The sequence below is a fragment of the Corvus kubaryi genome, unplaced genomic scaffold (assembly GCF_017639235.1).
Source record: "Corvus kubaryi isolate FWS band 111438036 unplaced genomic scaffold, C.kubaryi_AGA036_p1.0 37398, whole genome shotgun sequence".
Taxonomy (NCBI): domain Eukaryota; kingdom Metazoa; phylum Chordata; class Aves; order Passeriformes; family Corvidae; genus Corvus; species Corvus kubaryi.
The window spans coordinates 27,123,457-27,186,858 of record NW_024581137.1 but is presented as its reverse complement, the minus strand read 5'-3'; the positions used below and the strand labels follow the sequence as shown (position 1 = coordinate 27,186,858).

Sequence of the window (63,402 nt, the reverse complement as noted above, 5' to 3'; positions counted from 1 at the left end):
TTCTTCCAAAAGCTCTCCCAGCTTTGTGTGTGTCTCATTTTGTGCAGTTTCTTCATTCATTCAGAAGTGCCCCCAGAGACAGGCAGAGAGGAAGCGACATTTTGAACTGCTCTTAAAGCTTCTGGTTTCGCCTCCCATTCACCTCTTTTCCCACAGCTCAGTACAAAGTGTGCTTTGTATGACACATTCCTCCTTTCAAGCATGAAACAGAACTATCCCTCAGCACTTGTGCTGTACACTGCCTACTCTTATTGGAGTAGGAAGGAATAATTACAGGGATTGTGAACGTGGTACTGAATGTCAAGGCTTATTAAAACTGTTCAATATCTCAAGAGCAAATCAAGATTCTTCCAAGGGGCTGCTTTTCTGCCTGAAATTGAATTACGGCATCGAGTACCTTATAAGTAGATCTACCTAGTAACTAATTTTGTTGGTGTATTTAAGAAGTTGCTCATCTCACCATTACCAGAATGCATCAAAACTCTTTGTGCTCCGAACCATCACCCTTTTTTACCCAGTACTGCTCCTAAGGTACAGTAACACCCTGACATTCATCGAGAATGGGGCACACATATCGTGCTGCAGTACGTATCACACATGCCAGGTTTTATGAAAAAGGTGGGTCATACAGTGTGGATCTTGGAGAAATCCATTGCTCAGTAATTTCCTATTCATCCATAAGCACGTTTTATTTTGTGTAGTAATGCCAAAGCAGGGAACTAGCAGAAATTGTTCAATGTTTTTGTAGCATGGCTTCCTATGCTGGCAGCACAAAAAAGCAAGTTCTCATGGATAACCAAGACAGCTTAAAGTTATGAATTTGATACAGCATGCAAGGGAGTCAAGGAGTTCTTTCCCAACCCAAATACTTAAGAATCAAGATTTGTCAGAAGACTCAGCTAGAGCTGAATATGTATCATCCAGTTGTAAGGAAGCTTTAACAGCCTTGATGTTATTCTACCTTAAAATTCAAAAGCTAGTAAAGGTATTACATACTTTTAAGTGGGATCATAAAACAAGAATAGCAGAAATGAGAATGATATAGAGAGATTTGTGCTCTATTTCTTTCCTCCTTCCCTACTTTAGACATTTGAAAATGGTTGAAAATGCAACTACTTTGTGATTAGTCACATAATCTGAACAGATGCAGTTTGAATCTTAAATCCCAGCACCTGTCCACATAATTTCAAGCTGATTTTTACAGCCTGGCCAGAGAACCACTAAACCAGATCTATTCTTCCTAGACATCTGCCTGCTTGTAAGGCCTTTAGCAAAGGGGACAGCTGCTGACATTCAGAGCTCTTCTGAAACCACTGATGCTGTGCTAAAGCTTCTTTTGGCTTAATTCAGCAAGAAAGGGAACATAGGGATTCAATTCAGTCAGAATCAGTAGGAAGGCAGCAATGCTAAGCCAGTTGTTCAGGGTGAGAAGGGAGGAAGAGATGGGATAAACACCTCAGGGGTGTCAGAAAGGATTTTCCTAGCTCAGGATGTTCTGAATCGGTTTGACAGTGCCTGTATCTTTCTCCAGTCAATACAGGGAGGGATGGAATCAGTAGTTTCACTAAAGAGCAGCTGGATTGGTATTTTCTAACAGCTGAAATGAGGAATATAAATCCCAGTGAACTAACAAGGAAACAATTTCCTAGGAAACATCAATGCTGTTACTTTGTGAATGTATTTCTACTGATTCATTATAGTAGATTTCTTAAACACCAAAATTTTAGGGGCAAGACAGTCTGCTGAAAGATGACATTTGGTATGACAGTTGGTTCACAAAATGTTACCATATATAATACTACCCTGATTCCCTCCCAATTATTAGTGAAGTCTGAACTGCAGGTTATTAACAATAATGAAAGCACAATGCATTTTCACAACTAAAAAAGCAAAAGGAAAAAATAGAGGAGTATTGTGATTTTTTTAAAAAATGAAACATCTTCAAGGAATTCTTTCAAGAGCCTTTACAATTTAAACTCGCATCAATTTACTCTTGGCAGATAAAACTATGAGGAAAATATACCAGTGACAATACAACCTTTCAGTGCACAGCTACACCTACTTTAGATAGTATCCTAGGTCATCAACACCAGTGCTGGTCCAAGCCTTTGCCACCTCCAGCAGTCTCCATGACAGTTCTACAATCTCCATACCTTGATAGCTGAACACATTATGTGTAAAATGTGATGTGTAAAATGTGTATATACATACATATGTTTTGTATGTAATTTTAAATGAGTGATATTCAGTGATTCAGTGAAATCTAAGATGACTGACAAGAGCACGTAATGAGATAAGGGTTAATGGATTCAAACTGAGAGTAAGTTTACATTAGATATTAGGAAAAACTTCCTTACTGAGAGGGTGGTGAGGGACTGGAACAGGTTGCCCAGAGAAGTTGTGGATGCCTCATCCCTGGAAGTCTCCAAAGCCAGGTTGGATGGGGCTCTGAGCAACCTGGTTTACTGGGTGGCATTCCTGCCCATGGCAAGGGAACTGAAACCAGATGATCTTTCAAGTCCTTTCCAACCCAAACCATTCTGTGATTCTAAGATTTCATGCACAAAGAAAGTATCTTTCCAGAGAAAGCACTGAATATTCATTATTCTGGTTGACTATTTGTACTGCAGAAATGGTATCCACATCAAGGACTTCTTATGCCAACATGTGACCCACCTTCATTTATTTGTTGTGTGTTGTGGAGGCAGAAGCTGACATTTCTTCTCACCTCTGAGAAGTGCCCTCTCACAGTACCAAAACCTACCATCATACTCCAGACCAAGCAAGTCTATGTGGAGGACAGCCAGTATTAGTCAGCACTACTGATGAGAACAACAAGCAGGCAGCTTGTCAGAAGTGCTGTGTGACTCAGACTGACTTCCACAAGTCCTTCTGCGCCATTAAATGTCTGTATTGTCCCTGCACATGTAGAGTAACAGATGATTAAACACAACCTTATTTTAGGAATCAAGTTAACGAAGCGAGCGCCGTGCAACGTGAAGGCTTGTTTCACAAAGGCTTCTGCAGTCTCACAGTGACATTCTTCCCACTGCCCTGACTTAGCAGGTGTATTTATTACCTGGCAGCTGTGGGCTGGGAGAAAACCCCCATACTGAAGTAATCTTTAATACAGAGCCAAATTAACATGAAAAACAACTATTACAAGCTCAGTGCAAGCAACCAGCTGTGAAGTCTGTAGGAACAAATGTAATTTCTGTAACTGGTTACTAATTGCCTGTAATATTTCCACACATCCCTTTCCCTGTGAATTGTCCAGCAGGCTCTTGGCTACTCTCATCCTTCAAATACAGGCAGTATTTTCGAGTACCACGTTTTGGGAAGAGAAAAGGTGTTGAAATTCATGTTGTCTTTCATTAATCAACAGCTATTCCAGCCTGAAACGATGTTAAGAACCCATTTTAAGCCCTGCCTTTCATTCACTGTTAACTGAAATTGCAAATCCTAAACACTTACAGGACAATCACAGCATCAAGTCTTAATTTGTACCTTTTGCAAAGGAAAACTTTTTACCTATTCTGATGTTTGGAATCAGATTTCCTTTCTCACCTATTTAAATGAAGGGAAATTGAGTTTTGCCCATTCAAAAGACACAGTCAAAGACTGACATCTGAATAAAAGGAAACTACACAGTGAGATCTCCTGCTGCTGCCCTCTACTACAGCTCTTTCAGTCATCCAGGTTTCTCTACAGCATTGCACCAGACACTACATTTGTAAGGGGAAAGGAAAAAAAACCCTGAACTGAATGCAGGATCCCAACCCTGGACCTACAGAACAGAGCTTGCCTTGCACAGGCATCTCCCTGCGGTTGCCTATGGGAGACCATAGAAAGGCCCAGGAGAGCTGGAGGATGTTCAAGAACCATCTCTTCCAGGTTTAAGAATGGTCTATGGCTACACACAGAAAAGCAAGCAGAGGTGACAGAAGGCATGGAAGCATGAACAAGGAGCTCCTGACTGGACATGAAAAAGCAGCATACAACAGGTGAAGCAAGAGCAGGCCACCTGGGGAGATGCAACATCCAAGCACACACAGGTGGGGTTAGGAAAGGCAAAGCCCAAATGAAGTGGAATGTGGCAAGGAAGGTGAAGGGAAACAAAGAGATCATCAGCAACAGGAAGACTAGGGAAAAATATGCACCACAGCTGAGTGGGGCAGAGGACCTGCTGAGAGAAGATACAGAGAAGGCCAAGGTACTCACTGCCACTTTTGCTTCTGTTGTCAGCAGCATGAGCAGCCCCCAGGGGCCCTGGACATGCTGCAGATAATGGCTGTGTATCAAACCACTGTTAATACTCACACCTACCAAGCTGCCCAAGTAGTGCTGCACTACTGACAGGACCCCCATGTGCTTCTGCCAACTCACCTGCTTCAATTTCACCCATCAGTGCTTCTCAGCCATGGTGTCCTTCCTGACAGAGCTGCATCTGCATTTGCATCCATTGTATAAAATGGGTATTCAGCACATTTTAAGTAATGCAGTCAACCTTAATGTGACTTCTGGATGTGTAGAAGGAAAACTGAACAAATACGTTGCTATGTCGTGTATTTCAACAAAGTCTGTAAAGATGCAAAATTTTCTGCTGTACAAAGTATTTACAAAAGTACACAACTTCAAAAAAACCCAATTTATTTTACTGCCAAAATTATTAAACACTAAAAAGACAAATCTTGTAGCCTATACATTAGGAATGTAAGTTTTCATGTACAATTAAGAGAACACTTCACTGCAAAAAAGGTGAAAAACTGTGCTACTAAAACAGTGTCACATAATGAGCTGAAGAATGAAAGTGTGGCAGTTGCTTAAATCCAGGTTCTCATGTGAAGATCGACATCTATAGACTGATGCAGATATTCCACAGACTTCAGGGAATATCAAGAAATGTGCACATCTAGTCTTAGAAGTAGAATTATACAAATACAAAAGGCAATATATTACACATCTATTTACAGCACTGTAAGCCTCAAACACTGGCAAAAGGTATTTGGACAATTACATTAGAAATTTCTAGAATTTCTCATAGAAAACCTCCTTAGAGAAAAGTGTGGCTAAAATAGCTCTGTATTTCTGTACCTTTCAAATTTGTTAGGTAATCAAGGCAATTCAAGACATTTAAATCCATTCAGAAAAGTCATTGCAGTTCTACAGCAAGTGGTTAGAGGCCATACACTTTTTGCACAAATGTTACATATTCTCACAACAAAAATAATTCTTAGCTTCAATGAGTTTTGCAAGTGTTGCTGTTCAAAGCCATCCTTGGAAACAGTGCCCTCTGATTTGGAACAGTAAGGTCAGTTCTAAACGCCAGCATTGAAACAACTTCTCTTGTTACAATGTGAGATGATTCACTCCTACATAACATTTTCCCTGCAGAATGGTGCAGCTGTGTACGTTTGGAAGGTATTCATCAGAACTACCCACTCCCAGGCAGGCTGTAATATGTGGTGTCTTAATAGGTTTCCTTTACACTGTTAGAAGACATCTACTTCTTTAACAAAGATTTTCCATTTGACAGTCTGAAGTGATTGTATAATGCTCAAACCCCCAGAGTCTGACAATTTTAGAAATATCTGCTTCCTGCCCTACTTCCCTCTCCCCATCCCTCTCCTAATCCTGCACCATGGATATTTGGACAACAAATAATTCTGCCCTCACTCTCCCTTACTGTGCCTTTTTTATTGTTTTCATTGTGAACTTTTCAATTTTTGAGAAAAGAAAGAAGCACAACTCAAAAGTTTTCGTACTCAGGAAAGAAATTCCTTAGACTGGATCAGTAGGAAGGTGTGATGTCAGCTCACAAAAAACACACTCACTGGGTAATGTGCTCCAGAGACCAATACATATGTGTTTATATGAAGCCACATATGTATGGACAGAATAGTCTTTAGTACCAAGAACCTTTCATCATTTTCTCAAAAAAGCATGAAGATTTATGTTATTTCAGTTGTAGCAATACAAGCCTATGTCTTGGGTTCAAGCCAGACCAGCTGGATAAAATAAAAGGATAAACTAACTTCATTTCAACACCATTTGGCTTGTAGCCAAGAGTACTGGAAACATTATGTTGCATATCTACACTTTATGGCATTTTAGATCCTAATTTGAAATCCTAATTATTTAGAGCTAAATCTTCCTAGTATAATAAATATCTTTTATACCAATACCCAGCCTGAAAGAGTGTCTACCATGGAGGTAACAAACAATTATGAATTAAATGAAACAAACCAAAACCAGCAGAATTCTCAAAAATTCTAGCCCCTCAACACTACCTCACAACTAATACCATAACAAATATTTCTCTACTGCAATTTTATTTATTTATTCTAGTTTACATCAAATTACTGCCATTTTTTTCCAGTGTACTCTTAGACCCTGCAAAGGATTAGGAAACTGCTGTAAGTTCTGCAGGTTGTTTCTTTCCAACATCTAGATCCAATTTCAAGAGAAGGAAGAGCTCTACATTCAGTGTGTGTAGAGACAGCCAGTGCCTACTATCAGCTGCCTAACACCCTGCTGCTGCTCGTGGTTAAGCATGTCCAGCAGCCAGATGCATGAGTCAATGTGAAACAAATGCTCTGTCTAATGTGTATCGCAGAAAAACCTATTAAAAAAGGCTAAATTTTCTACTGTAGAAAGTATTTACAAAAACAACCTTGAAGAACCAGTTTTTCTCACTGGCCAAAGTATTAAAAACTAAACAGGGCAATTTGTAGTTTATCCATTAGGAATACAAGTTTTCATGTAAAATTAGGGAAAGACTTCACTGTAAAAAGGTGAAGTACTGCATTACTGGAATAGAACAGTGTCACACAACGAAATGAAGAACGAGAAATTGTGGCACATTCCTTTGAACTCAGGCTCTCAGGTAAATACCAACACCTACAGGCTGATGGGGTTGTTCTGCATACTTTGGTGAATTCTCACGAGTGTACACCTCCTGTCTCTGGTCTTATTAGAACAATTATACAGCTTACTTACTCTTTCATTAATTAACCAACTTATTAATTGCTATAAACCTGAATAACATTAGCTGTTTAAGTTACTTGTGCTTCAGTTTAAGTCAAAAAGAAACATCTAAACTTATCTCCAGGCAAATGGGAAAGTCTACCAGGATTTTAGTGTGTTTTTCTTACAATGTTCTTGACAATAATGGATTAACAGCTGCAGAAATCTGGACAGTTGGGAGCAACTATGCCTTAGCTCTTCATCCTGTTTCTCCATTCATAATAATATATTGTCTGTTCATCAGCTAATAACTGCTACCGGAGTGGTTTTGTCAGCTACTGCTGCTTCAGATTTTTGCATAAGAAGTTTTTAATGTCCATTTTTAATTAAAATCTCAACATTATAAAAGTTATTGTCAAATTCACTGAAGGTTAAAGGTTAGGTAAAACCTTGAACAGGTTGCTGGTTTAGAATTTTAAACTAGAAAAATAATAGATATAAAAAACCCTACGAATTACAGTGCTAGTTATATTTACATTGTCATTTCCCTTTGTGCTTGCAAGTTACTGAAAGTAAACATCCTTTGGTAGTATTCTCTTAGTCTCAAGCACGAAACTCATGTTAAGCACATTCACACTCCTGATTTGCTTGAGTCAGTGCAAAGGGCTCATATTTCTACCTAACATTGGTACATAAGCACATCTCTTCCCCACAGACAATAAAAATACTGATGACCAACTTTTCAGGGGGTAGTTTTGGAACTGATATTTAAGAATCCTAAAGCAAGAGTCTGTTGCATAATTTTTAATCTAAAGAGTGACTACTATAGCAATTGATAATAACTCCCAGCCACAAGCACTGCTGCTGTATTATTTTAGGCCCAGTTTTGAAGACACACAGGTAAACCAAAACGCATCTAAAATTGGACTTATACAGGAATAAAGACGTATGCACATTGCAACATGTACTAACTACCAATACAAAAGCCACCAGAACATCAAACACTGAAGTGATGCCTCTAGTTTAACCTTACATGTAAGCACAGCTTGCTCATGGCTAAAGTATGACAATGTTTGTTCTTACAATGCTCTTCCAAAATTGCATGACAATCCTGCAAGACTCCTCCTAAAAAGAACCCTAAGTACTTGCAGTTTTGCCTATGCCAAGTGTTAGACAAAAAGCAGAATCTGGGAGAGAGGCTCTATTTGTTCCCTCATTGTACATCTGTAAGAAGCCACACACCTTGGTCAGTGACAACCAACCAATTAATGGTTGTTCAGTTGGTGAAGGTATAAACTTTTCATGAAGCTGTAAAGCTATCAGAAATTGACTCAAAATAATTATAACTGTTGTCTATTCACTATTACTGTCAAACATGAGCCAAGTGAGAATTTATGGGTTTGAGATTTAAGGAAGTAATGTATGGCATATTAAAAAGCTTAATGTACCAATATCAGGATAAAGTCTCAGTAATTTATTTTTCATACTGGCCAATTTATTATCAATCTGTTGACAAAGTTATGCTAATACTAGGAGGTCGCTGCTGATTAGGTTGTTTGCTTAAAATAGGAAGATCTGTTCTTTCTGTTCCATATATCAAATTTTCCTCCTGAAGACTGCAAGCTGAAAACCTGTTTGCCTCTGTACCAGAGACACCACCACGATTATTTGGAACTGTGACACCACTGACCTGTTCAAAGGATTTACTAAACACAGTAGTGGTCGTTCTGGCCAGGCTATGGCTGCCAGGCTTAGGCAGGGACTGGCTGGTTGTCAGTGTCAGTCTCTTCAGAGAGACAAGCTCTAGATTCTCACTCATGGCTCTCTGAGTTTGTTTTCGTGATAAGTGCTCTCTGCAGGTTTCCCCTTCTTTTTCTTTTCCTCCAGGTTTGCTTCCTCCAGACCTTCTCTGACTCTTCCCTAAGAGGTTCTTGCTGCTCATGGTGCTGCTGTTAGATAGGGCAGACTGACTCGTACTGGAAGTAGCCCTGGAGTAAAACCCTTCATCGGTTTCAGATACTTCTATCAGTTCTTCTTCAATTGCTAACTCAGAGTTATCTGTATGATAGAAACAGAAATAAAAAATTAGCAATTGACTGTCTCACAAGCATCGATTTTACATATTGCTCAATTTTGGTATTTATAAGCATGAAGCCATAAAGCAATAGAACAGAGAACAGAAGACAACACTTACCTATTCCATGACATATTGGAATTAAGGTTCATTAGGATACAGAGTTACAGCACGTAATGCTGCATTAACTACAACAAAAAGCATGCCCCCAATCTCATTTTGTTGTGATTTTGAAAGGGAAAAAAAAAAGAAATGCAGTCTTGTTAATTCATGCAGGAAATTAGAAACTTAGAGATTAGAAAGTACCATACACAACAAAAAAAAAGTGTAAATCTCATTTTGAGCAAGTGATCCACTACACAATTTGGCAAAGCTTGTTAATTACAGAGGTATGTGATCAATGCCCCAGGACACCCAATATGGCACCTGCATGTTTAGCAACCCCAAGAATGCTTTAGGACTGAAAGGTCACTCTCTGCATCACAGGTCTGGTGGTACCAGCTGGAAACTCAAGCACCACACGAGATCTCCAGTACACCGTGAAAGGTAGAATTTGGGAAATCTGAGTTACATAGCAAGATACCTTTTACATCCATTTTGATGGATTTTTCATACCATTGATCACTGGATTTTGTAAACTCAAATAAATATGCTTAATAAACTCAAAGGTATGTTGAGTCTTGGTGTATTCTCTCCAGATTAAATAGATCTACTTGTAAGTATGTCGTTATCGTCTGTGGCACAGACAAAGCTGTGTGCAATACATGCAGCTGTGTTATTACGCATGCAAATATATTAACTGCATACTTTAATTCTTGAAACATGCAGCAGTGACCCTTTCAATCAACAGCAGTACCTTAGAGTGCAGCTACAAGTGCTCTGCTAAAACTGCACTCTGCCAGATGAGTTTATTCCATCCTCCATCATTTTTCTTACAGATTTTTGCCTCCTGATTTCTGGCATGCTTTTGCTGTCAGTTCTAGGATCTGTAGCTGTTTCCTGTACTCCCTGTAAATGCTGAACATCATTCTCTGCTAGAGCTCTGCTCTTTTCCCCATTCCCGGTCCTTTCTCCAGCCACACTTGTGACACTAATCTCAGGTATGATAAAGTTGCCCAATTCAGTAGCATCATTACCATTCTCTGGTTGTTCTAGAATTAAAGATGGATAAGAAAAAAAAACAAACAAAAGATGTCTGAAACAAAACATGAAACAAAAGCCAATAGATACAGATGACTTAAGCATTATAAATTAAAGCAGATGTACACATATTAACCTCTTGTTAATTAGCAACATTAGCAAGTATGGAATTTTGCTTTATTTCTAAAGTTGCAGTCTTCAATCTTCCAGTTACTAGCCTGCACCACATACTGGAAAGGCCCACACTTGGTCTTTCAAAACTGAAATTTCTGAGGGTCATGAATCGGATTAACAGAAACCAAAGAACAGTTCATAATTCCCTTTTATGACTATATTCTCTGTATCACCATGCTAGAGTGAAACTTGCTTTTACAATGAAATGGCATATCAACTTCATGTATTACCATTCAAGACTAGAAATTCTACACGTACAATGTCACGATGCTGCACCACGGTCAGCCTCAAAACTAACAGTAAAACAACTAAGCCAACTCAAGCACACTTTGACTTCCATTTTCTTCCTACATTTCAAAAAACTATATTCAACCAGAAAGATATTTCTGGATACCCCAGAAAAACTAGTGGAGAAGAACGCTGTGGCACAGAACTTGACAAGACTAAAAATGCACAGCTCAGAATAAAGCTCAGCTGAATCTCTGTTTTATTTGTAATGCAGCTCTTTCAGACTAGAGGATTAAGTAAGGACCACCCAGACTACACTTCCAGTCTGCTACTGCACATGACAGAAGCTGGCAGCACATTGAACTGACAGTATGAAGTCCAAAACCAGAGGAATTTACAATGAGATGATTTTTCACAGTGGCAGCTCTAATGCTTTTAAGTCGAGGGGATCCCCTCTTCCTCCTGTCCCCTCACTGAAGACTCTTGTGTAGGCACAGTGTACTTCTAGGTCAGATGGGCTCCAGCACTGGGCTTTTCACTACCTTTGTGCTGTCTGCACTGACCACAGCTGAGCCAGAACGTTATTCTGGCAGGGATGGACATCAGTGTCCCCTGGTGTAAGAGCTATCCCTTTATTTTACCTGAAAATTCTAATAATCGTAAGTCTTTCTAACTAATCAATGACCAATGAAAGCATCTATTTAACAAGCTGCACTATCCAAAGGAAATTACATTAATAACTGATGCTATTTGCCACTAAATTCCTGGTATTTGGGAGGAAACTCAAAATAAATCCATTTACTCCTAACAGCACTTTCTGCAAAAGTCTTCTATTGTTAGTAGCAAAGGTAACAAGGAGCACCATGAACTGCAATAGTAATGATGTGAATAAACAATTGTGATAACGATACCGCCATCAAATATAGCCTTTTTTTCCTAAAAACACAGGAGCAGAAAGGTTAGTGAGGAGAGAAGACCAATGCTCTGACTGGCCTCAGTGCTCTAAATTCACCAGGGTGAAGAACATGTGCCTTGCCTATGGCAATTTTCAGAACTCCTTCCTGCTGCCCCAGAGAGAGAGAAGGACGGAACAGAGTTTAACTGTCAGTCCCTTCCCCACCAAGGGCAGAGAAGCACCAGTTATCCAACTCCAAAGAAAGAAGACTCAGAGCACACAGCAGAAATCAGAAAAACAAGATTGGTTTTGTTTTGTAAAAGATTCTGTATAAAAGCAAACACAGTTATTGTTATTTGGTGGTGTGCATTTCTAAATGAAACATCTTGCTGTGGTGGTATCAGCACTTTACCCACCATTGCTGCATTCCCACAGCTGTGTAACCATTGCTACAATGAACTGAGGAAAAAAACCCCAAAAAATTAAGTTTTACTCATTATCATTACATCTAAAGGAAATACACCTTTCTCCAAGTTTAACTGACTACAGGAGGAAACTAATGGAAAAAATGGGATGCTGGGTATCTCAGCTCCCATTAACACTGTCTACCATAGCAGCTACAGTCTCTGGGCAGGGATAAGACTACACAATCCATGCCCTTTAGAGCAGCAAACTCTCTTTATTTTACAGCTCTTAAAAACATCCAAACCAAACTCTCAGCTTCATAGTGCTTGGTTGCGAAGATAACACTGCTTTCAAGCTGGACAGCTCTGGGGGTCTAGCCTTGGAGAAAGAGATATTAATACCCAGTGCACAAGGTAATGTAGCAAAAGAGAAAACCAAGGACATTGCTGGATAGTGTAGAGACAAAACTGAGTAATTATGTCAGTTTGAATGTTAACATAAATACACCCATAGCAGTTGAAGGAAAATGAATTTGGTGCCACATTTCAGAACGCTTTGAGTAGTACAATCAACCCTGATAAATGCATTTCATGTTTGCTAACTGCTAAAACTTAATTCAAAATTACAGTCTACCTTTTTACTACACTTGCCTAGATTATTTACCTCAGTCTGCAAAGGCAAACTGCCCATTCAGATTGTAATTCAATTTTAACTCCCACAAGGTCAAGCTGCATGTCCTGCACAACTGTGTTAGCATATTTAATTAGCATAAAAGCATCAGGCTTATACCCCAAGATTAGCATTAATTTCAGATTCTTGCAAGTTACAATTATTTCAGGAATTAATACTGTTTAAAAAAAAAAAAAGTAAGAAAATTCCACAGAGAGAATTCAAAGACTAGTATTTCTAAACCCTGTGTGCTACATGGAAGTCAATTTCTGCAATGAAGAAAAAAGTAACTTCTTGTCCTTCTTTGCTAGTTGACGTCTTTGTTCTTGTGTTACTATCTTACCAACATCTGGTTAGCTCTTCTCAGCCTGTTACATCAGAGTGTTTCTGTTACACACACCTCTACATGCAAGAGCTAATGCTCCCCTTCCGCTGTGATAATTTACAGGCAATCCAACAGCACTAAATAATTTGTTGCTAAGTAGTGGCTAGTATCAGCTCACTCTATAAATGCTACCCATTTGTGATTAGATGGATCCATTTTGCAAATCACCCTCACCTTTAGTACCTCCAAGGTACCTACCTACCTATCTGTAAAGTCTGAATTCACAATACTAATTGAATTTAAAAAGTCCTTTTAAGTAACTTGCTCTTAATGAACAAATTACAGGGTTAAGTATCACAAGAGGAGTCAAGCTTTATTCAAAACTTACTTCAATCTAGAGTTCTAGCAAAGGCTAGCAAGATCTAATGTCTGAAAACTTTTATAGTAAAATCAATTATTTAAAAGATAAAAAAAAGCCCATGCTTCTCAGCTGGAAATGTGATTCACTGGGATTCTTCTATTTTATTTTACACAAAATTAGTGACTGAAAATTGCTGCCCTTGCTTCCCCAAGAGATAATTTGCTTCATCAGATCTCCAAGTCCACATAATGTATAACAACAAATACCTCTCAGCTGTCTCCTCTGACTTCCTAATCCATTTAGACTCATTTTTATTATTTTAAAAATAAGAATAACCCCCCAAATACATTTTTCCCCTTACACTGTGAGAGAGAGAGAGAGAGAGAGAATAATGGTCAGGAGGTGCAAGGTGTGTCATCTAATTTCTACCAATTCCAGTATTCATTTTAATTCAAGCAAGGATCTCTAAGCACAAGCCTTGTTATTCTTTCTGCACGCCAACCCTGAAGATGTATTTCGTATCCTTCTTTCCTCAGGAATTGTGTGGCACTGAATTCGGAATTTTGAAAATGGGTTACCATCCACTCGGACTTTAAAAAGGCCTTCTAAGTCACAAACCAAAGTTTTGTTAAGATTTTATAATGAAAATTTTGAGAAGATTAGCCAGAGTGATTTACGCATGGAACATTTACCATTTGAAACAACACAATTGGCAGTCACTTAGCTAGATACCACAGATTCAGCTTTGGACTCTAAATTAGCCTAATATTTGCATAGGCTTCAAATTTACCACTACTCCCACAACCTGCCACACATTCCACTCCAACCCACCCTAACACCAAGTGATTTTCTTCCTCTTCATTAAATCCTCCACTGTTGAGACAAATCTAGCATTTTCCCAGAAACCCAAACAAAATGTTCACACGAGCTGTTTTGAAAAAGTCCTTCAATCTTCATCCCTGAACATTGACTACTCCTTGCTTGGATCACCCTAACTAGATTATTGCTGTTTCTCTCAACTTGTCCTACTTCATAAGACTCTTATAAAACACAGCATTCCACCCCACTTCTGAGTTCAACTGGCATTCTCATTTCCCTTTCACCTTACTGTTATTTCCTGCAGGGCACACTTGTCCCACACTTTTTTCCTTGAACTTCACCAAGCCACACTCCCTGCAAGGAGGCAGTAACTGTAAAAACTTCTCTATTTCTGTATTTGCTGAAAATTTTGCATTCTTATAAGGATGTCTCCAATACTCATTTTGTAACATTTTGTTCTCCTGTAAACACAAAGGGAACGTTTATTTTAATACACTTTCAATTTCTCTGGATGAGCTAGCACTCAGTATGTCTGCTCTGTGTTACCCTCCACCATCTCATTTGAACAAGCATCAAAACCACTCAAAAATAATACCTAACAAAATTGCCAAGCTTCAGATGACGTTTGTCCATTTAAAAGCTAAGATAGCATACAGTTCTCTCGCATCTGGTCAATAGTCCGTGCTTAATAAATTTAAGGCTGAAGAAAGAAAAATAAAATGGTCCTTAGCAGCCTTGAGATGTCAGTAATGACCTGCTACTCCAACTCACTAAAGACACTAGTGTTTTGCTCCTCTGGTCTGTCTGATAGTTTTAAGCAGTTTTTGATTAATTGAAATAAAATTTGGTTATTTTACCTTTCTTCTTTGTCCTTCCCCCCCTCTGGCAGCTTACTATTGGTACTACCACCACAAATGTGTTCTACCACCAAGCATTTCTCAACCCTTACCTGAATTACCTCTTGGCCAATTTATGACAAGTAACTTGGCAACATTTTTCTAACTAGACTGTCCATATGCTACAAAAGCTCACAGACTACACATCCTACAGAAATTTTAATGGTACTAAAAAATCTTCAGTGAACCTATTAGAAAAGCAGTCTTATCTACACTCACACACTTAGCCTATTACTAGGATTACAATCCCAAGAGAACAGGCCATTGCCAATTCTGATCGCTGGTCCAGCAGCTCTTCCTTCACCTGAAGGTGGCAAGGGTAGTGAAATACAACATTTAGACTCACAGCATCTCTTGCTGGTACTGCTGCTTCTGCAGTACATTCGGCACCACTTTTTCCTGCTTTTCAGCCCAGACTTGTGCTCTGCTTTGTGGAAGCCCTTACACTAGTTTGCCCAAATACATAGGTTTTGGCTGGAACGGAGTGAATTTTCTTCACAGTAGCTGGTATGAGGCTGTGTTTTGGATCTGGGATGGAAATTGTGTTGATATTTTGTTGATGCAGGGATATTTTTGTTATTGCTGAGCTGCACTTGCACAGATCCAAGGCCTTTTCTGCTCCTCATCCCACCCCACCAATGAGCAGGCTGGGGGTGCATAAAAAGGTGGGAAGGGACACAGCTGAGACAGCTGCCCCCAACTGACCCAAGGGGTATTCCAGACCATGTGACATCATACTCAGTGTAGAAAGCAAGGGGAGGAAGAAGGAAGAGGGGGGATATTTGGTGTTTGTCCTCCCAAGTAACTGTTAGGCATGATGGAGCTCTGCTTCCCTGGGCATGGCTGAACTCCTGCCTGCCCATGGGAAGTGGTGAATTAATTCCCCATTTTGTTTTGCTTGCAGGCACAGCTTTTACTTTATCTCATTAACTGGCTTTGTTTCAACAAGATTTCTCACTTTTACTCTTCCAGTTCTCTCCCCCATCCCACTGTAGGAGTGAGTAAGTGGCTGTATGCAGCTTAGTTGTTGTGTGGGGTTAAACCACAACACCAAAACATTGTAATTTATCCCTCTACCCTTAATTCCAATTTTTATTTAAGTACTTTAAGACAGATGATGTTCTGTGATAAAGCTGTTAAATATTTATTTTGCTTCAAGTACTAGAAACTACTTTCCAGAAGAAAGCAGGAACATCATTTTCAAAGAGAGCAGTAATTGTGTACACCTCCCTTTAACAAAAAGGGTTTGTGTGTGCTGCATTTTTTTTTAACCATGGTTAAGTAAATAAACAATATACTTCATCTGAACTGTATTGAGATTCCCATTCACCAGTCAAGAAAATAAAATTCTCCAAGTTGCTGCTTGCCTATAAGCAATAAATATGTGAAATAATAAAATTCTCAATATTCTTTTAAAACCATGGGAAAAGAATTCATTGCAAAATGTGTTTCTTACCATGCCTTTTCCATCTATGCCCTCTTATAGACATGCTAGTCACTGCATTTCTTGATATTCTGGATGAAGTAGGTGTAATTTCAACCTGAATACATCTTGTACCTTCTTTACTAGATTTCATGGCACCCTGAGGCAGTGAAGCTTTTATTGCATTAGCAACCTAGAACAGAAGAGATGCACTTAAGTTCTTATCACAAAGGTCCAAGAATTCTGTTGGAGATTCTTACTATTTCAAGAAGAATACTCTGTACAATTCCAATTTATGGTCAAAAAGCACGCCCCCCTTTCGCATGGCCTATAAAGAATGCTGACTGCAATTAGCTCTCAGAAATAATACTTCCCACTTTCTTAAAACAAAGTTTCTAGTTTCCAGATGTGGCTACTCCTTCAGAGTTCTGCTGCACTATTATCTTAGTTCTGAAGGCTCAGAAGTGTTCTACTGAAAACAGCTTGGTCACTAGGAAACATGACACCGTAATTAAGTGGAGTGAAAAGCCCTGTGTAGTGTGTGCACTTACAGATCGAGCTGTGTGCACAAGCACAGATTTAGGTTCCTGGTATCATCTTGTATCATGCATGTTCACAGGAAGCATTTCCCAAGCTAAAAATTTTACTCAACAAACTGCTGAAATAAAATACCTACCAGCAGAGGTTCTGGATACAGTTCAAGCTGTGCTCTATACAAAACGTCATCCATAGCTTTACGAGCCAGATCCCATTCTCCATTATAACTGCAAAGGTAAAATTATACATAATAATAAGCATCAACAGATCAACCTTCTTGGTCACAAAGCCCTCACATATCTGCTGTTCCTTGAGAGTTCAGTTTAGAGGATTGGAACTACTTGTGTTTGTTAGCAGTAAGCTTGCTATTTAGAGAACTTTGAAGTAGCATCTTCAAAACTTCAAACTTTGAAGTTTTATTTTCACTGGCCATTCCAAGCAGTTTAAGAATTGTATTATTAGCTGTTGATCAGCTACTCATGAAATATTCTGAAAAACAAACAGGAATTTTTAATATTACTCCACCTTTTGAGTATTCCTGTATTACTAGTCTCCAATTATTTCAGTTACTAAGAAAGTAATTAAGAAAGAAACTAATTTCACATATTAACATGACTATCAAATGGTAGATGACATCAGCATTTCATTAAAAAAAAAATAAAACCCCTTTTCTATAACTAGACTGACGTCAAAACTAACCATGCAAAGATGTGGACAGCAGACAATGGCTGGAAAAGGCTTTTTACAGTATTTTCTTCCCATCAGCAGTTACACCTATCAAGTGCTGCTCTAACCATCTTTCCCAGCATGACACAGGTAACTTCATCCAGCTACTGTCTCTTCCCAAGGACCTTACCACTAGACACAACATCTGCCCACTAGAAAATGAAATGGCCCCAAGGTAGCATGTCTGAACAAGTACACAAATTAGGCTGGCATTTCTCTATCTTGTATGCATCTTAGAAAAAAAAAAAAAAAAACAACTTACAAGGCATAATAGATCCCTGTTAGCATTTGCACCATGAATTCAGATGAAACTGGAATCCTGCTGTTGACTCCCTTGTACTTTCTCACTTGTTGGCGAGGATATCCACAGACACAAATTCTAAAGAAATCATACAGTTGTCATTAGTAAGTACTGTGGAACCACCTTTGTGGTTTATGTACTTTCAATACTTCACCAGTGTTGATTAGTTTTTAGAAGCCTTGAGTTACTTCTTCTAAAAATGCAAGAATGACATACAAGTAAGATAACATTCTTATGAAGAGAAACTTAGTAACTGCCCCAATGCAAAAAAATTTGGATTTACTACTTGAGATCAGCACAAAATACTTTGTGCTGTAGTTTTCATATTGACAATCCATGTTTGTAATTTAGGAAAGTGATAAAAATTGAATTAGACTTACTAGAAGAAAGCACATTCATTGTAAATCTTAAAGAAAAATCCCTAAATTCCACATTACTCAAACCAATTAACAGAGTTATTCTTATCTTTAAATAGCAGAATATAAATTCCACCACATCCAAACAAGACACTTAAAAATATTCTGGACTTCTGACACATATTCCCCATATTCTAACATGCTGTCTATTCTAATATGCTCTCAGGGTAAGATTTTCAGTAAGCAGAGAAACAAGAATGACAAAAGCAGCCAGGAATGAAGAACTATGAAAGAAGTTAAATTGTATAGCATTAAATAATTCAGTACCCAAACATTCAGCATTTTGAAGTGGAAAGACTTGCTTGCATCTACTGGTAACTTGCTTGTGGTTTTTTTGGATGCTTTAAAAATTATTTATTCCAAATACAATCAAAACTTAATCAAGCAGAATAAGCAACATCAGCCTCCTTTCCTCAATCCTTAGCTTCTAAACATGTTTTACCTCATATTTTAGAGCAGTTTATCTAACAGAGATCTTGTAAAGACTCTTGTAAATATTGCCAAACACTCGAAGGTCTCTTGCCTCCTTTGAAGAGAAGGAAATCTTGCAGGCAAAACATTATCATGCTTTAGTTGTGAGAGAACTACGAACTACAACTAGAAGAAAGTTGCTGCAGTTGACTTCTGGGTCTCTTGGGTTTCCTGGGTTAAGGAGAGCATTCTAATTTTTCCCTTAACCTACAGTCCACTTTTGAAAATCTAGAGACAAACATGTTTACTACCCGTTTCTCTTATTTGAAAAAAGAAATTGATCAAAAAATAGGCACTGTAATTAAAGCTGAGCTGTTTTGTTTTGAGGTCGGGGTGGGGGGGTGTTGGCGTTGTTATTTTGGTTTTTTGAAGCAACAGCTGATTTTGGAAATGCTCAACGTATCCATAAAAATTAATGTATTTTTAGTTTTAACACCTACTATAATTTCAAGAAAGTTTCAACCTGCACAGCATCCAAATTTATTTAGCAAACTTGCAATGCAAAATACACCACAATTTTAAAAAATGTTTCTGGTTTTCTTTAGTTAACAGAACTACAACTGCTGTTATTAGAAAAAAAAACAGTTCCCTTTGACTTCTCCTCTTAAGGAAGAAGCTTAACCTGCATATAAACCAGGTTATTGTTTCCCCATTTTGAGATCTCAACCCAAAGTTACATAAGAGATACTTCAATAGCAAATAATGCAGCTGTAAACACTTACGAAAAGAAGCCAAGTTTAAAAGCAGCCTTTGGGAACTTGAAGCTTGTTTTTATAGAAAAAGTCCAAACGGATGGCCTTTCAAGTTGGAAATGCCATTTTAAGTGTAAACAACCTACAGAAATTACCTTGAACAAATCTGACACAATGACTGAAGAGACATTGCAGGCATGTAGCTTAAGGCAGCATTGTAACAGAGCAGAAGGAAAGTCAGCACTTCAAACCTGGGATTTGAAAGAAACATTGGAATTCTATTACCAATTTTATTCTTTAAAAGAAAACAAGTTTACATGGAATTTTTAAGAGTTATTTGAACAGATTTGGCATTGCATTTCAATAAAATCAAAAACTGCGTAAGCTTTTCCTCTACATGCCCTGCTGATCTTTCTGCATCTACATTTACACGTGTTTAGAAACAAAAAAGCACATGACAAAACACAACATACACCTATTCTCCTTCAGTCTACAACTATACCAAAAATTAGAAGCTCAGATCCATTACGGACCCTCAAACAAAATCTTGTGATACAATTTCACCTGTTCTGGGCTGTCAGCATCTCCCTCTGAGGATGAGGTCCACTGTACACAACCCTGGACAAGCCATGCTGTGACAAAGCTCCTTCAGTGAGAGCCATGGAGCCAATGCTGGAAGGCTAAAGGAAAAAAGGGTCATTCAGAGCATGTCCACCTTAAATCTTGCTATAACGCAAGTGAAAATAGACAATAATAAGCGTCACCATATTTATGTATAAATTTTCAACAGGTTTAAGGTTATCTGACTGTTTAGAGAAGTCATTTTACACCAGATAAGGTATATGGCTTCAGAAAAAAAAACCAAAAACATACTTGCTGCACGGGTATTGGAATTATGACTATTCAATCTTGGAAAGGCCTCAGAGACCAGTCAGCAGTACTCAGAAATCTGACAAACATGTTCCTATGTCATCATACAACATGTTAAAACTACTTTTCACTTTCGCTCTTAACAAAAGGCATACTGCCCTTCTCAATCAGGAATTTCACTTTGTAGGTGTTACTTACTTCATGATAGACAGAAGGTTTGGACAAAGATGGAATTGTGAAACTCAGCACTTTGCTATGTCCCTCTTTGTCAACTATCTCCTGAAAAATACAGAAGATACCAATGGTTACACTGTACTACAGAAAACAGACATCCAAAAATGTTAAATGCTATTATAAGGACTGATAGGGATACTGTAACAATCCAAGCTGCAAGCTGGAAATTATCTCTCTATTTGCTTTCTATCACAGCACATTTTGTTTGTTTATGAAAACTCTTCAAATAACTAGCCAAGGGGCACATCCATTTGCATGCATAATCCACTTTAAAAACAATAACAGTAAACATCATGTTTAAACAGCATTATCTTTCTTTAATTATACACTAATTGTGAAGGTTAACAATCAATAGTTCTGTTCTGAAAACTATTAACCATCAAGTAATCACTCTACGAGTAATTTGTTTTAGAAATATTACAGCTCTGGAATGATGGCAGCCTCATATGGTTTGACAGCAGCAGACCACAGCATTTGCAAAAGCCCAAGTCTGGTAACTCTCTATGGAATTAAAAGAAGCATGGATGCAAAGCTTTAGAGAAGCTACTTTCCTGAAAGATACCACCACAGTAGTAGACTAAAGGGTAAGGCAAAACAAGATGTGGTTTTGCACCACAGAAGAGCACTGGAGTATTTCAAATTAAAAACTTCCAAAGATCCAAAGCAGACTTGACCAGTAACAAACACCACACGCTAGATTTTACTTTTCTCTTCTCTAATTTTCAGCAGCTGATTTCATATATCCAGAAGCAATAATTAGAGAGAAGTTTCAGTGTCTCCTAATGCCCATGCCTTGGGAAGGCTGGAGGTCTAGCTTCACATAGTAATTATTAAATCTCCTGTCTTAAAAGAAAATATGAAGTGGTAAAGGAAGACTGAAAAGGATCAAAAAGGCACAAAGAGCTGTTTCTTCTGAGAAGCTTCACAGCTCCTCCACTTTCCACATAAACCACTAATACTTTAGTTTTTAATATTGTTCCTGCATCAATGTGGAAAAGATGTTCCTCAAAATATAGGAGAAAGGAAAAGAAAATGGCTACATCCAAATTTCTAAATTCTAAAAATATTAATATTTGTATTCTTCATTCTAATCAGATTTGTAATTAAGTTTCAGGAGTGCATTTCAAGATCTGAAGTGTATTAAAAAAAGCCCTGAAAACTACAGCTACGAAAGCAAAAAATTTCAACTGCATGCACTACCACAGTCCCTAAGCTGAAGGTAGAACAAACCAGTTCATGATCTCAAGGTTCAGCCACAATAATTCCATGCCCCTCACGATGTAACCAATTTAAAATTATTCTAAGCAGTATTTTTCATTTTTTGTTTTCCTTCAGTAAGAAACTGCAGGACTCCAACTGAACATGTTAAGTTTCCAAGAGTCCACCGTACGTATTTACATAGGAATTATTATTTATATTAGGCTTCGTATTTCCTCGGTTTTGAAAACATAAAAGTAGTTGGTTAAAGAGAAAATAAGTATCTAAGCAGGTCACCTACTACCTTTTCAACCTGTATACTAAAGAACAATACCATCATGATTGTTTCTGTTATAAATTTTATACGACATCAACAGCAGGGAAGAAGTCAGCGTGAGTACTGTGGCACTGTTCTACCAGAAGCATTCATTATGTCTTAAAGCAGAATGGGGAAAAAAGTTCCCAAAAGTCACACTGATCTACACCTTCCTAGAGAAGCTTGCTGTGGAATTCTTATGACCCGGGGCAGCTGGAGATGGAAAGCTGAGTTACTAATTGAGAAAGAAACTGTTCACAGCTAAGAGAGGATGTTACCAGACTGGTTTCAAGCTTAACTGTAAATGTAATCTCTTCTGGGAGAAAAACAAGTGATTACAGCCACATCCATGAACCATCTTATTATTCCATGACTTCATCATGGATATAAAGGAGTGAATCGCCTTAAGGCATAAGATAAGATCAAAAGCTTTTCAGGAACGTTCTTCTTGTCAGATACAACTAAGCATACAGAAACAGGCAGGAAGCCTGTACTCTGCCTCAAGAGGAGTGGAACAGGGCTCAGGTCTTTCAAATTAGACTCCTGGGTGAAAAAAACGTTTTCACTTGCTTGGTGAAGACACCTGTGATTATTTCTAGAAGATGGATAGCAGCTGCCTTCTCCACATTTTCAGAATGAGGAGACTTGAAGTTCATCACTATTTCACTTCACAAAAAGCCTTCCTAAAACCACCAGAAGAAACTACACTAACAAGAACTCCAACAGACATAATAAAACACTAAGTATTTTAAAATAACCATAAAAAGACTAAAATATGGTGCTTTTAAGGGTTCCTTATTAATTCTGTTCTTCAAAGCACAGATATAGCAACAAACACGATATTTTCATGTAAAATATTTTTTAAATGTCAAGGTTATTTCAAAATGGAGACCTGTAATTTCTCAAAGCTAAGCAATCTGTTCAGCAGTCAAGTATTAGTTGAATGTAATTTTCTTGTGGTTTTAGTCTAGATAGTCAAAATATCCCAGAAAATACAGGCAACAATTTCAAAAGCAGTGCCTCGAAAAGTTCTCAAGCAGAATGTGAGTTTAATCACCATACCAAGAAATAAGTAATAAAAAATTTAAGAACCACAGAAGGAGCAGAGAAAATATTGACCAAAGAATGAAAGTTCATGTTGTAGATTTCTGACGGACACTAATTTGAAGAGTTGAGACTGAAATAATCACTTCAATTCTGAAACAAAATCTTGAAATACAAACCAAGTTATAAACTCCTAGGAGAAGAGCCTCTATGCATCCACTGCTCTGCAAATCTCTGCTGGCTGAGACAGCAAGATAGCACCACATCAATTCTGGCAGAAACTGCAGCGTAAACCGTAGCAATTGTTCCTCACCACTGCGATAGAACTCAAAGAGCTGATGGCAAACTGGCTCCAGAAGCTGAAATACAAGTTACAATTGCAAATGAATAAAACATTACAAAAATCTGCAACTTTGTCTGGATCAATCCTTTAGCCAAAACTGTAAACTGATAAAAATGACATTTTATTTATTAGGGAGTGACTGATACAATAACTGCTCAAGTCACCTTACAAACCTTCATGCTCATAGCGTACTTTTGGATGATAAACGTAAAGCCATTCATCCCATGTGAATAAAAAATTCCAGTGGCTGCTTTGCCTCATTTTTGACTCACTTCCTCCAGCCTCAAAGGCACAAATAGAGGATAGTTATCACACACCTCATACCATGCACTCAATTTCTCTAATATACAGGAAAAATACCTGAACAAAAGGTCACAAGGTCAAAAAATACACAAAAATTGCTAGAAGCTTTACCCACCTAGTGACAAGAGCCGTATAACACTTAAATTCCAAGTATTACAAAAACTTACTACACAACAGAATTAGTTTATTTTCCCACTCTCATTAAAATCTTCTAGAAGCTTCAATGTATTTATACATTTGAGACAGAAATGGGAAGCTCAAGAGTAATTTTAGAATCAAATTTGTTAAGCTAAGATACAAATGGATGTAAAACACTGAACTGGAAGTAATGCACTGAGCTAGATCAAGTTAAAAAAAGATTTTAAAACAATGATGCTATCAGCCTGCACTGTGTCCCTGGATTTAACGTGCCTTCTTGTGCTACCACCTACCTCTGCTATAAGGATGAAGCACTGTGTTAACCACCACATGTCAATGTACGGAAATTAGGAGATTCCCTAATTTTCTCCAGTAAGAAAATATTGTCAAATCAGCAGGTACTTTCAAAGCCAGCTGAACTACTAAACTCAGTTCTGCTATTTGTCTAGGTCACAACTTTAGTTTTAGTATAGTAAGTTTGTAGAAAAATAAGGAAGCAAATTCTATATTCATCCCTTTATTGAAGCAAAGGAGGTAAAATGACCAGAAGACCGTGCTAGAAAAATACCTGCTTGCTTTCTTAAGCTTTTCCTCCTGAACACAAAAAAAAGTCAAGTCAACATTTCTTAACTCCCAAAGTTACTTCTGAAACTTAAAGATCTTAGCAGATTTGAGTTCTTTTTTAAGAAGTAATCTGGGACAATCTGATCCATTCTAAAAAAAGAGGAACTTTTAGCTTCTGAGAGATATAGCTTCACTTAGGGAAAAACCATCTCTGAAAAATCTACAGTAAAGGCAAAAAAGCCACGCTGAGCTAAATTAGTCACCAGTTTTAAGAGCAGTACAGCAACGATCCTTCTAGAAAACTTTACCAGCAGATCTGCATTCCATCTTCAGCTTACATTTTTCACACAATTTGCATCCTTCCCGTAATGAAGTATCAGCTCTGAATGATGTGTTTGAACTTTAAAAGGCACATAAATAGCTGTGAAAGGTATCCATGTTTACATCGTTATCTCACTTGAGACAGCTTTGTATCAGCACATTTAATGCGTAATCAGTACAAAACCAGGTTTTCTTCCTCAAAATGCCACCACATGCTACAACCTAATATCAAAACACACTAATGACTGTTGGTGTTTCAAGATACCATTTTGAACTGCAAAGTTCTAAAAGGTATGAGACATTTTTTAATGCTGGAACAGAAGAATGTCCAAGCAATTTCATCCCTCGTCCTTTTAAGCTGCACCCAAGTGTGTTAGACACTCCAAACGCTTGCTGTTTCCTAATGCAAATGCCTGCATGGCTCCTATCTAAAAAGACAGCAAGAGTGTTTTAAGTAAAAAGCAGAAAATCTTCAATGTTTGAAGAAAAACCTGTCACATATTTATTTAATTATTTTTTACTGTTGGGAGTTTTTAGTCAGTTATAAGTCCTTTAAATCTTCTCATCTTCTGAAGACTCTCCCTTCATTGAACTACCTTTTTCACCTAGTAGTGGCCCAGGAACCTCAAAAGTAACTAACATAGTCTATGCAGCTACTATGCAGTGGATGTTAAACAAGTAGTACATTTATCTTACAAATGGGTAATTAATTTTTTGGAAAAGCAAGCCAAAACAACCCATATGAAAAGAAAATATGAACTAGCAGGAAAATGCAGTTACAGAGGCAAATACACATGATTACTTTTCAAATGCTTAAAAAAAAGAACACATCCATCCCACAAAACAAGATGAATGACAATTTTACAGTACTGATAATTATTATAAATACATATATTCGAAGGTGTACAAATGGGGTTGTTTGTCCACTTTTAAACCCAGCAGTATTTGTAGTGTTGAGGCATTAATCCTTCCCCTTTGCAGCACACATCCATGAGATAAGAGAGGACAGCAAGCTGACATTACACAATGCAGCAAACAGATCTCAAAGAACAGTTAAAAGATACTACTCTTCTTTTTAACTGCTAGTTTGTAATTATTTTCACAATGTGGAAAGATCCAAGTCGCCTCTTCCACAAAATACCAGCTACTTGGGGAACAGCCCAAAAAAAGATGTTAGGACTTTTTCCCAAGACAGCCCAACACTCAGTGTCAGCACCGGCTTTTCATTTCAATTCAAAGTCTCACTAACAGAGAAATACCTTGCCCCTGGAATTATCCCAAGAACCTTTTCAAGCAGAATTAGCAGGAGAATCCTGCTGCTAAGGCTCCTGAGAAACCTAGTGATAGCCAGAACTAGTAAGAAATCAAAGAACATATGAAAGTATTAATTAGGCTATCAACAGGGAGACTCATCTGATTAATTTACATTTTGATACACATTCTGAAGACCAGACAGGCTTGACTCAGTAGTTGGAATGACTCAGAATGCCTTTCTGAGCAGCAAATTAAAATTACATTTGTTCTTTGCTGGACAACCTGGGAGTTTCACTATCAGCATTCTCTCTAAAAGCATTAACTGAAAGCATTTTATCCTCTGACCTTTAGTATTTGCATAATCTCAAACTTTGGAAAGATGCCTTGGGTCTTTTCAGAAGAGGAATCAAGGATTTGGTGCAATTTTAAAATAATGCACAAAAGGATTTCTGGATGGTAGAAAGCAGTTAACAACACACAACTAAACTCAGCTCAGGATGTTCTGAACACACCTGGACACTTTAAAACAAGGGCAGTCATGGGATGTGGAACCTTCTTGGTACCGGTACTGAGAAAACCTGCCCCTTTCCCCACCATTTTTTTCGTATCTTGCCATCATTTCAGTAAGGGTACATCCACTGTATAAATCCTTGTCTTTATATTGTATGTATTTCAAACAATAAAGAACCTAAAACCTAAGGAACAATTTAAAAAGGATAGCTAACCTAACTTTTTTCTCTTCCACTGTAATAGACAAGCTTCTGACACCCAGAGATCCACATTCAAGTGATAATTACAGAAAGAATTCTGTCAGACACAAACATCTTTTCAATTCCTTAATGTATTTCTCTATTCTATATCCAAGTCCTGAAGCCCATGAGTGTGACCTACAGGATTACCTACGATCAGCAGGTTACAAAACTTACAATTTTTTTTCGCATGATAGTATGTCATTGCTAAGAACAAACTTTTTGAAGGCGACTATTCATCAATTAACTAGCATGCAAGGTCTTGGTTTCATTCTGCTAGTGTTATGTCAGACATTTTGGGTGAGAGATCCAAAATACTCACTTCACTCTGTGGCTCCTGAATTACTTTGTAAAGAGACGAAATCAAAGCAGTCTTGTCTTTCAAGCTGGTAGCATAGCTGGATATGGATGCTTCTGGCAGTGTCTGAAATAAAAATATTATAAGCAATTTCTATCATTAAAGTATGACAGCTATTTCAACAACTATTTTCCATCACAAGTTACTATTTATCAGAGTTTACTATAAACTAAACTTTGTTTCACAAAGAAATCCTCACATTTTCACACCATTGCCAGAAGACACACTGCATCCTATCATTTTGCAGTTTCATACAGAATGTAATGACAGCGGATGGGAAATGGATAAAAAACAAGTTGCAAAAATGCAACCCCCACTAAAATTTCACAGTGAGATGTCAGTCCTGTGAAACTTTTACAGTTTTTAGATCCATACTTCAAGGAGTTCTCAAGACCAACTGTACACAGGTAGTGAACATTATTACCAGATACAATATTACTCTGGAAAAACACAAATTCCAGTTGACGCAAATTCCAGCTCCTCTCTAACACTAAACATATTTTCTGCCAGTACTTAAGAAGGTAAAATCTAATCTTTTTAACTCTTTAGAAGATGTACATTTAAATGTACGTAAGTCTTACAGTACTTTTTAACTCCAGTCCTTCAAAGGACTCCACTCCACAGACAGGAGAACGTATTTCTAGCGTATCTAAGCAGACCAGGAGCAAAACCTACAGTCAAGTCTGGTACTCAAACCAGTAAAAGCATTCACCTATGATATACAGTTTCACTGCTCTCTGCCAGGAAGTAAGTCACCCCAAAGAGGCAAGGAAAAAAATCCTTTCAAAGCAGACATTTGTATTTGTCACATGATCTCAGCAAAACCCAAGTGACGTTATGAAGCCGCTTTACTCCTTAACTGTCTGCTCAATGCCCAAGGACTCTGTGCCTTTAAGATGGACCTGGGGCCAGGGTCAGAGCCATGGACCCGAGGGGGCATTGAACGGTTCAGCCCAACGGCTCGGGGGTCTCTGGGGCTCGGGAGGGAGTGCGCTGGGAGCGCTGTGCTGCTCTTTGGGTTTGTGTTCTGGCTAGCGGGAAAAAGGTTCTGTTGGTTTGTCTTGTTCTTTTTCCCTTCCCTTCCCCCCTTGCCTCCCTTCCGTCCTCACCGGTCCGGGGAGCCTGCAGGTGGCCCCGGCTGGTCCGAGACTGTGTCTCTGTTCCCTCTCCCGGAATTTGTTGTATTTTGAGGGGGTTTTTTCCCCCTGTTCTACCCTGTTTTGTTTGGTGTTAATAAACAGTTTGGTTTTTTTCCACTTTCACCTGCTGTAACCCACTTGTCTTATTGGTAGAGGAAAAGGGGAGAGGCCCTTTTCCCTTTGGAGGAGACACTCACTCCAGAGTGTTTCCTCCTTAAGTTCTGTCTCCAAAACCGAGAAATAAATTTGGTGCCCAACTTAAGGGGCACGTGAAAGCGGAAAAAAACATTTTGGTTTGAATAACTTTTGTAGTGAGTTCACATCAGTAAAACCACACTGTTTGATTTAATAGTTTTTCTGTGGAACCTCACCATAAGTACATGTCCACAGCTATGGGCAGTCGGGTCCCTGGCTTACACCTTTTGTAAGTCAGGAATAAGAATCAGGACTGCCATTTTAACATGCTTGGTGTTAGTGATCTCTCGAAGTTTGTCTGAAGTAATGGAAACCATTGAGAATGTGTATGTTATGTTGTTTTTCCATCCTGGCCCTGGTAGTTTCCTTTTGGAATGTATTAGCAATTACACCCAGTTTGTTAGGGGTAAAGCAGGGGATGATAATTCCCAGCCCTTCATCTCCTTCTTCCCCTTCAGATCTGGCACGTCACCTTTTGAAAGTGTCCAGTTTCCCCTGGATGTTAAAGATACCACTTTTTAATGATGTTATCTAGCAGGGTTTCTCTATGTGGTCTCCAGCTTGTCTAAAATAAGGGCTGAGATTTCCAGAGGGGTTGCCCAGACACCTACCCAGTTGTGGAAAATCCTAAGTGGTGTGGGGTATGGGAGGACATAGGTCAGACCCTGAAGCAGTTTTCTGACCCAGTAGCCTGGAACTTCCCTCCTGAATGAATTCAGAATCCAGCTGAGGTGAGGAAGTATCTGAAGGAAAGCTGCAATAACAACACGGATGAAAAGAAAAAGCTCATTGCCATGTGCTGGGTCCTGGCTAACGCTTACCGCATCCTGCTAGATACTGTAGGGCAGAAGATACAGCCAGAGGAGCAGGAGAATAAGCCGGCAGACACCCCCATCACTCCGGCTGCAGCTAAAGCAGATGGGGAGCCTAAACCAATAACGATTGCCCCTGCCCAGCGAAAGAAACACAAAGCCAAATCCATTTGCTCAGTGGATGATGAAGGGCAGCCAGGACCTTCACAGCCAGCAGAGGAATCTGAACCTGAAATCATCACTGAGTCCCTGTCCATAGAGAGCCTTTGTACCCTGAGGAAAGATTACACCCGATGGCCTGATGAAACTATATTAAGTTGGATGGTCCAAATCTGGGATGCTGCAGGCAATGGTACAGTTCTGGATGGCACTGAAGCGAGGCATCTGGGATCCCTGTCACGCAACCTAAGTATTGACCAAGGGATGACAAGGGGCCCTGAAGCTCTCAGTCTCTGGACACGGCTCTTAAGAAGTGTGAAGGAAAGATACCCGTGCTGGAAAGATCTCCAGCTGCAGCTAAACCCCTAGAAAACCATGGAACAAGGGATTCAATGCCTGAGAGAACTGGCAGTGATAGAGATCATATTCTCAGGTGACCAAGCAATTAGGAGCCCTGACATGGTAAAATGTACACCAGTGATATGGGGATGAGACAATGAGTTCTACGGTGAGGAGGCTCTGGGTGTATGCAGACACTGTGCACGGCCCAACACAAGCAAGAAACGCAGCTGTGGAAAAGAGTCTGTCAGAGACCATACAGAGGGTGGAAGATAGGACGGACAAGACTCATCAGAAACTCAGGAAGGAGCTGAAAGAGGGCCTTCTCCAAATCGCATCCATGCAGACCAGAGGCCCTGTTATCAGAAGCAGACGTGCCACGGCTAGGGAGAGAGGGTACACCCCAAGAGCTGAACTGCGGTTCTTCCTGTGTGACAGTGGGGAAGACATGAGGAGGTGGGATGGAAAACCAACTTCTGTCCTGGCAGCACGGGTATGTGAATTGAAGGATGGTAATGCTGAGAGAGGGAGCTCCACCAGAAGGGAAACAGCTCAAGGTTCAAATGATAACCAGGATTAGAGGGGCCCTGCCTCTAGCCAGGCAGAGGCCAGGGAAAATCGTGTCTTTTGGACAGTGTGGGTCCGATGGCCTGGCACATCAGAACCACAGAAATACGAAGCCTTGGTTGACACGGGCACACAGTGCACTTTGATTCCATCGAGACACGTGGGGGCAGAACCGGTTTCTATTTCTGGAGTGACAGGGGGATTGCAGCAGCTGTCACTGCTTGAAGCCTGTGTGAGCCTAACTGGACAAGAGTGAAAGAAACATCCTATTGTGACTGGCCCAGAGGCCCCGTGTATTCTGGGCATAGACTTTCTCCAGAGTGGGTATTTCAAAGACCCAAAGGGACTCAGGTGGGCTTTTGGAATAGCTGCTGTGGAGGCAGAGGGCATTCAGCAATTGAACACCTTGCCTGGGCTGACCAAGAATCCTTCTGCAGTTGGGCTTCTGAAGGTAATGAAGTGAGTGCCAACTGCCACCTTGACAGTGCATTGACGGCAGTACCGGACAAATAGAGATGCTGTGATTCCCATCCACACAATGATTGGTGAGCTGGAGAGCCAAAGGGTGGTCAGCAAGGCCCACTTCACTCACTCAAGGCCCTGTTTGGCCTGTATGCAGGTCAGAAGGGGAATGGAGATTGACTGTGGACTATTGCGGCTTGAATGAAATAACTCCACTGCTGAGCGCTGCTGTGCCAGACATGTTGGAGCTCCAATATGAGCTGGAGTCCAAAGCAGCGAAGTGGCATGCCACCACTTATATTGCAAATGTGTTTTTCTCCATTCCTCTGGCAGCAGAGTGCAGGCCTCAGTTTGCTTTTACCTGGAGGGGTGTGCAGTACACCTGGAACCGGCTGCCCCAGGGGTGGAAGCACAGTCTCACCATTTGCCATGGACTGATCCAGACTGCACTGGAAAAGGGTGAGGCTCCAGAACATCTGCAGTACATTGATGACATCATTGTGTGGGGGAACACAGCATTGGAGGTATTTGGGAAAGAAGATCATCCAGATTCTCCTGGAAGCCAGCTTTGCCATCAAAAGAACAAAGTCAAGGGACCTGCCCGAGAGATCCAATTCCTAGCTGTATATATATGTATAAACGTGTGTGTTTAAAGCTGAATTGTATTAATTCGGGCATTGAGCAGACGGTATGGAACAAGGGGTGGAACGTTCTGGGGTGATGTTATGAAGCCGCTTTATTCCTTAACCGTCCGCTCAATGCCCAAGGACGCTGGATGGACCTGGGGCCGGGGTCAGAGCCATGGACCCGAGGGGGTATTGAACGGTTCAGCCCAACGGCTCGGGGGTCTCTGGGGCTCGGGAGGGAGTGCGCTGGGAGTGCTGTGCTGCTCTTTGGGTTTCTTTTGTGTTCTGGCTACCAGGAGAAAGGTTCTGTTGGTTTGTCTTGTTCTTCTTCCCTTCCCTTGCCCCCCTTGCCTCACTGCCTCCCTTCCGTCCTCGTTGGTCCGGGGAGCCTGCAGGTGGCTCCGGCAGGCCCATAGGGTGGCGCTGGCTGGTCTGAGCCCGGATGTCCGTTCCCTCTCTGGGCATTTGCTGTATTTTGAGGTTTTTTTTTCCCTGTTCCACCCTGGTTTTGTTTGGTGTTAATAAACAGTTTGGTTTTTTTCCACTTTCGTCTGCTGTGACCCACTTGTCTTATTGGTGGAGGAAAAGGGAAGGCCCTTTTCCCTTTGGAGGAGACACTCACTCCAGAGTGATTCCTCCTGAAGTTTTGTCTCCAAAACCGAGACACCAAGGTTACTATTTTTCATTTTCTACAGGATGCAAGTACTCCTGCATACTTCACTAGCAGTGATACAAACACTTCTGGCCAAAGACCCGAGAGTGTATTACCTTGAACTCTGATAACCACTCCTCCACAACCCCAGTATCCACAGCTAACATCTTCCAACATCTGCTTCAAAACCTTCAGCCTGAAAGAGTAAGCAAACACAGTTGTGAATACTCCAGTCACTGCATTAAGCAGATGATGAAAATTAAGTCTCTGTGAATATTTAAAGAATCTTATCATGCTTTTACTTTTTAACATTTTACATGCTGACATTACTTTGAACTTTTATTGTACCTCACTTATCCATGCTGGTGGAAGCATTAAACACAAGAGTTTTCACATACAGCAGTTTAATAAATTCCAACTATGTACTGTGTAGAAAGCTCAGTAAGCCAAAGATTTGCAGAAATGGCACTCTGAAAACAAAAAATATTACCTCCTCAATTTCAATTTATTTTTCAGCTTACAGAACTTGAGAGGAAACTGTACGGACTGAAGAGAAATGACTATTTAGGTTTTTCCTAGTCAACTGCTATTCCTACGTGGAAAAGGTCACTGAAATAAAGGCGGATGGAAACCTTTCAGTCCTCCCCCACCATGGCAACTGCAAGACAATGAGCCTGCTGCCTCAGCATGGAGCCTAAGACGGACTCCCCAGCCCAACACTCTACCCAATCTCAGACAGAGGCAGATCATCAGCAGTAGGACTTGAACACAGGAGATGCAGAGTGTCTTCAGAAACTAATTTCTGATTTCTCTTCAATTTTGAGAAATCACTTAAAAACAATTGTCCCTTGGAGCAGCTTATTCTGACACAAAAGACCAATATAGCATGAAGATACAAAACTACTAAAAGAGCATGCTGTTAGCTTATCCAAACTGTGCCCATGGATTTCAACTAGAGACAAAATTAAATACTCATCTGAGAAAAAAATAAACACTGTCTTGGTGAAATGTTCAGTCATGGCAGATATCCCGTCTTGATGCCTTAGGTTTTAACCTTTGTATTTTTCAAATTCTGTATTGCTTGGTGTAGTTTCTTGTAGCCTGTTAATTTCTGCTCTCTCATGCTAGGTAGACATAACAAAGCCTCTCCGGCCCTGCTTTCCAAGGACACCAAGACTGTCCTAGGCAAAAAAGTATAAACCAAAGAGCCTCTAAAGGGGGGGCTAAGCTGTGGGGAAAACTGAAGCTTTAATTGGAGAATTAATCCTGCTATGCAAATGAACCAAACCTATAAAAGAGTGAAGAACTCGTGACCTGGGGTTCATCTTGGGGTCCATTTTGAGAATAGCTTCAGGCTCCCCAGGGTGCACCTTTGAAGGCCTTTCAAATAAATACCTCTTTTATTCCCTTACTCCTGCCTAGTCTCTGTTTCTAGGAGGCCTCTTAAGGCATCAGTCCAGTTTTACTTTGCCAGTTTAAAACTAGTTTTGAAGTACTGATATCCAAGTATGGGCTTGCCCATGAATGACACGCAAGGAAAAGATGAGAGGGAAGAACTGCCTTTTATAACACAAATACAAATATTTTGTTCTGAAATCCAGACTGTAGTAGAGCATATACAGACTATATACAGTATATTTTAAGAATCCTAAAGGGACAAGAACCAGATATGATAATAGCAAGAGCTCACTATAACACTCCAAAGCAAGAGGAGTGGGGAAGCACAAACTTAAATAAGGTTTTAAGTAGTGGCCAAAAGCTTTCAATGCACAGACAGGGTTGTGGAAATGACTATTCAGACATGAATGGCAAAAGGAATCGAACAGGCTGTTCAGCAATTTCATTTTAAGAATCATTTTAATACACAATAATACCATAAGGCAACCAGAGACTTCTATGCCCCCTTCTCCTCACTTGCATGATCATCAAATAACAGACCTGGACAGGCGAAATCAGCTGTGGCAACAGCCTCTCACCACCCTAGAAAGATACACGAGTGTGCACAAAGCTTACAAGAACACTGCCTTTGGAGGATGAAAGGACAATAGGGAAGGGCAAGGAAGCGTAAGCACTTGATTTTTGGAGACCAGACTACTGCCATGGCTGGATATGGGCTCTTTAAGGATTGCGAGGCAGGAAAGCCATCCTTTATTTGGGAGAGCAGCAGGGACACATGGAGCTTGGCCCTGCTGTGGACGATGAGACAGCTGGGAGCTTACAGGTCACAGATGAGAGGGCAGAACAAACACGGGTGACATTATGGCAGGTGTTTGCTACTCATCACCTGAGCAAGACAAAACATAGGAAGCCCTCTTCATACAGCTGAAGAAGCCTCACATTTACAGGCACCTGGTCCTCACATGGAGCATGAACTACCCTCTTATCTCTTGGAAAGGTAGCAGAAGAGGAAACAAGCAACCCAAGTGGTTTTTGGACTGCATTGATTATCACTTCCTGAAACAGGTGACTGAGGAGCCAAGGGCAGGCCCTCTGCTGAACATCATAATTACAAACATGGAAAAACGGGCCAGTGATGTCAATCAAGGTCAGGGCAGACACAGCTGCAATGACCATGACAAAGGAGATCACAGGATCCCAGTAAGAAGGATCAATGCAAGAAGGAGGATCAGCAATGTTCTAGAATGGTTCATGGGCTTTTGCAAAAATATCATCAGCAACAGGAAAACTAGGGCTCCACGACTGAATTAGCAAGGGATCTGCTGAGAGAAGATACAGAAAAGGCCAAGGTATTCACTGCCACCTTTGCTTCTGTTGTTACCAGCAAGAGCAGCCCCCGGGAGCCCTGGATCTCAGAGCACAGAAAATTGCCTCAAGTGGCAGAGTGGCTGAGCAGTCTCCATCCCTGGAGACATTGAAAACCCAGTTTGATAAGATCCTGAGCAGCCAGACACCTGTTTCAATTTTCACTACTTTGAGCTAAGGTGGCTGGACTTCAGAATCACCAAAGATCCATTCAAACCTCACCCACCCTATCACCCTTTATCAACAAAGAAATAGGAAGGATTGCCATGAAGAATATTCATCTAGCTAAATACCAAGTCTTTCTGATCAGCACTGACAGTCTCTGAAGATGTAACAATGAAAATATAGAGGAGCAACCTCTGAATACTCGGCATAGGTTGTGTGAGAGACTCTGCTGTGAAGGGAAACTTTTAAGGATAATACCATGTGCTAACAAACACAAAGGCTAGTCCTACTACAGTTACTGAAGCAAACACCTTACCAGTTCCTACAGAAGCCCACAATCTACTAGCCCTACTTTCATTCCTATGAAGGTGGACAAAGGTTTTTGCAGCGTCTCATGCTTCAGCACAGCTGACAATCGTAACCATTCCCTACTGAGCCCTACTAACACCACAAATACCTGTCCTAATATTGATTGTTCAAAGCAAAAATCCCATTTTTGGAGTCAAGAGGAGTCCTGGATACACCAAGTCCATAGCTGATATCACATTTATCTAAGAGATGCATTTTTTTCTCACCTATCTCTAGTGATTCATCAAGCATTATTTTCAGATTAAAGGTTCCCAGAGCAGAGAGGTTTCATTTGACCAGTAAAAACAGTAAGAGCATCCTTGGCTGGCATTATCCATTGGAGTAAGAATAATAAGTTTTTATGACTAATTTTATGACTAACTATTTAAAGGTGACCTTTTTTTTTTTTTTGCAAAAGCATGAACTTTTGAAATGACATCTATAAAAAAGAAACAGGGCAAAGTTTTTGCTGATCAGATCTTTTATATTTATTTTTAAAGTAGCAGAAGCATTCCATTGAGAGTTAAGGCAGTTGAAACACACAGGAGATAGACTGTCCATATTTTACCTTTATGCACTAAAAAATCCATATATACCTGTTTAGCCCACAGCAACACACATTTGAGTACCACAAATAAGAACTCTAACTTTAGAAATATTTTCCATGAAAATAAAGATTATGTGTTAGATTGATGTCCCCTAGAAGGAAAAAAAAGCCTCAATTTCACACATCAGCTGTGTGGGATCTATTTAAACAGGCAGACAATCTACTGCTTTGCTGAAGACTGCCTCATTTGTCCTAGTTAAATAACAGATCAAGTTGGACCAGCACAATATTTGGACAGAGTTGGAAAAACGAAGACTGTTCCAAAAGGAGGATTAACAAATTTCACTTAACAACACAATTTTTTGCTGAAGCCCACAAAAAGTTTACAAAAAGTAAGTCTAAAATGGGATTTCTAACACTAAGTGGACCAAAATAACCTTTTACAGAAAAAAAAAAAAAGACCCAGAGGATTAAAAAAGCATGCCTTAATTACAGCTTTGTTTCAGTGGATATAACTGCAAGATATAGGCCACTGTTAAGCATGAGATGTCCCAGTCACTACAGAATTAAAGCAACATAAAGTGGATAAAATAAATACCTGCTACTTTGGGGATTATTAAAAAAAAAAAAAAGTAAAATTATATTAAGAATATACTTTATATATGCCAAAACTGTAATGAAAATTCAACTACTACACAGCATTTTTCCAATAGAAGTCTTGTTTTAAGATCAGCATGTTATTCTCTTTAAATGAGTATTTTTTCCTTGGTCTCTTCCTACTAAGTCCCTGCAAAGATTTCAAATGAGTGGAGTTTGAGAATTTCTTTAAAAACAACTTGCTTTTGTCACCATAAATCAAATACCACTTTGATTAAACGTGACAAGCCGCTTCAAATGTCCCCATGCTCCTTGTTCATTTGGATGTCCTGATGAAGATTGTTACTGGAAAGATCAAGAAGTCTCAATTATTTAAATACCACACAACCACTTGTGATGCAACTCAGTAACAGCCAGGTGGTTCATCTCTGTTGAATTTTTGTTAGACACATATATGTTATTAACTTGTCTCACACATGAAGTAAAGCCACTTTAGGTGATACTCTCTCATTGCAGGTCTTATCTTCATAACTGCCACATGAAAGCAGGCATAGCTTATGCAGTCTAGCTAACACATGGCTAATTGTTTATATTTATATGGCTAATACAACCTGTATGCTTGCGCCTTCTGAGTTAAAAGCACTTTGGAGTATTTTCCGCAAGACTCTCAACTTGGATTAGCAGCCAAAGAAAGGATTTATAATAAATAATAATTAACAATGCCCAAGTCCTAAGCAGCCTCTGAGAGCTGTCAATTGGTCTTGCTCTAATACAATAATATAAGTCTTATAATCTCCTTATAGAACCAATTTTTGGTTTGTTTCAAGGTGAGTATTACAACTCAAATAAGATACCAAGGAAATTTATCTGACAAAAGCCAAGTCTCATTTAGAAGAGACTTCTGCAAAGTCTCTAAGAAGGTAGTTTTCCCCCCCTCACCCATTACAGCACAAATACATCAGGAACTTACTGAATTTCCTGGTTTTTAATAGAGGAGGGAGAAAAAGTTACTAGGCACTGAGCTGGTGGAGGGCCAGCCAAGACAAATTAAGACATATTCTCTTGCAAACTTACTAATGCATCCATCTACTTAAACGGCTTTGGATTTTCATACACATCACTCAAGACTTTAATATAATAATATCAAATCATGCATTTGAAGGACATCACAGACAACACATGCACAGGTTTTTCTTTAAAAATAAATTCTCACAATAGGTGGCTTTCTTGCTCTTGACAGCTATCCAGTGTTTGCAGAATTCATCCACAGAATGCATGTGCATCTGGATTAAGTACAAGGAGGCTGGACTTGGATAAAAACGAACTCTTGAGTTCTGCAGAATTGACCTTCTGAAACCGCAGTATTAGGTATTTGCTAGGGAAAGTCACGAGCTGGAAAGAACAAAACCAGGAGCCAAAAACTGCTCAAGTCCCACCCTCTGGGAATTGCTGGAAGAGAAGAGAAAGCATATACTGCATCCTTACCTAATCTGTAAAGTATCTGCTTGGAAGTCTGTATTGTTTGCTTAAAAAAAATTTAAAAATTAGCTTAAGGGAAACATGGAACAGAAAGTTAAGCTATTTATGAACCATCAGCCAAATGTGTCAACTCACCCCAGAATAGGGACAAAGTAAACTTGTGAGCATTCCATTAGGATGCATCAGACCCACAAGAGACCCTTAAGTCCCTAGTAAATGCTCATCTTCTCTTCTGTAGTAGTTTGCACACAGAAGTAGGGATGGGCCAATTAGGACTCAATTTTTCTTACCTTTAGAAGTAGTACAAGTAGTATTAGAAACCTTTTAGTCAGCTCTACTTGATTTATCAAGTTCACTTAAGGACTACAGTCTACACTTAAAATTCACATTGCTGAACCCTTTTCTCTCCTTGTTTCAGAGACAAAGACACAATCCCTGGTAAAGCACAGAACAGGAAAGAGCACTCAGACAAGTGTATTCTTGATTCGACTGACAAAGAGGAGAATGTATTTTCCTGATGTCAATGCACAACTCATTCTAGTGATACAGTAATCTGTTCATTTACTATACAGTTTTGAATATGGTCAAGCTGTTCTGTTCAGATACTTGTAGGTGCAGTAATGGGTAGCAAAACATTTGAAGTCCCTTGAGAAAAGAAACAGATGCTACTGTGGACTCCAAAAGCCACTCTGACAGGTTTCAGAAACCACAAAAGTGAGGTCTGACTTCTTGACTTTGACAAAACCCCAACAAAAACCCCATTGTGCTAAGCCTGAAACAGTCACATGCTCTATTCAGATATACAACTGTAAACAGTGCTCAAAGACTTGGTATCAAATATTCTCTGATAATTGCCATCTTCAGTTTAAAAGATGACGACAGCCACGGTGCACCAAGCATCACTGACTCAGGCTCAAGCAAATTCCTAGAATGAGAGATGGTTATTCAGCACCTTCTAACAAGAGAAATAACAAGTTTTAGGTGATACTATAGGTGACAGGCTCCAAACAAACAGGAGTTACCAAAAACAATGTAGGAAGGAAGTATGCATACAGGTCTGAGTACATTAACTTTATATAAATGCACAGGAAAAAAAAAGCACCTGGACATATGCATGGAAGGATCTACTCAGAGCCACTAAATATATAAGCACTTCTAGTTCAGAAAGCTGGGGTCAGAGGTTGCTCCCCAGCACACTCTTCCAGTTTTCTCTCAGTTCCTTTCTTGGCCTCTATTAACAGCCACTGTTAGACAATAAGGTTTCAGAAATTCTGGTCTGATTCACTATGGTCATTCTGCAGTCTTCTGCATAATACAGTAGTCAACACACAAAGGTAAGTGTTCTGAACATTTGTTTCCAGTGGTTTGTAAAGACTACTGGACCTTAGGAACTGAAACTGCAGTCAATTTTAATTTCATCTTGCCAAGGGCGTTATTCAGTTTTGCTTCCCATTTTCCCCTCCCATCTGTCAGTGACAGAAGCAGCCTTAGATAGAAGCTCTTATTTAGAGCTTACACTTTATACCACAATGTGGAACATCAGCCTTAAAGAGTCAGGAGTCAACAGACTTTTCCATGCTATAGATTTAAATAAGACTTCCTGATCCTGTGTACATATGCTTCTCAAACAATTTCCACTTGGAATACGACGAAGTGATATACTTGCCCATCAAATAGAGAAGTCCTTCTGAATGATAGCCACTACAGTTTTTTTGAAAAGATCTACTAATATTCAGCCACAGATGAGAGACCTCAATTCAGTTTTGTTGCCAGCAATTAAGGAAAAACATAGTCTATAGAAAGCAAGCATATATCAACTAGACCATACAGAAACTATAAATAACTGTCTTAAATGCAGTTGTCTCTTCTGCAAAGTATCCAGTACCACAGAATACTGCGTGGAGGTTTCTGGGCTGTAAAGCATCAAATACTTCACATATCAGAGTATAACCCAGTCTTCTATAACCTTTGAATTCTGTCAAGAGGGGGAAAAATAAAAAACAACAAACCACCTATGACTGAAGTCATGAGGTTGCAAGGCCATTTACAATGCTGGCAAGTAGTCACATGGGCACACATGACCCAAAACATTCATGATGAAAGCTTTCTAAAAAGTCTCAAGCAGAAGGTAAGATTCCCAATAGCACAGGCTTTTGAATTTTTTAATCCTCGTCTTTGACTCCTGGCAAATTTATTTGCTTAATTTCAGATTAGCAATCAATTACAAACCACATTTGTGCTCAACTAACCTTGTATTTACCCTTTACTACCAAGAGGAAATCTCTCCCAAGACAACCAAGTGACTCACGCCAGCAAAACAAGTCACCAGGACAGAGATATGAGACTACAATCATTGATATATTCACCTGAATTTATACAAGCCATAGTAAATCAGATCTATTTTGTTTAAGCAGGACAAAAGCAGCCCTAACAGTACAGCGCCAAAATGAAGTGAGAGAAAATAACTTCCACTTGAATCTTATTTTTTCATCTTCCTTAACTACTTCCTCCTTGCTGCCTTTTTTAATCCTATTTTACTATTTCTTCCCTGTTGCCTACTGCACCAAAGCACACTCTAAGTACATCTGCATATTGATAACCATAGCCAGTCAAAACTGACCACCTGTAAGACAACTTAGTCCAGTCAGCTTACACCCCATTCTCTGGCATGCAGAATCCCTACTCTTTCAAGCTATTTAATCTGGAGTATATCCTCAAATGTTAGCTTTTCTATCACCTGTAATATAGCAATAGTTTCATTACAGGGAAATAAAGTAAGAGCTATTACTTTCAAAGCAGTTTTTCTTAGCACCTAAAATATACTTGCTTCCTCTTTTACTTCATGCACATTACTGTTTACATCTTATTGACTCTTTAAGAAAGAACAGATATAAACAGCATAGTCTTAGATAGAATAAAACACACATAATTGAAAAATCTTGTCTTAATTTAAGTCCTTGCTTATTCTGGATTAATATAGTTAACTGTTCAACACATACAAAGAAAAATCAAGATAATAACTATATGCATCATAAAGAAAGAGAATTTAAATTAAGTAACATTAAAATGAGTACAAGCACAAGTTTAACCAAATGAATGAACTAGAAAGCTTTAGAAATTTTGTCTGTTTTCTATGTATCAAGACTTCCATAACTTGTGTTGAGAACATCAGTGCATTGGCAATTCCACAGTAACACGACACAGTGCTCTTATCACTTCTGTAACAGACAGCAGTGCTGCACAAGTTCACCACTTGCAAGGAACACTCTGTACAGAACCCCAAACAAACTTACTGTTCTTTTGTACCTTCGTTCCCTAAGCCCAAAGTACACTACATCCCTATGAAGTCAGGAAGCTTTCTCAAAACCCAAAGGCAAATTTAAAACAGTGAAATATAATAAGCTTTAGAGAGAATAATTGTGTTGCAGCTTTAATTTTAGTATTGCATGTAGGTCTTGAACCAACCAATGGTCTTTTCAAAAGCATGGAGCATTATTTAATAAGCAGTGCTGTGACATGTAGTTCCTTGCCTTCTCAACCTTCAATGCTACCACAGCATTACCTTTTACAGGCAGTTATTCACTTTAACTATTTGTGAAGTCGATTTGCTGCAAGCTAATTTTAAAAACCAAGTTATGATTTCTAAATGAAAATTGCAAGCCATCTCAAGTTAGAGTTTGTTCAGAACAGTCAGTCACATATGAGAAGAAAGATGTTGTGTAATTCAGCTGCTGAAAGACACTCAGTGTAAAGCATGCACAGGCAGATGCTGCACAATAGCTTGAGTATGACTAAAAAGCATGTGGAGAACTGAGCAGGGGCTGTACTTCATCTCTGAGCATGAACTGTAAAAGACACAATTTCAACGCCTTCTACCATTACAGCACATAGTTTCAGCTAATACAAGTCCAGAAGCATTCATCTGGCAAGTAGTTTAACAGGGACCTATCAGAAGGAAAAAGACTCAGCTGACAAAGCAGGGGCAGGAGTCTGAGAGACTCTTCACATACTCTTTAGCAGCAACATTAAGAATACAAGACTTTTGACCAAAACATCCCAACTCTGCTGGCTGAGAATGAGATTTTAGGAGACACTGCCTATTTCCAACCCTGCTCTAGGTATCTGCACCTCTTTTGGTTTGGAAAGCAGAGATGTCTACCTGCAAGCCAGACACTGACTGTAGAAAATACTACACAAGCCACACGAGGAAGACGTTTTGCAGCAGCTCTTGGGACTTCCATTTCAACTGAATCTTCCTTCTGCCTCCAAAAAACATGAGGAACTCCACAAACTGAGAACTGGGCTGCAGAAGTCACAGGTGCTTCAGAAGTTATTTATGTCAGGTTCAGGCCAGGATGGGGTTAATTTTTGCAGTAGCCAAGAGGGGCATGGCCAGGACCCAGAGGCTATTCTGTACCACCTCATCACTTCGGGGAAGCACTGGGTTAGCCAGTTCTGCATGGTGAGCGGTGTTTGCCTATTTTGTACACTTTGTTATTGATAGTGTAGCTGTTACTGTTTGCTTTCTTATTCCACTGCTGTTTCCAGTAAATTGTTCTTATTTCAACCTGTAATCTTTACTTTTTGTGCCCCTAATTCTCCTCTCCATCCTTACGCAGGGGAGGGGGCAGGGAAAAGGGGGACTGACACAGATGCTGTGGTTTGGAAGGTTTCGGTGGGAATGCTAAATTGGGGAATACCATTCCTATGCCAGGACAGCCTTATTTGATAAAGTGCAGGCCCTGCTTTCAGGCCAAATCCATTCCAGGGCACCCAGCCCTTCATAAAGAAAAGAGAACTCTCCCCAGGGCTCCCATTGGCTTCTCCAGATCAGCTGTGTCACCGCACTGGGCTACCCAGGGTAGATCTACAACATAGCATAATATCAGACATGATCAAATACAACTGCAATGGAAAGGTTTGATTTTGACTCCAGAACCTTTATTTTAAATGAGTGCTATGACATATCCCATCACCCTAACCCTACCAATGCAGCAGCATTAGCATTCCTGATGGCTTTCTATCTGAAAAATATTATCTCCATCATTCCTGATAGCTTTCTATCTGCAAAATATTATCTCCATATACCATTCTACCATTTCCACAAAGACCACGAGAGAAAAGTAGGAACCTTGCTATTAGGAATACATCCCAGATTTTATAGCAAGAAGAGGTTTATGGTAGTCTACTGACAGGTGTTTTAGTAGCTCATTTTCACAGAAAAAAAAAAAAAAACATACAAAGGTGTGTTTTCCAGAAGAGGGGTGCATCAATACTGCAAATAACCTTAGGACTTAGGTTTAGTGGTTGATAACTGCTCCCTGTTGAATTAGAGAATTAAAATTATCCATCAATATATGCATGTAATGCATGTATTTAGCTCTGTTAAACAGTTTCAAGAAAAATATGCTTTATCTCTTCATGACAGTTCTCTTATTCTTCCTCATCCCTTCCCTTTCCCCCACCCCCATAACAGCCCATCCACATATACTCACAAGACTGGACACACTCATTTGAAAAACATTTCAGAGCAACTAAGAACAATTTTGTGGGTTTTTACATACTTTACAAGCTACAGAAAAACATGACTTCTCAACTAAAATTTTTAAGAAGAGCAGACCCACGCTTCTGTCTCATTCAGAAGATACATCCAATACATTAAATGCTCTATTGTCACATATAAACGCTGTAGCACAGACGAAATATATGCAACTGAGTCACAAGACAATTTACTACTATGTGTGCCTTGCTCTGCATTGTAATTTAAAAAAAAAAAAGTCAAATCCCAAAAGCGTAATAGTGTCAAAGCAGAAAAGGATTATAATTGTCTTATGTTAAGAGACGTATTAATTTAGACTGAATTCATGTTAGATGAAAAAGCTTTTAAAACAAAAAGTTCCCATTTCATGAAAGCATTTAAAGCTCAGAATATTAATTACTCCAAGAACACTAATAAAACTCAAAGTATACAGGTTCTGGAAGGACTCTCTGAGTTCAGACCAGGGTATAGTACCAAATAGTCTGCCATTACTCCAAAGCCACAACAACAGAAAGTTTCTAAGGAATTTGTATTGTTATCACTTGGGTAGCAGAACACAGTTTAAGATTAAAAATAACAGAGCATACATTCATCTTCTTTTCCTGTTTATCTGCATTCTCATTAAATCACACAATGTCTTCTGCTCAAGACAGGTCTGTCTTTTAAGAGTATTCTTTGAGACCTACATATCTTGTAGTGCTAGAAGTGAGCGGTGTTTCTATAATTAATTATCAATTCAGAGTCCTGGCTTAGAGCACAGAATTAATGATTTACATCCAGGAAAATATTTCTATAGCCTAACTACAAAGTGGCCAAAATTTGTTTCTACAATAATCTCGAGTTTGTGAACTTGGGAACTTGATTGAGTGTATTGTGCTTACGAGAGGCAACTGAGAAGCCACTTGAATGGCACACAGTTGTGCCAATACATGGAAACTGGTCATTGATTGCACTTGTATTTGGGGCGCAGTGGACTCAGATGAACCAGAGCCGAAGGACACCAAAACAGCCTAACAACCCTTGGACACAACATGTTCTGCTTGTAAAAACTGTCATAAGCTTATGAAAGAAGTGTTGCAATGAACCAAGAGCAAAGCAACCCCCATCACACTGGAGGAAAAAACCAAATATAATCTAAGTGGATGGCCACTTTTCAAAGAATATGACATTTGAGGGGTGGGGGTTGATTGCACAGAACAAAAAGATCACGCACCCATCATTTAACATCAATAGATGCATTTAAAGAACTTCTTCAAGGGTAAGTGTGGCATCACTTGGTTCCTGTTTCATCACTCAGTTAACTTCCTATTCCCACTTTTGTCTGATCCTCTATTTACTGTACAAGCAGGACGTTCATCTAGGTTTCCTTCTTCCCATGACATCAAGTGTATCCACATCCTACTCCTACTGAATTTATACAGGACTTTTACTCTACCACACCAAGAAGCAGCTGTAAATGGTTAAATTAGTCCCTGCCACTGTTTCACTGGATTGCTGCAGCTTTGTGAGCGTAGGTGAACTAGCATCCACTTCTTTATCAAAACAGGACAAAATCTCTAAGCCACTTCTGAATACCACTAAAATAGGAATGAACCAAAGATTTCCATTACTTTCTTAAGGAATGAATGAATGTGTGCATCATGTATGCAAGGCAACTTCACAGTTTAGAGATCTCCTCTGATTATGTTGTTTTGGGTGGAAAATCATTATCATTTTTCCCTGTGCAGCTACAGTTTGCCACTAACAGTCTGGGAGAAAATATCACTGCACATATAACCACTCAATTCTAGTAAAAACCCTTGGTAACCAATGCAAATGCTTTAGAGACTCTTACATTTTAGCCTAAGAACAAAGAGAATAATATTGAAAATACATATACAAAACTAAAGTCAGTAAGGCAGCGAACGAAGTAGCAGAGACTGCAAATTTACTCAGCCAATCCCTAGCATGATGCAGAAGTGCTGGAAGAGTTCTGCTATATTTGTACACATTACTGAAAATTCAACAAAACTTCAACCAATTCCAGCTGAGACAACAGAATCCTGTTACTTCAAGCTGTATCATTGCAGACTTCGCAGAACAGATGTTTCCTTTGTTGTGTTTCACTGAGTAACAGAACAAATTTGATTGTCTGAAGTGTCTCATCACAACACAACTGTTGCAAAAATACCCCTCATTTACAGTACTGACACATTATGCTGCTGAGAAAACAGGAAGGGGGGTAAAGAAACTCAGATTTTTTTCCTCAGCTTTACAATCAAATATAAATCACATTCTCTTAAGACAGGCAGAAATTGGTAAATATTATACCAGCACTCACAAAGCTACAGATGCATGTGTAAGCAGATGTGCAGAATTACTGTCAAAAGTCTCTCACCTGCTCCTTTGGCTGCTGCATTGGGAATTTAGTTCAAAGCAGGGGAAAAAATGCAGGAGCCTATTAGTCTTTCTAGACCTGACATACAGAGTCAATATAATTAGGAACGTGAGAGATGTGAGCGGAAAGACTGCAGCTTATTGAGCCTAAAAGCTATAACTGAGTAAAAACAGTAGCACGTCTGCAGCATGTGACATGAAGCAGGCAGGTCTTTCAGCACATCCTAAACAAAGTCAATAAGAAATATATTCTTTTAACTGAGTATATAGTAATTGGTTTAACCAGATGTGCTACTAACCACAAACCGTAGGATAATACTCAGCATTTCACTGGCAAATCGAGTCTAAATTGACTGTAAGGAACATAAAATTGTTGCTTTAGCACAAGTACCAAGAGCTAAGGAACTCCCAAACACTGCTCCTTCCCACACTTTGATTACACTTTTCTCCCCTTCATCACAGAATACATGATGCTGCTGTCTACCTACTTCAAATCTGGAAGAAACACAATTTCCTTCAGCCAGCAAATACTGCAAAGGAGTATTAACCAGGGGGAAAAAAAATTATTTTTATACCTGAAGATCCTTTAGTCTACTTCCTCAGGTAGAGATGTTACTGTAGCATACCTGATGTGTCTTACACAGCAGAGTGAAAATATTCACAGTATCCTGACAGAGAAGGTGGCTGGCGTTAAAAACCTGTCAAATGCAATTTTTTTAAATTTACTAGGTCAACTTAACGCTTTTACACATATTCCAGTCATCTCCTTTAATATAGCAAATAGTATTAAAGGAGTGAAAAGAATTAAAAATAGAAAATAATTGCTGTTACTTATGAGAACAGGATTCAACTGCTTGAAAACAAATCACAGTGACATAGTACAGCCTTGTCCATTAACCAGATGCTCATGGAGACCTTATATTACCCAGCACTAGCTCCTGTACAATACTCAGACTACTAGACAGCTTAATTTTTGAGTATTAGATATAATTCTCTACCACATATCTAAAGTGTAACGGGATTCTGCCCCCCTTCCTAAAAAAATGAACTGCAATAAAATATAGCAAAAGTAGTGAATCACGATGTTTAGTATTAGCAAAATATTAAAGTTGTATGCACTGTTCGTCAGGTTGAAATTAATGCCTTGCTGAAGCATAAATATTTATCCAGTGCAAACAGCAGGAAACCTTAGGAGACAGCATGGCTTTAAGCACTGAAGTGTGTTAATTAGTACCCAGTGCAGTTTCAGAGCATGCTATGCTATTTTTAAATAAAGCTTAGCTTCCAAATAGAGGGAAGTAAGAAAATGTAAAGGTAAAAGATAAGATAGCCTAAGAAAGTTGTCTTTAATAGCTGTCAAAAGTGACCCAAATATACTTTTTTTTTTGGCACAAAGTTTAGAATGAGAGCTCTTGTGCCAATCAGGATGGAAAACAGGTACTTAGCAACTTTTGCATCAGCAATAAGCACGTTTTACTAGCACTACTTTTACCTAAATTTCTTCACTATGCTTTGGTTGCTACACAGCATTTCATATAATCAGAGGTTAGAGATGGAAAAACAAAAACATACATCTGTTTTGAAGAGATAACCCATTTCCAAGACTTCGTCTCAACAATCAGATGATTCTTCAGCATTGCTGGTCATTTATAAATTAAGAAGTGTTTCATGCATGCCCTCACTTTGCATGGCATTCTCCGTATACAAGAGTGATGATAATTAAATATGTGTCCAAATTCCATGTCCTTTGATTCCAGTTCTAATAAATAATGCTCCTAATAACAACTGTTTATTGAACCCGTCTGTTTTACATTTGTATACCATTTGTAAGTTACACTGAAGCCTTCCAAACAGAACCCTTAATTCATCACACAAACAACTACAACAACATCCTCTCCTTTCTGGCACTACAGGACAAAACAGGGTCACATTCAGACAATTTCAGGACTCACTTGGCCGTAAGTCATACTGCTTTCATTCACTATCTTTCCAGTTGTTAGCAAAGCATGTAAGTTCATGTGGGGATGTTACTAAAGAAATTGCCATAAATAACAGTTGCCCTCACAGACTCGGCCAAGATGCTATTTTTATTCTGCTCCTCTTGAACATGGTCCTGATTAGGGCAAAGGCTTCAAAACAGTTTCACCAGAAGTACAAGAAAATACCTCATATCCAGCACTAATTTAGAAATGCTATAAACTGAAAACTATTACAGTTGTTAGATCTTTCAGATGTAGGTTTGGTGTTTGGGGTTTTTTTTAATATTTAATTCAAGAGTATTTGAGTTTTCAAGCAAGTGGTTTCAACACAAATTCTGATCGAAATCTGATCTACAGAAAGAACAAATGCAGAAGCATTTCACCTGTCAGCCTTGTGGAAAACTTTTTAAATTTCAAATGTTTTCAAATAACTAAATAATTCAAGTGTCAGTTATTTATAGAGAAAATCTCAAGTTCATGCAGAAGTACTTCATCTAAAAAGTGTGTGCATACACTTACAAGTTGTAGAGTAGAGGAAAGAGTCTGGTCATTGCAGGAATAAACATTTTAATGGCATGCAGAGCTTGAGCAGCAGCTTTAAACACAGCTTAGCAGCAATATGCAGTTGCTACACACTAAAAACATTTTCATACTTTAGTACTCCTTGTTTTCAACAACACTGACACAGAGTTCTGTCCTTATCCTGACACCTTGCTGCTGCCTTCCAAGATTATCTCACAAAGCATTTCAAATAAACTAATCCAATTTAAGTTTCTAAATAACTGATGCTAATAAAAAAATGCTTTAATTCCAACATATTCTCCCCTTCCAAATGTGCATTTCATACATCACCATTTCAATTCTAGCAACTGAGGACAGCCAATGCCAAAAGGGCTACTTTTCCTGGAACAGAAAGAAAACACAGATTGAAAGAAAAGATCTCATGCCTACAATTCTAATTTAAGTGGTCTTTTATGTGTGTATATATATATATATACACACACACACTTGCACAATTAAACAGAACAGCACTAACAAAACAAAAGCTGTAATTCTCCTAAGCAGGGAAACTACAAAATTCCAGTAAACCAACAAACTCAAGTACATCCTACCAAGTAGGTACCAACACACTGAAAGACGCTGCCCATGAACTGCAGGTTTTAAGCATGCTGTATTTTCATAATCCCATGGAAGTCTCAGAGATGAGACAGAGTCACTCCAGTCAAACTATCTAACCTGAGAAGATAATTACAGATGGGCAGTCTTCAGTTTTGCACTTTGAAGTATATGCAGTTTGGACTCTAGTTCTCTTAACTTCAAGGAGAACAAGAGTATGCACACAAGGAAGGTCACAGTGTCAGGGTTTTCATTTCCTATACAGCAAGATCAGATCTCCTGCTTAAATTTCATGCACGTTGCTCCTGGAAGACTGACTGCTTGGTAACACTGAAGTAACACACACAATGCAGTGATTCACAGGTGTAACCTCCACTTCTGCCAACAAAACTACCTGCACAGTCCCATGGGAGACCTAAGCATAAACTTTGTACCCAATCTTCCATTTGCGAGAGAGCAAGCATGCCAGGTTATGCAGAGAGCACATTTGTCAAAGGGAAGGGCTGGGAATGAAACCTGGCCTGGCGATTCACCTAAAGGATTTAAGTCTAAGCTCTTCCCAATAGAGGCTTTGTATGTTTGCTGAATGCACAGGTGATCTTTGTTAGGAGCCCAAGAGCTACTGCATTTTAATATTCTCATCAACATAAACATTTTTGCCTCATCTGAAAGCCTCAAATACTCCACAAGCTCTTAGTCCCAAAGGAAAGTCTGGGAACTGCGACTTTTCTCTAAGAAATCATGCAGATTTTGCAAACTGTGCATTTTCCATACAACCTCAAAAAACACAGTGTTATATCAGGCCATGAAATATATATTTATTTTCTAATTAAAATAACCAGACATTAGCCAACATTTGATAACTAAAAATTTAAACCTCAAGAATGAAAAGGTCATTTTCACACTGCATGCATTGAAGTCAGTAACACATTATGAAGACAACCTAACATTTAACTTAAGGTTCACTTTGACGACAAGTAATTTCCTGACATGAACATGCAGATGGTTCAAGATACTGGGGTTTTAGAGGAATGTGTACTATGAAACAGACTTGAACTCAGTGACTTACTACTAGGTTTGACCCAGCCACATGCATCAGCCAACAGGCTCTTCTCCCAGCTTAGAGTCAGCCCCACTGTGCTAAGTAAAACACAGATGACACATACCACTTGTAGTGCCCAGCCTTGCAATATCTCACACACATGTTTGTGATACAAGTCCTCACCAAATTAGAATCCAAGTGACTTAACTACCCAGCTATGCCTGAGAACTTGTCTCCCATGGACTCTCTCAAGTGAAAGCAAACCCGCCCATTCAGGAGACTACAGCAGAATTTCAGCATGATTCTGTCCCTGACAGCCTTTCTCCTTGGAAGAAGCTTTCTGATTAAATTTAATATGTCCCTTTAAAACAGCTCACCGCTGCAAGGAAGTGAATTGTTACAGTTAATAAATTATCCCAAGTAGTACTGAACTTCCTCAAAATTATCATCCCTCTGATAAAAGGCCAACTAGAAGTGCCTTGCCTCACAAAGAGATTACACAGAAGAGAAGCAGATGGGTTCTGTATTTCAAAATTTGCATTTTTACTTTTTTTTCCTACTATGGAGGAAAAAATACATCCAAAAACACTGCCAGAAGGATCTAAAATTCAACTTCAAAGTGTATTACTTTTACCAAAACTATTTCACTGATGAAACTCCAATAGATTGCAAATGAATTTGACCACATCATACAACACTACTTACTTCTTGTAACAAAAGAACTTGTTGAAACGTGGAGGGAATAAAAGTAAGTCACCCTTGGAGGGGTGAAACTGTATGATCTTTAAGGCCCCTTCTAACTCAAACCTTTCAAAGACATTGTGGAAAGCACAAACTTCTGAAAAAACACTGTAGAGTCCAAGTCCATTATTGGAGGGAAAAACTGCAGAAAAGCCTTTTAAATGCCATGAAATGCAGCCATCACTCTACACTTTGCTTCATAATACTGATTTTTGCCTCTTTGCAGTGCAATTTACTCAAGTTGCCTCAAAAAAAAGTCACTCAATCTGAATTTGCAGCTAACAACCCTAACCCCAATCGTGTAACAGAAACTTTCATACTCTGTTCTTCTACAGTCATCTCCTCACGCACTGGCAGTGTACGCTGAAACTTCTGAAAGGTCGACACTAGCAAGCCTTCATAATCCTCAAGTACACAAACCTTTCCCCTGTGAACCTAAGGCTCAGGAGCTTTTTCGGCATAGAGCTGGAATTCAATTGTACGGGAAACAAACATGACGGCTGTCGGGATTACATGGGACAAGACAAGTCCAGGGGCACTATCTCTGCTTTCATCGTCACCTTTGAAACAGAAAGCACATAGAAGGTCACTTCAATTTAATGTGCGCCACGGGAAATCACGAAGCCCACGGAGGCACAAGCCCTGCAGCCTGCGGCTGGCTCAGGAGCCGCCAACTCCGCGGTTCTAACTGTTGCTGCCACCTCCCGCATCCCCGCGGCGGGCACCCAACTCACCGCGCCGAGGAGAGCACCAAACATGCCCACAGGACGGGTTAGGATGAAGGCGTTTCACAGCACGCCGCCGAACCCTGCCCCAAACCTCCCCACGAAGGTCTGCAGTGGAGCCGGGAAGCCCGCTGCTAGGCACCGCGCTGCCTGCCCTGCTCCGGGGACACCGCGGGAGCAGCTCCTTTGTCTCTCCCGCAGCCCCGGCCGCCTTCTCCCGGCGGCAGAAGGCGCCGCTGCCTCGCCGGCCCCAGACGCCCCGGCGATGCCGCCGCTTGCCCGCTCTGCCCTGCCGGAGCCGGACCGTGCGCGGGCGGCGCGCGGCGAGCGGGCGGCCAGGCACGGCCGGGATGCCGGCGGGGCCCCGGGAGGACCCTCGGGAAGGGGGGGAAGATCGCAGCCGGTACCGGAGCGGCGCCCCACAGCCCCGCACCAGGGACAAGGACCCGCCCTGCCCCTCCATCGACCCCGGGCACCCGCCCTGCCCCCGGCAACTCCGCCGCCCCCTCCCGGCCTCCCTCCCCGCGCCCTTCACCCACCGCCGCCCCGGCGAGTCACGGCCGCTCCAGCCGCGCGCCGCCGGCTGCCCCAGGGTGGGGCGCGGGACCCGGAGCCAGAGGGGCTCCGCTCAGTCGGCCGCGAGTTCCCCGACGGCCACGGCCGCCCCGTCGGGATGCGTCAGCCCCGCGCGGGAAAAAAAGTTGTCCCCGCGGGAGCGGTCGGGAATCGAACTCACCCTGCCGCCCGGCGGCTCCGCCGCGGCCGCGACTCAAACTCACCCTCCCGCCGGGAGCGGCGGCGGCGGGCGGGCACCGCCCGGCCCCACCGCTGCCTGGCGGCGGCCGCAGCCAACCGCAGCGCGCGGCGCGGTCACGCCAGCCAATAGCGCGGCAGAGCGGACCGTGCGCGCGCCCCGCTCCCCAATGGGCGGGGCCCGCCCGCTCCGAGGGCGGGCGGCGGCGGCGGGGCCGGGTGGCAGCGGTGGGCGCGCTGTGAGGGCGCCCCGGGGGCGGGCACGGAAGCCGGAGGAGAAGGCATCGGCTCCCCGTCGTGGGTGGGTCGGGAGCGTGGTCCTGGCCGAAGCTCTGGCGGGGTCCGGAGCTCTAAGCAGGGTCGTGCCCGGCGGGGAGATGCGCCCCCCGGGCCAGCGCCCGCTCCCGAAACTGCCCTGCGAGCGCGGGTGGCAGCGGGCACTGGAACAAAACATAGGCGGCAGCGCTTGGGATGGGTTCGAGAGAGTGGCTCCAGAGCTGCATGGGTTCTGCCGCCGTCCCAAATCACGCATTCCCCCCGGCCTGACACTTTTAAATAAAAACAGAGCTGGAGGCAGGAGCAGGGGGAGGCGGAGTGACGTCTGACTGTCCCAGCCCAGCAAAGGTACGGCTGACAGCTCCACAGGAGATGTTTCCAGGCACCCTGATGGGAATGCCACAGAATTGAATGCCTCTTAATTTCCATCAGGCGTGTTTTAATCATTATTTAGATACTTAATTCTTATCAGCCTTCCCCAAGTGAAGCAATTGTGGGCAAGTCTCGTTCCACAGCACTCCAAGGCCTTTTCAATTACAAGTATTATTTTTCCTCCCCCCGTATTTTTTCTACTGAGTTCATCCTTGGACTGCTCTGAAGAACAATCTTGAAATAAAACTGCATGCCCCACAAATAGCTACTTTTGATTTTTACATCTTTTTGTTGCCACCGGAATTTCTTTGTAAGTATGCTTTCAGGATGTTTTATTCCTCAGAAGCACACACTTCTGGTAATCTTCTGGATTAATAAAGATTAAATTAATCAGTAATCTAATTGCTCTGCGGTGAAATCAAGGCAAAGAGGCTGTGATTTGGCCTGTGTCAAATACCATGTAATGACAGAGCCTGAATTAACACCACCAACACTGTCACAAAGTGCTGTCCCATATGATTACTCTCTTAAAAGCCATGGTCTTCTATGCCTTGCCCATGTTCATTTCTTCAGTTACTCTGTACAGGTAGATAATGTGTTCACACCCAAGTTTATTAACTTCCTTGGAGCCTTGAACCTGAGAAAATACCAGGTTCAATGCACTTCCTCAAGTTTTTCTTGGCCATCCTGCACATGGACATCAATATCATTCTGTCTGAGCTGTTTCTAGACTTGTGCTATTGTACCATTCATTTCCATAGGTATGTAGCATATTAATTTGTTGACAATAAAATGTGTTGCTTTCAAGGACCTTTTATAACATAAACCATAATACGTAAAAATTGCTTTTAGAATATAAATGTCTTACTAAGCCATTTGTCTTTAGAATACTCCCACTGTGCTATGGTCTAAATTCAATCTGTCATCAGTTTCTATGACACTGGATAAAATAGGTCTGTTTTCCTGAAAAGATAGATACTAGTTCCAACAAAGGTTTAAAAAAGCTATATTATTTCACTAAGATGAAGAGAGACAATTGAATGACATAATCTTAGGAAAAACCAAATGGAACTTTTAAAGGGAGATAATAAACTTCTACCTTCGAAAGAATATACATCTTATCACAGCCAGATCACTTAACAGTTTGGGGATTTTGTTTTTTTAAAGACCTTCGCCTGACTGACTTTCTCTGCATTCCTACCACGATTTCTGCCAACAACATTGCAGGCATACACAGCTTCCATCACAATGTCTTGCCCACCTGCTGCCTGTAGCTATTCCAGAGACCCTCCTGGTTTTTCTGACCCAACAGTTACCAAAAAAAGGCCAAGTCAATTAAGTCTTAAGAGAACCAAGTAAAATAATCCACATTTCTAAACATGATTCTGTCCCCTGAGCTGGTTTACTGCTCAGTTCTGCAGTCCTGAGAGCAGCGTGGACCAAAGAACAAGCAACGGAAGCAAAGACACAGCAGTGCAGGAGCAGTTTATTAGCCTGCATGCTCAGACCCAGTGTCAGGAGGGGGACTGAGTGCTGATGTGGCTTGTGACATACTGAGTGACCCTGATAATTGCAAACAGAGGTACTGAGATCACACTATCATTAGTTATTAATTTAACTGTTATTAATGTGTTGTAACTGTAATGATTACCAGAAGTAATGAATCATCTGCAAACAAAAGGCAGGCAAATTATTCTCGTGCAGCAGCTAACTGTTCTTCAATGTCAGGTCACATTATCAAAAGAAAGTAGTTCAGCTTGTATTACTTCCACAGATTTTATTTTTTTAACTCCTAAATTATTTTAGTGTTTCAGGCATTCTTAGCACATTAGCCTCAATAGTCTAGATGCACAAAAAAAGTATGCAATAAATTTTCTTTTTAATGTGTTTAGATTTTTGTGCAGATACGTACACATCACTTACTGCAGTTTAGTCTTATGTTTAGGGCAGAGTTTTTTTGCCATTAGTAATCCATTTCAAACTGCCCTCTCAGAGGAGGACCACAAAGAATCAGAACTTTTGTTCCACTTTCAGAGCAGTCAGAACTGCTCAGTGCTGTTTCACAAACAGTATTTCCAGGAAGATCTCTTCAGATTTCATAAAACTTTCTAATTTCTCAGAAATATAATTTGGAACCTAGAGCTTCTGCCTGCTTCATAATTTTCAATCTCTGCCTATTCATTACAAGTTCTTATATTTAGATATATAATGGAGTTGTAAGCTTCTTTAAAAATAGAAATCCTTGATAAATAAATACTTAACAACCTTAATCTCTGTCATATGACCATGTTTTTAAAGCTCAAATCAACACAGAGACCATTTTAAAAAGATAATGCATCTGGACCATGGGGAAAAAATAGCAGTTATTTCTAGTCATCTGATCTCAGACCAAATCTGTAGCCTAGGCCAGGCTGGCTGTGACCACAGTAACAGCACATGCTGTTCCATGGATGGGAGCACCATTGTGGAGCAGCCCTTCTGTTTTGATTAGGATGGAGCAACACTCGCTGCAGAATTAAGAGCAGTCTGTACTCTTGATTAGAAATTCAGCTAAGATTTTCAAAGATGCCCAGAACTCACATTGCTCTCCTAGAGAGCCTTTGATTAACTCCCCTAATTGGGTCTACAAGGAAGCATCGAGTCGTTCTTCAAATCAGCAGAGGTCCAAGAGCTTTGTATCAAATGCAAAAGGCCCTGGTCCAACATTCTCCATGAGAACAGTTTCAGTAACCAAAGCATGTAAAAAGTCAGGAAGAAAAGAAGTAAGAAAATCATGCTGACCTAGGAAGAAAAGACAGATATTCTGAAATTTCTTTTGTAATAGAAATAAGATGACAGCACTTTCTGTAAAAAAAACGACAAATTCTGCAATTTTTATTTTAGGACCTCTGAAACAACTGACTATGACGTTTTGACAGTGACAGATGTTCAGTTTTGACTTACAGTTTTCTTCCTTATATTCTCGTTTCAACCATAAATAAAGTATTTCAATAGCTTTCTCTTGAAAACATTAAAGAAATCAGTATCTTCCTACAAAATGTTACATATTATCAAATCCATGTTTTGACAGAAAATTGCTCCAGAAAGCGAAAAATCACTAATATCTGTTTGAAACACTGAATATCTCATGGTCTCAGATTTCTCTTACTATCACAAAACATTTTAAAGGAAACTGTTCAAGAAGGAAGGATTCTATAAGCATTTTGTTGGTCAATTTAAATAAAGTCCTTTTACTAGAACTTCAAATTAAAAATAAAAAAATGTATATTAGCATAGAACTATATAGAAGTACCCTTTACTTCATCATTTATGGTAAGTTTTGAGGGCACCCTGAGCCAGGGGAAAGCCGGGAGGTCTGGCTGTGCCCTCACCGATAGCGACTCTGTAGGTGCAAAGAGCGAGCTCCTCACCCAAGGGAGCTAGTCCCAAGCTAAGCTGTACGGGCGTGCGGGCGGAGGCAAAGAAGAAGGAGGGACTCTCCGTATGGCTTCCACAAGCACGTTTACCTAAGGTGAAAGATCAGGGATGAAAAGCAGGTCCGAACGCAGTGTCCAGGGATTTTATACTCGGAGAAATCAGGGTGGAGAAAGGGGAGATAGCCAATAGGGAAGGGCAAGAGGAGAGGCGTCTACAGGGAGTTAACCAATGGGGAACACTTGTAGGCGGATAACAGAGAACAACCAATTGGGCATCGAGTAACACAGAACTTTCCAGAACTAACACATTATCAACTAAGGGGATAAATATTTATGAACTTATACATAAAACTGGGAGGGGACAACAGAAACTAATCAACTTACAACAGGCAAGTCAGAGAGACAAAGGCTTGTGGGGAATCGCCCTCACCATGGAGGTTGTCTTTAGCCATCAGTGCCTGACCACCAGAGTCTGGATTTTGTTGTTTCCTCTGGGGTCATTGTGGCTGCAGCCACTCACACTGCAACAAAGTTTCATATAGTCTAAATAAAGATAGCTTTTATCTTACAGCTCTTACCAGCTGGGAGTTCTCCTGGCAACCTGGAGTTCTTACTTAGGTTTTCATGACAGTGCTTACACACAGGCATACCGCTACTATGGCTTGATTTGCTAAGACTGCAAAGAAATATTTATTATAAAACCACTACAGTAGAATTAAAAACAAAATAGTTACTTTATTTTACTATGCAAAGGCTTTCCAAAAATTTAAATTCACATAACTCAAATTTAAAACTTCGTCTGACTTGCTGTTGAAGGTCAGTTATCTGAACAGTATGTTCCGTATCAATATTTTGTACTAAGGGATGATGCTTACAATACCTGAAAATACAAGATAATAGATTCTGATTTTGATTAAATTTTAAGGGGAAACTACTATAAGGATTTGATAACAGAAAAAGCTTTCTCTTACTGTACCACTAACATAAGGCAATACTTAAAAAACATAGCAACCAAATCATCATAAACATAAATAATATATAATCTATCCTCACTACACAAGAGCTAGGATATCCATTACTTTTTCTTCCTCACACTTACAAAGCAGAGGTTAAAAGCATGTAGGTAGGTTTGTAAGCACAGCAGTTGACAAGATTAATTGTTTGAGTGGAAAGACACAAGCATTGCATCAAAGCCGGTGTAGTCCAAAATGTTAGAAATGAGCCCTCAAGGTCAGGGAGGGGAACAGAGGAACAACGTGGAGATTGCTGTTATGAGAAGTACAGTCAAACATACAGCATCATGACAGAACTGACAGTGGGAGAGGCTTTATTTGGGACGGGGAAGCTAGAAGGAGGAGATAAGGATCCACTACAGCAAAGCATCTCCTGCGAGTCCTGTGACACACTCCCCACGCAGCACTACAGTTCTTCCTGCTCAGAAAAGTACTGAAAGAAAAGCTGCTACCCACTGTCCTTCTATGCAACACCTCTGCTTTGGTATTAGCAGCTCAATTAAAGTATCACAGCTATCTTAATTATCATGGCTGAGCTGTGTTTCTTCTCCTTATAACCACAACTGTTTGTAGTGCCTGACTGGGGGCTGCTCCTTGCTGTATACACAAGGAGGAGCGGGGAGGGCTGGTGAGGATGCTGTGAGAGTGAGAGAGATGAGGAAAAATGTTGCAAAGCAATCCAAGGTTTTTTACGTTTTCATGGTTCTTCACATGCTTGCTAATTATTACTCCTACAGAAAATTCCTCTCCCGCCCCCTCTGTGCCTGGGCATGTTGACAGTATTCTGAGTGTGTGTATTTATTGTCTTGCTGCTGGACTACAGAAAATTAACAGCTCGGTTTACAAGGGCCGTCAGACACCCTGGCCAGCTGCATATCCTTTTCGTGAGAATCTCACAGTGATGGGCTGTTCCCCAGTGAGCAAGCCAAGCCGTGTCCCACCGTGCCCCCCGAGGGGCCCGGAGGTGCCCGGGAGAAGCCGTGTCCGCCTGGGGCAGCGCCCGGGGCCGGAGCGGGGCGGTGCGGGGCGGTGCGGGGCTGTGCGAGGCTGCCCGGCTGCGCTCACCACTTCCTCCCTCGGCGTGTGGGGAGCTCGTGGAGGGGCTGTGCTTGTGTTCAGCGCTACCAGCTGACATTTCACTACTGCTTACTCTTGGGTCACGCTTGGCAGCTTTGCCTTTGAATCCCAAGGGCTAGAAACACATGCACAACTTTTTATATAGGAAGCTCTCCCTTCTGATGTAACCCTATTGGCCCCAAAGTCAGGGTGCTAGAGCCAAGCCTACAAAGTTCATGTGTCCTCTGCTAACCCAGAGAAGCAGCCTGGACACCCTGACACCCAGCCAGTGTTGGGAAGTCCTCATCACATGTACTGTGGTTGGCTCCACACAGAACTGTGGAAGCAGCCCGGAAAATCAGCATCAGTGTGTCTGTATAGAAACATCTTTTTGGTCTGACCCGACTCCACTGCCATGGCCGCATCCTACTCTCAGCTGGAGCTCTTCCAGTGCACAAGAACCAGAACTGGCTTAGAGACTCACATTTCAAGCAATTACCCCAGCAAAAGTTAAGGCTTCAATTACATTGCTAAGTTTCATAATCCTGAGAGAGATTAATGTTTATTGTAAAGCAGATAGGATGACAAATTACAAGCTAAGCTGCAAGAGAGACAGAAGGTTGGCATTAGGAAATCACAGAATCATAGAACAGTTTGGGTTGGAAGGGACTTTTAAAGGTCATCTTGTCCAACATCCCTGCAATGACCAGGGACATCTTCAACTAGATCAGGTTGCTCAGAATCCCCTCCAACCTGACCTTGAATGTTTCCAGGGATGGGGTGTCCACCACCTCTCTGGGCAATCAGTTCCAGTGCTTAACCACCCCCATTATAAGAAATTTCATCCTTATATCTAGTCTCAATCACACTCTTTTACTGTAAACCATTATGCTTTGCCCTATTGCTACAGGCCTTAGTAAAAAGTTTGTTCCCATATTTCTTACAGGCATGCTCTAACTGTGCTGATAGCACTGCAACTGCAGATCACTGAAGAAAAATGTGCAATTACCACAGTTTTTAAGAAAAGCTTAGGCATATTTGACCCTGCTTTAAGACAGATACAGAGAACTGAGTGATGTATCTTCATGATTATGCTTCTGAGCTTCTGGGCTTTTACTGTGATGCTTATTCTGTCCTCTCAAAGCAATCAGTTAGAGACTGAACATTTTAAGACTTAAGTGAAATTAGATTATAGTGCTATGAAATGCTTTTAACAGGGAACACTGTTAATGGGAAAATAAGTATTCTTTAATAGGACAGTATATGTAACAAAAATCTCACTTATTTGAAGCAGAATCCAAAGTGAACGTGAGCTAGGTAGTTACCTTTGTTAGCTTTTCCGAGAGATTATAGCTAAGTTTGTCTCCTGCTTTTAGTTAATAGCTATATCTTCACAGTTCTTAAAATGTTACTGTAGGGTTTTTTACAGTTTGCTTTCATAGATAGCTTTGATAATATAACACCCTACATTTCCTGAGGATAAAAGATATACTTTTTTTCCCATGTTCTTTGACAGTACCCAGATAAGGTGGTAACTTACAAACAAGTGCATTCTTTGCAACCCTTTCATTACCCCATTTATTTTAATAAAATTTTATGGGCCTTTTCTGCTATTTTTGCTTACTCAGAACAGCCAGACAGATGTCTGTTCTTGTTCTGTCAAAAGCATCAGTTGCTTTGTTTTTATTAAATGTGTTGTTTTCCTGCCAGCAGAGAACCTTTCCACTTGGTCAAGGACACAATTCCAGCCAACATTCTTTTGAGAATGGGAACAATGACAAAAATCTTGCCAATAAGAATTGCTTTCCTCTTAGTGTTGAGAGGTTACAAATTTGTTCTAATTATCTGGCCATTTCCCCTAGAATTTATGTTGGTCACAGAGACTTGCTTCAGTCTCAAAGACTGGACTAACAAGGAGAAGCAGACTCTTAAGTTAGTCAGGCCATTAGTGTTCTGCTTTCTTGCTATCTGCTTCCCCAAAGCCTGCCATTAAAAAAAAACAACTTATTTTTCATAGGGCTATTATCTAGACAAAAGAGAACATTCAAATTATGTACTTATTATTTGATATAGCTGCACCCTGTTGATTTTTAGAAAGTCACATTTCAGCTCAAGCAGCTTGCTTCACTCGGCTCAGCTTGTGCTCTATTTTATCTGACGACATCTTACATATTGTCAGTCTGTCATGAAGAACACAGACGCAGCACTGGCTAAAATTAAAAAGGGACAACACTCACTAAACACATATCGCAAGTTCAATCAAAACTGCTGGGACTTCCAAGGTGGGGAAAGATGTCTGATATTTTTTTCTAATCCAGATCTTCATGACCTTTCTGAGAAACTCAGGTCAGCTATTGAACAATTGCTAAATATATTTTCAATAATTCAATATTTTTTTTTCAGATTATATAGATGTGGATGTTGCAGCCTTGCAGCCCTTATGCATGTAAAACTGCCAGTGACTGACTCTTGGCTTTTCTGGGGATTTGTTCTCTGTTGGAGAGATTAAAATACCTAATAATGATACAGGGTTGTGGATTTACTCACTGCTGAACGACCCACTCAGGCAGCTACGAACCTTAAAACTGACTGGACACCCAGCAGCTCAGGTGCTGACATGTGCTGAGGTGTGGAGAGATTCACTCATGGTAAAAACGAAATAGGAGGATTTGGGTTTTCCTTTGGAGAAATTATTTCTAAAGAGGATTTGGGCAGGGAGGGGGGTAGTAGAACAGAAAGGATGTGATGGCTTTGAGCAAGGGGTGTCATACACAAGAAACTGTATAGTTGAGGAAAAAACCCAAAAATCAAAGAATCGATAAACTGAGTACGGCATGTGCATTCTGCCCTTATATATCTATACTTATGACCATCTTCAGAACATGTAGACACCACTGCCATGGACCACGGTCCTGTGTGGCCTGACTGGAGGCTGTGTTTTACTAGCCAACATGTTTTTCAAAGCGTTATAGAAAGGAAAAGCTCTCCATAAATGCAAAACGTTGAGACAATTACCTTGTTTTGACAGAAACAAAGTCTATTACTGCAAAGCTTTCTTCCTGCCTTGGCAAAGGAGATCTCATTCCCAATATCCCCAGCAGTATTCTCCATTGCCACGATGACATCTACTGGAGAGCATAGGGTTGAACAAGGATTTTGCTGTCCTGTAATGGCTTCTAACATCGGCAGGGTTGGTGTAATTTCACGCACTAAGAGCTACTACAGTATTGAAACGTGTGAAGAGCAACACGACAGTGTTAGTGTTGCGGATATTTTAAACTGCAACTTCCTCAAGAGACACATGAGAAAAAAAGATTAGAAGAAACAATTCAAACCTCATCTAATATGTGTAAATAAAAATGGCTCACCTGGAGAATTTTAAATTATTATATGAAAAGAAACTTGTTAAATATCTCTTGAAAGATTCAAATATGCATTAACTGTACAAGTATATGTATTATTGTGGCACTCCAAAGAGATGCTAATCTGAAACACAGGTTTGTTAAAACAAAGGAGATATTAGAAATCAGTTACGCAAAACAGTATAAATTAAAAAGAAAATATATGCAAAGCTTTACATGTGAGGTTCTTAGTCTTCTCCACAATGAAAATACCAGATGTTGGCATGAAAAATAGTGTATATTCTTGCTACATTTTCACTTCATATTTGCAAATGCAAATAGATCTTCACAATAACTGAAAAGGAGAATTGAGAATTAGTATGTTTTCTGAAGCATCGTATCTAACTTCTTTTGTTGGAAATGAGTTTCTGCAATTTGTTTAAATGAAACTGAAGTCACTAACCATTCAAGATGTTCTCTCAAAATAAAATTTTTCAGGGAAGTACACTTATTTTCCTTTAAGCCCATTCCTCTGCCAGACTATGGCTGCAACTCGGCCGCCTCCTCTCAGCCTCTGGAAGTCCGCCACCTGCATGAGGGATGGCATGTGCCAAGTCATTCTATTATCCTTTTGTTCACTCTATTCTGTTCCTTCTCAATGGACAGGAGCAGAGAATAATGGTGTGGGGCAAATGCTGTGTGACAGCAGGTGGTGTCTGCCGGCTGAGTCTGTCTCTGGGATGTTGCGGGTGTGTGTGGATTCTGGCTCTTGCTTCTGAGTAAGTTTATAGAGGAATTTCCCAGGAAGGAAGTGTGCACATCAGGCCAGATTTTGCCATGAAACCAAAGCAAACTAAACTATTCCTGATCAAATAAATTTGCAAATAAATCCCCAAATAACCCAAATCCTCCTGATTAAATGAACTTACAAATAAATCTGCACAAACACAGATTCACGGTAAAAGAGGGCTTTAATTAACAAAAGAAGTTTGTTTGCCTCCTGGGGCTCCTCTTTCTTTCTTGTGCAAGACGAGAAATAGTAACAGGTGCCTGCAGATGAGGGGGTAGTCTGAAATTAATAAATTATTCAGAAAAATCACAATACATAAAATACAGATTTTTTTTTCCACATGAATAAAATTCACTGTAATAACAGTGAGGTGAAGATAGAAGAATAACCTGAAGGAAGCGTTCTTTTGGAAAGTAAGAGGAAAGAAAATGAGAATAGAGTGAGTATCACGGGGGCTTTGACAGCAAGGCCCTGGATCTTAAACTTGGCAGTAGTTAAAGAGACACTGAAGGCTTCAAATGGCAAAATTAGATCTTGGTACTGACAGCAGTTTGAGATAACACAGGACGAACTGGGACGAAGCAATGTCTGCAGCCAGCAGGCCAATAAGGAAGAGCACCATGTATGACCTGTGCTGAGCAGTTGCTTGGTCTGCAAATAGTTAGGGATCCTGATGTGCCCTTTGTCAAACTTCCTGAACATGCCTGTCCTGGACTCCAACTTGTCTAGAAATCAGGAGAGCTTTGGCAAAGTAATTTGGCAGCACATGACTGCTGCTAAAAGCAGCCATCTACTGCCAAAGGTATTA

General features: G+C 40.2%; 1 protein-coding gene across 5 annotated transcripts; it reads right to left on the bottom strand.

Annotated features, from left to right (window-relative positions):
• Window positions 1–4,633: 4,633 nt before the first annotated feature.
• FAM126A (family with sequence similarity 126 member A) lies at window positions 4,634–52,409 on the bottom strand. Of its 5 annotated transcripts, none has more exons than XM_042043691.1 (12): window positions 52,314–52,409; window positions 32,277–32,356; window positions 27,174–27,275; window positions 23,359–23,538; window positions 20,587–20,667; window positions 20,083–20,198; window positions 19,674–19,769; window positions 17,901–18,017; window positions 17,052–17,139; window positions 16,409–16,568; window positions 9,897–10,191; window positions 8,940–9,024 (listed from the first exon to the last, which is right to left on the bottom strand). In XM_042043691.1, exons 2-11 carry the CDS (start codon window positions 32,325–32,327, stop codon window positions 9,923–9,925), a joined length of 1,260 nt encoding a protein of 419 aa, XP_041899625.1. In that variant the 5' UTR covers window positions 32,328–32,356; window positions 52,314–52,409; the 3' UTR covers window positions 8,940–9,024; window positions 9,897–9,922. The 5 variants fall into 5 exon arrangements, with proteins under 5 accessions (XP_041899622.1, XP_041899623.1, XP_041899624.1 ...); XM_042043692.1 differs by having other exon boundaries at window positions 9,977–10,191; XM_042043688.1 differs by lacking the exon at window positions 9,897–10,191 and having other exon boundaries at window positions 4,634–9,024.
• Window positions 52,410–63,402: the final 10,993 nt, after the last annotated feature.

What these genes read in the sequence shown, in the direction of transcription:
- FAM126A (XM_042043688.1), bottom strand. Translation starts at nt 32,327, where the DNA reads ATGTTAGCTGTGGATACTGGGGTTGTGGAGGAGTGGTTATCAGAGTTC. An exon ending in TCCTAGGAGTTTATAACTTG is followed by an intron (nt 20,668 to 23,358) that starts GTTTGTATTTCA and finishes TGTATTTTTCAG; the next exon opens with GAGATAGTTGACAAAGAGGG. An exon ending in AACCTTCTGTCTATCATGAA is followed by an intron (nt 20,199 to 20,586) that starts GTAAGTAACACC and finishes TTTTTCCTTTAG; the next exon opens with CCTTCCAGCATTGGCTCCAT.